The following is a 72,089-nucleotide window of genomic DNA, read 5'->3' as shown; positions in this document are numbered from 1 at the left end:
AGAAGATATTGGCTATGTTAAAGCTCCAAATAGACTAGGGTAACTGTGTAAGTTTGAAATAATGGTTAATGGGAACTTGCCACCTGAATCATGCTCCAAATTGCGGGCATCATGAATCAGAGCCTGGCTGTACAATTGAAGCCAGGTACACACATGGAAAAAATTGTTGGTACCCTTCTGTTAGAGTTAGAAAAACCCACAATTGTCACTAAAATAACTTGAAATGAACAAAAGTAATTTTCAATTAAAATGTACTGAGCATCAACTAATGCAAATCAGTCATTGCTTTTTGAAATGTGGCTCAACAAAAGAAAATAAAAAAATAAACTAATGAAAATGACCTGGACAAAAATGATGGCACCGCTAGTAAAAATTGAAAATAATTTGACCATAGGGACAAATTAAGCTAAAGTGTGTCTTGAGTCCATGTGTTTACAAACGTGTAATCAGTCAGTCTGCCTATTTGAAGGGTAAAAAGTAGTCTCTTTGGTATCATGGTGTGTACCACACTGAACATGGACAAAGGAAAGGACAGAGTTGTTTCAGGAGATTAAAAAGAAAATTATAGACTAACATTATAAAGGTAATGGTTATAAGACCATCTCCAAACAGCTTGATGTTCCTGTTACTATAGTTGCACATATTATCCAAAATTTTAAGGTCTATGGGACTGTAAATAGCCTCTCCGGACATGGCTGCAAGACTGAAATTGATGACAAATTGACGAGACAGATAATACGAATGGTAACCAAATAGCCTAGAACAACCTCCAAAGATAATAGAAGTGAACTCCAAGGTCAGGGAACATGAGGGTCAGATCGCACCATCCGTTAATGTCATAGCGAAAGTGGACTTCATGGAAGACGATCAAGAAGGAAACCACTGTTGAAAGCAAATCATAAAAAAGCAAGACTGGAAATTATCAAACTCCATATTGACAAGCCAAAAATGTTCTGACTGTTGAAAGCAAATCATAAAAAAGCAAGACTGGAAATTATCAAACTCCATATTGACAAGCCAAGAATGTTCTGGGAGACTGGCAAGTCCAATTAGCTCTATGTTCACAGATGCACAAATTAGGCATACAAAGAATAAACATCGTACCTACTGTGAAGCATTAAGGAGGCTTGGTTATGTTTTGTGGCTGCTTTGCTTCATCTCCCACAATGTGTCTTGAATCTGTGCGAGGTATAATGAAATCTCCAGAATTTCAAGGTATTCTGAGTAAAATGTGCTGCCCAGTGTCAGAAAGTTTGGTCTGAGCAGCAGGTCATGAGTCCTCCAACAGGGTAATGACTTAAAATGTGTATAGTGTAAGGTAGCACTATTCATCACGCTGGGGTACTCGCTTCACCGGATCAATTAAAGCACACATGCAACGTTTTCCGGTAATATGTAGTCCAGAAGTTTATTACACCTCATAAACTGCACATAACATAGTCCATCTCAGTGGCTCGCCGACATGTTACACATATAACATCCAAGAGCCTTTCCAGTGACAGATATGCCCACTTGGCTCCAGACACAGCCTTCAGCAAGGTAACAATATCAATGTCCACATCAAGCAGCGTTTTTCCCTTTGCCGGGTCGTAGCTGCTTCAGTCAGCTCGGTCCTGCCACAGCTGTGGCTTTAAGGCTTCCCAGATGGGGCCTCCGGGCCACGTACCTTCAAAGGCTACTGGTATCTCAAACACAGGGGGATCCAGCCTCTGCCTTCCAGGCTAGTGGAGTCCCACACAGGGACCAGACATCTCTCTCTAGGCCTCACCAGGCCACTCTTTCTCTTCCAGCCTCTCCAGGCTAACAGTGTCTCACACACAGGGATCAGGCCTCACGCCTGTCACACTGTTTCAAAACCACCAGGATTTATATATCCTTCAGTGCACATAGGACCTGTGATGATGTAACAGTCATGTGATCAGTCCTTCTGTGCGCACAGGACCTGTGATGATGTCACAATCATGTGATCAGTCACCTGAGGGAGAAGTACATGGTCAGCCAGAACACACCCCCTGGACCATTACAGTAATGCCGCAAGCCGCTGCATTACATATCCCCCCCTCTGTTCAAACTTGTGGGGTTGAACACATAATATACACAATCACATTATAACCCACAGTTCACACAGAGACCATGTACTTGACAATTGCGCTGCTCAGCCCCTGGAACATTAGTCATCGACATTAGCCCATTCCTTAGGGACCTACCATCTGTCATTGTAACTGACTTCGTCAAGTCACATTTCCAGGTCATAACCTTGTCAGACCTCCCCGCTCCCAGCGGTCAGTTGTAACCTTGTCAGACCTCCCCCTCTCCCAGCGGTCAGTCATAACCTTGTCAGACCTCCCCCGCTCCCAGCGGTCAATACAGCAGTGTGGCTCACATGCCCTTGTATCTAAGGTCCGGTTCGACTCCGTACTGTCCCGTACTCTATTGGGTCGTTTGTATGGGCCTCTCAGACCTGAGTTACTGGAGGTCTCACTACCTCTAAACCCACGCCCACTATCCTCAGGACATCTTGAAAGGTCTCTAACTTCTACTGTAGCCGTTCTATTATTTGAAGGGCTCTTTCTCTCCTGGTCTCACAATTTATAGACGGCTGCCATCTTCTGCTGCTCAGGCGATTCTGTCTTTCCACTCGCAGTCTAGCGAGATTCAACTGTTCTACTTCTCACAGGTAGGTCACTCGGTACTCCATCAGCATGCATATATATGCAAGATTTTCTTCCGTTCCTACAGCGGAGAATGACACCATGCCGTCTTCATCTGGTATCCAGTCCTGACGATCACGTGGACTGCTTACCTTCATCACACCAGACTTCTTTACCATCATTTGCATGGTTCGGCCATTTCTCCCAATGAGCTTTCTTACCAGAACATGAGGCACCCGGATGACCTCTTCCCGCAGACTTTGAGCTCTTCTCATAAGTTCCAGTTGTCTAATGGCTTGTTCCGTCTTCAACCGGACAAACCGCTTCGTGTGAACAAATCGCCAGTGCATGTCACTTAGGATAGCCACCCTCTTCACTGTGACTTCGGTTGTGGACAGGACCACCAGCTGTTTAGCTTCTGAGGTCGAGTACCGTATATTCCGGCGTATAAGACGACTTTTGAAGACTGAAAAATCTTCTGTCTAGTCTGGGGTCGTCTTATACGCCGGTAATGCTTTTGAACTTTCAGAAATTGACATGCGGGGATACTCTGGGGGTGCTAATAAGCTGCCGTGGCCGTATCCCTGCCATGTCGGAGTTAATATAAGGTGGAGGGAGTTAAAATACGGCGGCGGTAGGTCCAGACAGTCAGCACTTCTGTGCTGAAACTGACACATCGCTGCGTATTCCCAGCTCCGGACACAGCGCAGGGCTTCTGTGCCGACAGCTTTCACTTGTCACAGAAGCGCTGCGCTGTGTCCGGAGCAGGGAAGTTCGCATCGCTTCTGTGACAATATATGAAAAGCCGGCAATTCAGCAGCGGCATAAGCCGGCACCCGACAATTTAGAATGGAAAGAATAGAGCTTCACACATAGATTAGATAGATAGAAACATGTCAGTCACATATATATGAAGTACAGTGACAGTATTGCTTACTGTACTTGTCATTTAGTGTAAAGGATTTATTAAAACAAATAATAGTGTTTTCATGCACCGTCTCTTTAAAAAAGCCGGCCGGCATTTCAGCATCTGTACCCGACAATTTATAACAGACAGAATAGAGCTTCACACATAGATTAGATAGATAGAAACATGTCAGTCACATATATATGAAGTACAGTGACAGTGTTGGTTACTGTACTTGTCATCTAGTGTTAAAATAACGGATTTATTTAAAAAAAAATTGGCGTGGGGTTCCCCGTAATTTTAGTCTCTAGCGGAGGTTAAGCAGACAGCTGGGGCAGATGTTTGAAGCCTGAGAAGGGGGTAATACCCACGGAGCTTCCCAGGCTACTAATATCAGCCCCCAGCTGAATACATAGCCTTTACTAGCTATTAAAATGGGGGACCCCCCCAAAAAATGACGTGGGGTCCCCCCTAATTTAATAGCTAGCAAAGGCTAGGCAGACAGCTGGGGGCTGATATTAATAGCCCAGGAAGGGAGCCATGAATATTGGCCCCCTCCCAGGCTAGAAACACCAGCCGTCAGCCGCCCCAGAAATGGCGCATCCATAGGATGCGCCAATTCTGGCACTTAGCCTCGCTCTTCCACGCTGCCCTGGTGCGGTGGCAGGGGGTAATAGGGCTGGGGTTGATGTCAGCTTATAATGCCAGCTGACATCAAGCCCAGTAATGGAGAGGCGTCTATAAGACACCCCCATTACTAACCCCATAGTCAAAGTTAAAAAAAACACAAACACCCAGAATAAAGTCCTTTAATTGAAATAAAGACACAATCCTTTATTGTTCTAAATTAAACCATACTTACCATCACGCCCATTCCAGCTGAAGCCAACGATCTCCTGCAATAAAAGAAAAATAATAAAGCAACCTCATCCTTACCTTTCCATGGTTCCCACGACGGCTCCAGCTCTGCTACATCGAGATGACAGGCTGGACCGCAGCAGAACGCTGCCATCCAGCCTGTCATCCCGCGGACACTGAGAAGAGCAGGCATGCTTGCGCTCTGCAGTGTCTGGCTGTGACGGCATAAAGATGAGCCGACAATGAACTCAGCTCACCTCCTGGACGTCCGTCACTGACAGCGTGGGAAACTTCTACTGCGCATGCGGGGAGCAGGAGAATTTTCCCGCGCTGTCAGTGACGTGCATGAGGTGAGCTGAGTTCATTGTCGGCTCATCGGGATGCCGTCACAGTCAGACACTGAGGAGCACAAGCATGCCTGCGCTTCTCAGTGTCTGCCGCATGGCAAGCTGAACGGCAGCGTTCTGCTGCGGTGCAGCCTGTCATGTGAATGTAGCAGAGCTGGACCGGTCCTGGGAACCATGGAAAGGTAAGGATGAGGTTGCTTTATTATTTTACTTTTATTGCAGGAGATCGTTGGCTTCAGCTGGAATGGGCGTGACGGTAAGTATGGTTTAATTTAGAACAATAAAGGATTGTGTCTTTATTTCAATTAAAGGACTTTATTCTGGGTGTTTGTGTTTTTTTTAATTACTTTACTAGAAATTCATGGCGGTCATGTCTAATATTGGCGTGACCCCATGAATTTCGGGCTTAGGGCCAGCTGATAATGCCAAGCTGGCCTTAACCCCTTTATTACCCAGTGAGCCACCGCACCAGGGCCCTGGATGAGTTGGGTACAGCGCCAGAAGATGGCGCTTCTATGAACGCGCCATTTTCCGGGGTGGCTGCGGACTGCAATTTGCAGCGGGGGGGGGGCCCAGAAAGCTTGGGCCTCCCTGCGCTGCAGATTCCAGCCCCCAGCTGCCTAGTTGTACCTGGCTGGACACAAAAATAGGGCGAAGCCCCACGTCTTTTTTTTTTTAATTATTTCATGAAATAATTTAAAAAAAAAGGGCTTCCCTATATTGTTGTGTCCGGCCAGGTACAAATAGGCAGCTGGTGGTTGGGGGCAGCCCGTTCCTGCCTGCTGTACCTGGCTGGACACAAAAATATGGCGAAGCCCACGTCAACATTTTTGGGAAAAATTAATTACAAAATTAATAATAATTTAGGGACTGCATCTTTATTAACCCCTCAATTGTCATTTAGTGTTAAAATAAAGGATTTTTTAAAAAGAAAATTGGCGTGGGATCCACCATCATTATAGTCTCTAGCGGAGGTTAAGCAGACGGCTGGGGCAGATGTTTGAAGTCTGGGAAGGGGGTAATACCCACGGAGCTTCCCAGGCTACTAATATCAGCCCCCAGCTGAATACCTAGCCTTTACTAGCTATTAGAATGGGGGACCCCCCCAAAAAATGACGTGGGGTCCCCCCTATTTTAATATGTTTATGAGTGACAGTTTTCCTGCTATATACCTGCATGTCATAAGAATTTAAATTAAAAAAGGACCATGTTAAATTCAAATCTGTTTTTTTAAAATTTTTACCGGTGTTTGGTATGCGTTGGAAAAGGGGTAGTCTTATACGGTGAATATATCCTAAACTCTATATTTTAACAGGAAAGTAGGGGGGTCGTCTTATACACCAGGTCGTCTTATACGCCGGAATATACGGTACACCTTACAGGCTCCCACGGCCTTCTTAAACTCTTTATGCACTGACTCTCTGGTGCATTCTTCTCTCAAATCTTCGGGTACATCTATGACGCACTTGTACCGAGACGTTTCGGTCTCACCAGTGGTTTCCAGATGATCAACCGGCTCAGGTTTCAGGGACAACTGACTTTCAGCTTTTTCACCCGGTATGCTTCCCCTGAGCTGCTTCACCGCTGTGAACTCGAGAATTCTCCTCAGGTCCACCTTCACATGGTATAAAGGATTAAGCGCAACTTGTTTACCCCTTTCCTTCTCCAAGGAAGCCTCATTCACTGATTGGTACTTAGCCAGGCGACCTTCTAGCTCAGCTACTCGCCTCTCAGCAGCCCATCTCTGAAGCTCTTCCTGCTTCAACTGCTCCTTGATCGCGGCTCTTACATCCACCGAATCTTCCGAGCTCGCATTATTCGAGGAGGTATTTGCTTCATACCTCCCATTTCCAGTGGCCAACTCTGACCCTGGTCTGTGGCTTCTCCGATAGACTCCTCCATCTTTTTCCCTCCACTTCCATCCTGGAGATTCTATCCTTAAGGCACATCTCTGCCCTCTGGAGATCATCACAGAACGTCTGCAGCTCCTTCACCTGAGCTTCCAGTCCCGGGATTTTTCTGCGGAAATCATCATTCTCATCACGGGTGTCCTGTAAAATGGTCTCAATCACTTGGCGCATGTGTTCTGCATCTGCCTTATCATCCTCTAGTTTTTCCTTAACCTTGAGGAGATCCTCATAGTCTCTCTTAATTTGTTGCAGTTCCTTACTGAGTTCACCATACTCCTTCTTGGAGTCACACAGCTCCCAGTTGAACTGTTCGCGCAGTCGTTCTAGGTTTTGGTCACGTCCAGAAACTTCATCCTGCAGCGCCTCTTTTAAGTCAGACAGCTCTCTATCCCTCTGGTGTAGTCCCTCATCCAGCTTTTGCTTCACCTGCATTAGCTCTAAATGTGCCAGGGAGAACCGATCTTTCAACTCGCACAGCTCATCTTCAAACTCCGCTTTGTCAAGCTCCAACTGAAAAACCTCCTCTTTATTTTTCTGGAACTTTTCCTTCCAATTGTTGACTTCCTTGCTGCTTTCCTCCAGTTCTCGCTGTAAGTTCCTCACAACCTGGTTTATTTTCTGCCGTTCAGACCCCAGGCTCAGCTGGTCTGATGACACGTTCTCCAGGTTTTTCCTTAGTTGCTGCATGTCACTCTGACACCGCTGCCTGACAGGCTCCAGCTCTTGGTCAGGATTGGCCACCTCCTCTTTCAGGGCTGTCGGTTCTGGTTCCTTCTGTCTCAGTAGATCATCCTGCCTGCCACGAATCTGCAGAACTGCATCCAACTCTTTATTGTTGTCTGATACTTTACCGGAGGTTGCTACTGGCAACGTCACCTCCTCTTCTGCTTCTAAAGGAGGATCCACACTCGGAATAAAGGCACACAACATTGCATTTTCTTTATTTACCCCTTACAGCACCGGCTACAGGAACAACTTTTTTGTGACCCTTGCGCTGTCGACGACGAGAGGGGGACTTTCTCACCTCGTCTAGCTCTTCCTGACTGAACTCTCTTTCTACTTTTGTAGTGTCACCGTCAGCTATGGGGTCTGTGTCACTCCCCATGGTGTTGTGGACTAACAAGTCACCTCCCACTTTGACGTCAACCCCTTCTACTGGAGCTACCCCGTTATCAACGGTCAAATTATCATTTTTAGGCGGTACCAACACACGACCAGTAACCAATTCTGGTTTTGTATGTTCCACCCCTTTTTGACTCCGCCCCCTTTTTAACAACCACACCGGTAGGGGGTACTTTACAAAAAAAATCAGCAATAGTCTTAGGACCCAGTTCACAACTTCTCTTACCACCTCACTGGGCACTCTGGGATAGTACCGGCACCACAGGAGAACTCAAGGAATGGTCCGCTGCCGCCTTTCTGTAATGGGCCAACAGCTCCTGCCCTTCCTGCACCACGACCTGTTGTCGTTTCTCAAATACCTGCTGTTGCTTCTCAAATGCCTGCTGCTGCAATTTTAACAGGCACTTTAATCGCTCAATAGCTTCAGTCTCATTTCCTGCTCCCTTCACAGCCATCTTTATCTGCTCCTGCATTTCTTCAGGACACTCCATTTTGCTGCAGACTGTTTGCAGCCGGTCATCTAACCCCTTCTCCATTCCGTCTGGAGATACTGCTCATTAATGGTCATCACGGTACACTGTTCACACTAGACACTTCACACCGCTCTCCCTGGAAACATTTTCGTGGCCCCACCGAGCCACAGCAAACCAGGTTTGAGTGCGATGACAATTTTCGTAACCCCGCCGAGATACAGCAAGATGCTTTAATCTTCGTGACCCCGCCGAGTTACAGCAAGATGCTTTAATCTTCGTGACCCCGCCGAGCCACAGCAAGATGCTTGCATCCACAATCGTCGTCCTGTGCCGTTACCCCTAGCAACCAGACTGCAGTTGCCCCTAGCAACCAGGCTGCAGTTGCCTGCATTCTCCAACCACATGTAAGGTATCGCTATTCATCACGCTGGTGGCACTCGCTTCACCGGGTCAATTAAAGCACACATGCAACGTTTTCCGGTAATATGTAGTCCAGCAGTTTATTACACCTCATAAACTGCACATAACATAGTTCATCTCAGTGACTCACCGACATGTTACACATATAACATCCATGAGCCTTTCCAGTGACAGATATGCCCACTTGGCTCCAGACACAGCCTTCAGCAAGGTAACAATATCAATGTCCACATCAAGCAGCGTTTTTACCTTTCCCGGGTCGTAGCTGCTTCAGTCAGCTCGGTCCTGCCACAGCTGTGGCTTTAAGGCTTCCCAGATGGGGACTCCGGGTCACGTACCTTCAAAGGCTACTGGTATCTCAAACACAGGGGGATCCAGCCTCTGCCTTCCCGGCTAGTGGAGTCCCACACAGGGACCAGACATCTCTCTCTAGGCCTCACCAGGCCACTCTTTCTCTTCCAGCCTCTCCAAGCTAAAGGTGTCCCACACACAGGGATCAGGCCTCATGCCTCTCACACAATTTCAAAACCACCAGGATTTATATATCCTTCAGTGCACACATTGCCTGTGATGATGTCACAGTCATGTGATCAGTCCTTCTGTGCGCACAGGACCTGTGATGATGTCACAATCATGTGATCAGTCACCTGAGGGAGAGGTACATGGTCAGCCAGAACACACCCCCTGGACCATTACAGTAATGCCACAAGCCACTGCATTACAATAGCAATAGAGAGCAAATGGAAGTCAGCTCACCCTCCATGGATTTCAACGTGTCGAAGCCAGGAACAACGCGTGGTCACACGTGGAATCAATGCAAAAAAGAAGTGAAAAATTCCAGCTCCAAAAAAAGTTATATTAAAAAATTCCAAGTTTTTATTACATCATTTTAAAATCTGATGAGGTCACAAGGTACATGGAAATTCACATAGCAATGCGTTTTCAACGCCAACCAGAGTTCTTTGTCAAGAATTTGTCTTTGTCAAGAATTTTTTAATATAACTTTTTGGAGCTGGAATTTTTCACTTCTTTTTTTGTAATGACCTAAAATACAGCTAAAAACATCCAAAAATGGCTAAAAGCAAAGCATTGGACTATTCTGAAGTGGTCTTCTATGAGCTCTAATCTAAATCCTATTGAACATCTGTGGAAGAAGTTTGCTCACAAGGAGTGGGCCAAAATACCTGTGGACATGTGCAGAAGTCTCATTTAGAGTAAAATAAATTGTTTGTTTGCAATGAGTGCTTCAAAAGGTTGTGCAACAAAATATTAAGTTAAGGCTACCATTATTTTTGTCCATGCTATTTTCATTAATCCATTGTTATTTTTTTAACCACCATGTAAAAATTACTTTTGTCAGTTTATAGTTATTTCAGTGACCATTGTGGGTTTTCCTTACTTTAGCAGAAGGGTACCAACAATTTTGTCCATGTGTGTATGCTTTTCTCTGAAATGCTTTAGCATTTTAGTGAAAATATACTTTAAAGATTTAACTGGGGACCATAGCCAGAGATGAGATTGAGATTAGTTAGAGAAAAACAAACCTGACTGTAATCATGCAGCCAGGCTCTGATTCATGTTGTCCACTGGTGACTGGTTTCTTTTATATCTGAAAGCATATTTAGGTAAATGAAGTTGGCACAATCAAATATTCTTTAAAGGAGTTAAAGGGGTTTTCCAAGAATGTAATAAAATGTCCTACATCACATAATTCAAACGGCAGACTGTCCTACTCACATGACAGGATGGGCTGCAGACTGAAGGAACACTGCTCTTGACACCTGTGCGTCAGGTGACAAAGAAGCTGTATCGTAAGTACAAATTACTCAGTGAGCCAGAGAGAATTGTGTAACAGAAATATATCTTCTCCTTAGTTGACAGGGCATGGAGGGGTGAAGCTGGATAAAAAAAATCCTTTGTAAACAGTCAGCCGAGAAGATCTATTTCTTCTTCTGTCTCACAGTTTTTCTTGGCTTGTGGAGGAATGTGTGCTTTTGATACAGCTCTTGTCAGTTGACACACAGGTTTTACGACTGCAACCGATCCTTACATGTGACTAGGACAGTCTGTGATTGAGTTATGTGATGGGGGCCATTTCATTACATTCATGGAGAACCTCTTTAAGTAAGATATCACAGAATAGATAGGATAAATTTGTTAGAGCAGGTATGCAAAAGGAAAATTGGGAGGAATTAGTAAGGTAGTGATGCTGCAGAATTTCAATAGGGTTCCAAATCATTGTTCTTGGAGCCTTTATGGTCTATTGTCTGTGTCAAATTAGAGGTATAAGATATTTCTCTCTGGTGTCAGGGATTGGCCAGAGAAACAGAATACACAAACAACAAGGTGTGTACAACAGAGTCTCTTGGTATAATGGAGTGCAAAATTCCTTTATTATAGTAGAAATTGGTGCCAAGGATGACCATTATAATATGACAATATAAAACAACGCATATTTTCTAATCCAATCAAAAAACATTTTTTTTTCCATGTTCTTATATAGTTATTTGATAGATTATTGCTCAAATATGAAGTAAAGTTCATGATTTATACAGTGGGGAAAATAAGTATTTGATACACTGCCGATTTTGCAAGTTTTCCCACCTACAAAAAATGGAGAGGTCTGTAATTTTTATCGTAGACACACTTCAACTGTGAGAGACAGAATCTTAAAAAAAAATCCAAAAAATCACATTGTATGATTTTTACATAATTAATTTTCATTTTATTGCATAAAATAAGTATTTGATACCATAGAAAACCAGAACTTAATATTTGGTACAGAAACCTTTGTTTGCAGTTACAGAGGTCAGACGTTTCCTGTAGTTCTTGACCAAGTTTGCACACACTGCAGCAGGGATTTTGGTTCACTCCTCCATACAGGTCTTTTCCAAATCTTTCAGGTTTAGGGACTGTTGCTGGGCAACATTGAGTTTCAGCTCCATCCAAAGGTTTTCTACTGGGTTCAGGTCTGGAGACTGGCTAGGCCACTCCAGGAGCTTGAAATGCTTCTTATGGAGCCACTCCGTAGTTGCCCTGGCTGTCTGTTTGGGGTCATTGTCATGCTGGAAGACCCAGTCACGATCCATCTTCAATGCTCTTACTGAGGGAGGGAGGTTGTTGGCCAAAATCTCACTATACATGACCCCATCCATCCTCCCTTCAATAAGGTGCACTCGTCCTGTCCCCTTTGCAGAAAAGCACCATGCTTCACGGTCGGGATGGTGTTCCTGGGGTTGTACTCATCCTTCTTCTTCCTCCAAACACGGTCAGTGGATTTGACACCAAAAAGTTCTATTTTGGTCTCATCTGACCACATGACCTTCGCCCATACCTCCTCTGGATCATCCAGATGGTCATTGGTGAACTTGAAATGGGCTTGGACATGTGCTGCCATGAGCAGGAGGGACCTTGCATGCCCTGCAGTATTTTAATCCATGACGGCGTAGTGTGATACTAAAAGTAATGTTTGAGACTAGTCCCATCCTTCAGGTCTTTGACCAGGTCTTCCATGTAGTTCTGGGCTGATTCATGACCTTTCTCAGAATCATCCTTACCCCCACGAGGCCAGATCTTGCCAGACTGATCTGGCCAGACTGAGAAAGATTGACAGTCATCTTTTGTTTCTTCCATTTTCTAATAATTGTGCCAACAGTTGTTGCCTTCTCAATAAGCTGCTTGCCTATTGTCCTGTAGCCCTTCCCAGCCTCGTGCAGGTGTACAATTTTGTCCCTGGTGTCTTTAGAAAGCTCTTTGGTCTTGGCCATGGTGGAGAGGTTGGATTATGATTGATTGAGTATGTTGACAGGTGTCTTTTATACAGGTAACCAATTCAAACATGTACACTTAATACAGGCAATGAGTTCAGAGGAGGAGGAATTCTTAAAAAAAAAAGCCAACAGGTCTGTGAGAGCCAGAATTCTTGCTGGTTATTAGGTGATCAAATACTTATTTCATGCAATGCAATGCAATTTAATTATTTAAAAATCATACAATGTGATTTTCTGTTTTTTATTTTTAAATTCTGTCTCTCACAGTTGAAGTGTACCTATGATAAAAAATTAAAGATCTCTCCATTCTTTGTAGATGGTAAAACTTGCAAAATTGTCTGAATATCAAATTCTTGTTTTCCCCACCGTATGATGCCAAAAATTACTTCCAGAAAACATATTGCTAAACTTATTCTTCTTATCTCAGTGGCATTTTGCGGTTATGGTTGAAGTATCACAACAAGTCTAATGCAGTAATTCAAAATTGGGACTAAGGTCATGTTAAGAAATATGAAAATAAAACGGACAGGGACTGAATAGAAGACAAAAGAGATTATGTCAATATTATGTTCATATGTAGATCTAAATGTGGGGAACAGAGCGCACAATAGGGTGATACCCTCTTGGGGGAGATTAAGAGAGTGCTGATACACCTGATGGAGTTGTGACAGGTACAACTCCTATGAAGGCATGAAGAAAAAAACAGCTGCTGCTGCCCCGTGGCTGGTGGATAAATCCTCCAGGAGATATTGGATCCAGTTGGATAAACACGTAAGTGGGCTGCGCTGCTGAAGTAAATCAATTCTTCAGAGATGATGATGATGATGATGATGAAAAGGCTTTTTATTAACAACACGTTTCAACGCCGTAACGGCGGCTTTTTCAAGTAAAAAAACCATTCGGTCTCTTAAAGTCTACTTTTTGCAGTGGACAGGTCTTTTCAAGACATCAGTAACGTCAGAAACAAAGTTCAATCCTATTATGCTGTTGCCGTGTGGCACCCCTGAGGGTTCGACCGCCACAAGGATGCTGCACTTCTCTAATGGAGTGTAGTGTTCCTCCTCTGAGGTAAGAACAGTGCGATGGTCAGGACCCTTCCTTCACATCCAACACCACACTTCTCCCACCAGAGGGGGCTAGAATGCACTAGGTGCTGCCCTCCTGGTTATCGGGAGACTGGGGAACCAAGAGAGAGGGGAACCATTTAGTGGGTGAGGGTGGAGGACTCACATTTTAGTGACACTGTAAATTTCATATTTATTACACAGCCATTTTGGCTCTTGGTCTTTTGATCATTATCTCATCGTGATCTCTCCTCCCTGAGCGTGGATCCTGTGTGGACCTGCAGAGGACGGCGACACGGCCCCTCGTACCTCGGCCTTGGGTCGAGGGTAGGTTGCAGATAATGTAAGTCTCAGCCCGGTCGAGGACCATGACCAAGAAGGCCCGGAGCTTTAGAGTGTAGCTCCACCGCAAATGGATCCCAGGGAGGACGCAGACGGAGCGGTGTACACCACCTGTCCTCGCCAACCTGATATATTCAGAGGGATTCCGGCTGCAAGAGCGGTACCGGCCCCCGACACCCGACCTTGCTACTCCACGTCCTGGTCAGGAAAGCCCGGTAGGCCCTGAGGATCCCACCGGGTAACGGAAGGAGCGGAGCTGCCACCCGTACCCTTTTTCTGAGAGAAGTTCAGAGGGAGACCCGGCCTATTTACACACACACAGACAGGAAAGGACCCGGTCTGAAGTCTAGGAACACTCTGGTGCGGGGTCCTGATTGAACGCTGGACTTACGCGGAGGTTGTCGGACCCTCGTCTCTGGTGACCGCAGAACTCCGCGAGGAGCAGGGAGAAGCCTTGCAGCTGTACTCTACAACGTGAGTAAAAACCCTGGAAGTTAACCCCTGTGGCCTCCGGACTCTTTATTCTGCATTACACTGCGCTACGCAGCACTAGACCTCCTAGATTACTACCCCCGACATCCTGTCCCTCTGCCCTGAGGCCCTGCTCCGCCTGTGGGGAGTAGTAACAACGTGGGGTGCCATAACACCATGCCTCGGCGGACTGCAGCAGCGCTGGTGGTCCTCACCAGTTGCCACAGGTGGCGTAGTCGAGATCAGGCACTCAACCCGTATAAGCCCGTACCATCTCTATTTTTTTAGTGTGACGACCCTGGGCACGGAGCGGGTCCGGGCCACGGCTGCACTCCATCTCTACATCAAAGGACCCGACTCCGAGTCCCCCATCTCCCAGGGTAGGGCTTTCGAGGCATCACAGCCGAAGCAAGAGCGAAGAAGAATACAGAGAAGAATGCAGATAAACATAGATATCCCTCTACAAACTTATCTCCAAAGGAAAGCTTATCTATTGGAAGTGATATTGCCCAAAAGAGAGAAGTTGGGTCCCGAACAATTACATCACTGGGCGTTCTGCTATGCAGATGGCCAGCTCTGCATTCGATCCTGTTACAAACTCAGCTCTGATATCTCTGAGTCAAGTCTGCTATAACTCTGCCAGCATTGCATTGGACCTTCTGATAAACTCAGCTCAGTAATCACTGAATGAACTCTGCTGTACTGCTGCCTGCTCTGCAATGGACCTTGTTACAAACTCAGCTTTGCTGTCACTGATTCATTTCAGCCATATTGCTGCCAGCTCTGCATTGAACTCTGTGATAAACTCAGCTAAGCTATTGCTTTATCAACTCACTGCTGCCAACTTTTTATTTGACTCTGACAAATTCAGCTCTGCATTATTCTTGAGAGAATTTTGCTGTTCTGCTGCCATTTCTGTATTGAGCTTTTGCAAACTCAGCTATGTTACTTTGTTGAGTTAAACATACTTCTTGCCAGTCCAGACCTGCGTTAGACTCTCGTGAGAACTTAGCTTAGTTCCACCAGTTCCTCACTGTTGTACCTCCTCTGCTTCATAATGGACTACAATTCTCCCATGTCAGTTGCTGTTTCCTCAATCTGCTTTGTCAGATCCTATGATTGCTATTTGCTCCTCCTGTTGCCATTCTGCTGCCATTGCTTGCGTTGTTCTTTCTGGATACTGCAACGTTTCTCCTTGTGGAGAGTGACTTATCAAGCCTGGCATGTCAGGTTGTGTAGACTTAAAAGCCATGCATGCTCCTCTGGGAAATTAAATATATACAAATTGTCTCTTCAGAAAGAAAGATGACTTGAACTCTTGCGCCATCTATTGGAAGCAGAGATCCTAAAAGTCAATATTGACCCTTCAGTGAGCTTTGCAATATGACTTAGGATTAGTGTTGAGCCACCCCCGTAGTGTTCGAGTTCGGTTCGGTTCGTCGAACACCCGTGTGTTCGCCGAACTGTTCGTCGAACTGTTCGTCGAACACCTTCGAACACCGTTAAAACCAATGGCAGGCAAACAAAAACACATAGAAACACATAGAAAACACCTTCAAAGGTGTCCAAAAGCTGACAAACTGCTCAGAAGACATAACTAACACATGGAAAAGTGACAAGTACATATAGTCATGCAAAAATAAAAGAGGTGGAGGAGTAAAAGGAGGGGGAGACACAGATATAGGCATGTCATGCCCTTCTAAAATCCAAAAAGTGAGAAGCCGACACGGCCAGTCCGCTCCTGCCCGTGCCACCTCCGTGTCGCCGGGTTTGTGCCAGAGCCGCGGTGAACCCTGATGGCCAGCCCCCCTCTCCCAATACTGGTGCCTGTCCGCTGGTGGGTCGAGGGAGCCCCCCTGTGGTGGAGGCAGCTCTAAGCTTTTTAATTTAAATTGTCTCTCTAATTTGAATGAATACACTTTAAATCCATTTACAAGGATCTATTGGAGGGCAAGTCTCATGCCAGCAGCCGCGTTATTCCAGCTCCAGTAGCGTCCACTAAAGCTGCTGCAGTTAAAAAGCTTTTATAAGGATCGAGCTCGGCTGTCCACCGCAAGGCATCCTACTGCCAGTCCCAGCCCCTATGCCTTGGGGTGCCTCCTGATGCTCTTCACTGAGTATCCCATGGCCCGAAGCATTTCCTTTGAAAAAATTAAGTGTCTAAACTACAGGTGGTGTAGCTTGCTTAACAGCCGGGATAATCCGCTGACTAGCAGACACTGCTACTAGGCACAAAGTATTTCCTGGGCTAGATGCAGTTAAAAATTTGTAATTAGATACTCTCGTTGGATGCTGAGAAAGCATTCCATAGAGTCTCCTGGCACGCCATATATGATTCTCTTAAAAAGCTTGGGGTAGGGGTCTAGGGGACCCTTTTATAGCCAAAATCACGGCCCTGTATCACAATACGTCACCTAGGCTGAAGATAAATGGAACTGTAGCACCCTGAGGGCTCGGTTGCTACAGAGGTATTGCACCTCACCCAGAGGTGTGATATCTCACTCTCAGGTAAGGATGGAGTGTGGATCAGGACCCGACACCTGCATGCATTACACCACATTGCCGTGGGGCAGGGCGACCAATATGCCTCTGAGATGGGCACGACAGTCCCTGTCCCTGGCTGGAGTGGGGGGAGGGAACACGAGGAAGGGGAACCCTGTAGTGCAGGAGCAGGGAGGAAGCAGTTCCTGGGTGCATTGAGAAGGGAGTATAAAAGGTGGGCACCATCTTAGTTCAGTGCAGAGAAGTCTGAGCAGAAGTGGCAGGGAGCAGGGGCTCTGCATGAGCTCTGCTCCGGAGGCGGGCCTAGTAACAGAGGCCCAGGCCTGGAAGAGGGAGAAGGAAGGAAGAGGAGCGGAGAAGGCTCCAGGAACGAGGAATGAAGGGATCCCAGGGGTGCGGACGGGCGAGTCGCCACCACACGCCCGAATCCACCTGCGTGGAGGGGTCAGGCCAAAGGTGGAGACCGGTCCCCGAAACTAGTGGAGGCAGGAAACGACCCTCAGCTAGAAACCGGAGGCTGTGACATTTTATGTGGCGCAGCCCCTCGCTACACCCGCTAGGAAGGCACCACATAGGGTCAGGGAAACTGGCGCCAAGTTTACCAAGAGGAGGCCCGAGGCAGCCGGACAGAAGGGTTGGTAAGAAAGGCCAGACAAAGGACACACAAAGGGGGTCCTGTGAAGCGCTCCAAAGTTATCTGGGAGATGTCTGAGCCCCTCACCTGGTGAGCACAGTACGACGTGGGCAGCCGTTACCTGCAGACGTGGTCTGGATAATAAGAACTGTGAGTAAAGGCCCTGGACTGCATCACTGACTCCGTGTCGTTACTGCTGCTGCCCTGCACCATCACCCCCATCCTCCACATACACTCCCCTGAGGCTATACTCCTCCCGTGGGGAGTTATGCTACGCTCTGCTGCACCCACAACACCAGCCTCAGCGGTCTGCCCTGCAGCGGCGGTTCACTCTGACCGCAATCCACGGGTGGCATAGTCGGACATTTAAACATCAAAACCACATAAATAGTTCCGCCACTGGTTTGACCACCCTGAGCCACGGAACCGGGTCGCCGCCACGAAGACTACAACAACCAGCATCCACCAAAAAGGGTCCGGCTCCGGGTATCCCAAGGCCCAGGGGGTGCATCAGAACATTTTCATCACCTTTCACAATCACCAATGGGACAAGGCAGGGATGTCCTCTGTCCCCTCTCTTATACATCCTAGTGACGGAGCACCTGCTCTCATCAATTCGCCATAACCCCAATATTAGGTGGATTGAGGTGGGAGGCACCGAGTACAAGTGCTCTCTATTTGCTGATGATGTCCTAGTATATATCACTCAATCACATATATCCATCCATGCTGTTATGGCTGAAATAGATCACTTTGTTACATGGTCAAATTTTAAAATCAATGCAGCGAAGTCTGAGGCCCTCGATGTCTCCCTCCCCAAATCCATATAGGATTCCATCCAGTCCAACTTTCCCTTTGCCTGGCCCTCACAGGGTATCAAATACTTAGGAATTCCTATTCATAGAGACCTCTCCCATCTATGTTATCTTAATTTTGGGCTCTTTATTGAACAACTCCATACAGACCACGGTTGGCAAGTTAGAACTGTAAGATTCACTACGTGAACCACTGGTGTTTTGTGGAAAAGCACATGTACACTGCGTTCCAAATTATTATGCAAAAAGTGTTTAGGAGTGATAAGGGAAGAATTTGTTTGTTTGTCAGTTAAACTCATTGATGGTGATGTGTGTCAGGGCTCTTTATATCACTGTAAGCAATTGCAGACACCTGTGCTAATTAGTTTGGCAGGTGTGTCCAATGAAAGGCAAGACTACTTAAGAAGGCTGTCTCACATTATTAAGCAGCCTACATTTTCTGCCAAAATGGGAAAGAAAAAGGATGTGTCGGCTGCTGAGAAGCAACAAATTGTGGAGTGTTTAGGTCAAGGCATGACTACAATCAACATTGTGCAATGATCAGGATGAAGTGTCTTGGCAATCAAGAAGTATGTAGCTGATTCACAGTACACACGTGTGCGTGCTGATAAGGGCATATTGAGGACTCTTTCCTACAGGCAATTACGTCAGGTTGAAAGAGCAGCGGCAAAAAAGCCTTGTCATAGCAGCAGACAAGTTTTTGAAGCTGCTTGTGCCTCCAACGTCCCCCGAACAACAAGATGCAGGGTCCTTCAGAGGTTTGCAGCTGTGCATACGCCATCCTGTCGACCTCCTCTATCCACTTCACACAAGCAGAAACGGCTCCAGTGGGCCAAACATTACATGAAGACTGATTTCAAAACTGTTTTGTTCACGGATGAGTGCCGTGCAGCGCTCGATGGTCCAGATGGATGGAGTGGAGGATGGCTGGTTGATGGACACCCCACGCAAACACGGCTACAGCGCCAACAAGGAGGAGGTGGAGTAATGTTTTGGGCTGGAATCATGGGGAGAGAGATTGTCGGCCCCTTTAGGATCCCTGAAGGCGCTAAAGATGAACTCCATAATGTATGTGGATTTTCTCAAACAGCACTTAATGCCATGGTTCAAGAAGAAGAACCGTGTATTTCACAGCAAGATCATTTTTCTGCATGATAATGCACCATCTCATGCTGCACATAAAACATCTGCATCTCTGGCTGATATGGGCATAAAAGGGGACAAACTTATGGTGTGACCCCCATGCTCCCCTGACCTGTACCCCATTCAGAACCTTTGGAGCATCATTAAAAGGAGTGTCTATGATGGCGGGAGGCAGTTCACATCTAAGCAACAGCTCTGGGAGGGTATTCTGTCCTCATGCAAAACAATTGAAGCAGAAACCATCCAAAACCTGACAAATTCAATGGACGAGAGAGTTCAGAAGCTCCTTTCGAACAAGGGGTCCTATGTGAAAATGTAACATCACCTAGAATAAAGTTTTGAGTTGAAAACTGTTTGATTTCAGTTTCTAACAACCTGCTAATGCTTATAATTTAAAAAATGACCATTTTTTTGGTCTTTATTAAAATGAAAAGGTTGATCGAAAAGTTTGGGGGATCTAAGAGTGTGGCAACCCAGTAGTCATGATTACTTCGAATTCTGACAATATGAGGGTCATGCTGCAGGTAGTGCAGCAAGAAGGCACTTATGTGTCTTGCGCATCTCGGAGCCCCAAAATTATTTTCCGGGCTAGATGCAGCTAAAAATTATTATTAATTTTAAATCTGGTGAAGCTTTAGTATAGATGGCCTAATAGGATCAGTGCTGCACACTGCTACAAAGCCCAAATTATTTTCCAGCCAAGATACAGATAAACATGATTAGTAATTTGAAAGCTTAAAACGGTTGGTAGGGTGATTTTAACCAATCATCAAGCTTTTACTCTCCCCAGGATGACACAGGGGTAGAAAAGTCGTTTCGGATCCATGATTTTTTCATCTTTATGAACGTGAGTCTGTCTACATTATCAGTGGAGAGCCGCGTTCAGACAGAACGCTGGCTGCGGGGCATGACAAGATCTCCAAGGCGTAAGTGGCTAGCTCCGGCCATTTATCCAGATTGGAAGCCCAAAAAGAGCAAGGGTCCAGTGACACAGTCGTGGCTTCAATGTTTACTTGGAGATACTCCTGTACCATCGTCTCTAGGCGTTGACTATGTGTCAGACTTCTTGTCTCCTGTGGCCTTGCAAAGGATGGGCTAAAAAAGTGGTGAAATGATTCCGCAAAATTGATGTTACCAGCAGATACTGTGGTTCTGTTACGGTTTGAGTGCTGAACACTTGACGGTCCCACGGTTGGCAAGTTGGAACTGTGAGATTCACTACGTGCACCACTGGTATTTTGTGGAAAAGCACATGTAAGATTCTGCAACAGTCTCTGCTGATACTCCTGCATGCGTGCATCCCTTTCTATGGCAGGAATAATTTCGGCAAATTTACTTTTGTACCGGGGATCTAACAGTGTGGCAACCCAGTAGTCAGGATTATTTCTAATTCTCACAATTCGAGGGTCATGTTGCAGGTAGTGCAGCAAGAAGGCACTCATGTGTGTTGCGCATCCAGGAGCACCAAGTCCCTGTTGTGTTGGTGGCGAGGTAACAATCATGCTTCCTTCCTCTGTCCTCTCCCCCCAACCTCGCACAACAGAAATGTGATCAAGGTCTCCCTCATCTGATGAGTCTTCCATTAGTTCGTCCTCCACTTCTTCCTGGGCTCCTGCACCTTCCTCACTAGTTTGGCTGCTACCATGCGCCCTGGTAAAACCATCTCCCCCACCCTCACATGCCTGCCGCCTTGGTGCTGCCGACCGTCTGGACCTTGCAGATGTTAGCCCTTCTGCATACAACTCCTCCTCCTCTACTTCCTCCACCTCCTCTTGTGCCACCACCTGACTCTGAATTCTGTTTAACATGTGCTCCAGCATGTAAATCACCGGAAAAGTCATGCTGATAATGGCATCATCAGCACTAAACATCTTCGTCGCCATTTCAAAACTGTGCAGAAGGGTGCATAGGTCCCTGATCTGAGACCACTCCTCCAGCGTGATTTGCCCCACCTCTGAATCTCGTTGGCCCAGGCTATACGTCAGAACGTATTGCACCAGGGCTTGTCGGTGCTGCCACAGTCGCTGCAACATGTGCAGAGTTGAATTCCACCGGGTAGGCACATCGCATTTTAGCCGGTGAAGTGGCAGGCCCAACGACTTCTGTAGAGATGTAAGTCGCTGAGCTGCGGGATGCGAACGGCGGAAGTGAGCACACAGCGACCGTGCCCTCTGCAGAAGGCCATCTAGTCTGGGATAGTGGGCTAAAAATTGCTGGACAACCAGGTTCAACACGTGAGCCATACAAGGCACGTGTGTGACATTGCCCCGGCGAAGGGCCGCACCCAGGTTTGCAGCATTGTCGCACACGGCCTTCCCTGGTTTCAGGTCCAGTGGAGACAACCATTCATGAAATTGGTTCTCCAGAGCTGACCACAACTCCTCAGCTGTGTGACTCACATTTCCCAGACATTTCAATGTAAAAACCGCCTGATGACGTTGAGCCCTACTGCCAGCATAGTAAGGAGGTGTGCAGGATCCCTTCTGCGCAGTTAGAAAGCTTGTGGCATGACCAGACAGGCTTTGGGTGCAGGTGGAAGACCGAGAGGAGGTTGAGGAGGCAGAAGCAGTGGAGGAACTTTGACATAAAGAGGATTGACGCACAACTCGTGGGGACGGCAAGACTTGGACAGCAGCCCCTTGTCCTGCTGTCACCATAGTTACCCAGTGCCCAGTCAGCGACATATAACGCCCCTGTCCATGCCTACTCGTCCAAGTGTCTGTGGTGAAATGCACCCTGTCACACACAGAGTTTCTCAAAGAAGCGGTGATGTTGTGTGCGACATGCTGGTGGAGCGCAGGCACACCTTTCTTTGAGAAGTAGTGCCGACTGGGCATCTGGTACTGGGGCACTGCGACGGACATAAGGTCTCGAAAATCCTCTGTGTCCACCAGGCGGAAAGGCAGCATTTCTGTAGCCAAGAGCTTGCAGATGGTGAAATTCAACCTCTTAGCTTTCTCATGGCTAGGAGGAAATGGTCTTTTACTTGTCCACATCTGAGGGACCGAGGGCTGGCTATTGTGCTTAGACGGGGTTGATAAGGGTGTCCCCGGCAAACTGCCGGTCTGTGAGGAAGATGCAGGCGGACATGTTAGGTTGCCTTGATCCAAAGGTGGTGCTATCGATGTCGGACAGCGCTCAACACCAGCTGGTGTTACCACCTCCAAAGAAAATGATGACCTGCCAATCACGCTGGCTGTTGCGGGTAAAGAGGTGGCAGGTCTGCGCCCCAAAACAGGTGTGACTGCTGTCCCCCCAGTCACAGAGGATGAAGAGGCCGCGGATGCACAAGATATGGCAGACGGTGGTTGGCCCGGCCGGCTAGGCCGCATTGTAGCACACTGAGCTTCCCACTGCAACTTATGCTTCATGTCCATGTGCCGGTTCATGCATGAAGTACTCAAACTATGTATTTTTTGGCCTCTACTTAGCTTTTGCTGACAAATGTTACAGATAACACGAGTTGGGTCATCTTTATCGATCTGAAAAAATGCCCAGGCTATGCAAGGCTTAGCACCCATGCGACCTGAAGAGCCACCACGACTTGTGGTGAGAGGCAGAGTTGTGTTTGAGGATGCAGTTGTTGACGTGCTTCCAGTACTACGTCTCTGTCCAGGAAGGCGCAACCTGACCTCGTCGTCACTAGCATCTTCCTCCACCTCCTCTGCTGACCTCATCTCTTGGCTGACTGTAGGTTGACAGTAAGTGGGATCTCCAACCTCATCATCATCACCCTGTGCGTTATCACACCCGTCGTCCTCAGAGCCAACCTGTTCCTGCCCTGACAAAAAACTAAAGTTGTCGCTCCAATCAGGTATTTGAGTCTTATCATCGTCTTCCTCATTGTCTCCACCAACAGGAGTTACAGTTTGGGAATGAGGGTCTACATTATGGTCAGAACCTTCTGCGTCTGGTCCTGGATCCGACTCATAAAGATTCTGGGCATCAGTGCAGATCATTTCCTCGTCTGGATTCACAGAAGCGCTGGAGTCGACCTCTGATTCCCAGGCTATAGTATGAGTAAACAGCTCTGCAGACTCAACCATCTGTTCTACCTCATACTCAGACGGGCAGCTGGAGATTTGGGAGCTGTGAGGAAGCAAGTGCGATTGGGGTGACACCTTTGAGGACTGGAGTATTTGTGATGTTGAAGTTGATGTGGAGGAGAGCCCACTTAAAGGAGCACTTGATATCCGTTGAAGCACCTGCTGTTTTTGTGCCTCATCTGGAATTTGTAGCGATTGGCGTGGCCGTAAGAAAGGGATCTTATCACATTGTCCGCTAAAAGAAGTAGACATTTTAGTTTGGCTGGAAGATGGTCTTTCTTCTGCAGATGTTACTGTTGCTTTAACACCTACCCCACGGACACAACCTTTTTTCCCCTTCCCAACACGCCTATTCCCCTTTCCACCAGCAGCAGGCCTTTTTCCACTCATTTTGGTGGTTAACTAATTCACAACTCTGGAGTTGTTTGTGACGCGCCCCTGGGCCTGAGTCGCGCAGCGTTGCGCACGCGGGAGCCTACCCGGAGCCGGATCTGATAGGGGTAGTAGTCTCGTGGCGGTGACCCGGTCCGTGCCCAGGGAGTCAAGCTGAGTGGCAGAGTTTAGCAGAAGATGGTACGGTGTTCGACTACGCCACCCGTTGAATGCGGCTATGAGGCCGCCGCTGCAGGGCAGACCGCTGAGGCCGGTGGTACGATTGTGCAGCGTAGATGGTATAACCCCCAACGGGAGGGGTATGGCCTCAGGGCAGCCGACGTGTTTGAAGGGGGTAGCAGAATAGCATGCAGGTAGCAGGAACCACTCAGAGACGGTGCGGTGTAGTTCAGGGTCTTTACTAATGACAAAGGTAGACCCTCCCGGAGTACTGGCTAGCGATCGGGGCCTGGTCAGTCCGTGAGCAGATGGGATCTCCCCTGGCCAGGCGGAGTTGTAGGCCTCCCCAACTAATTGTACTCTTCTGGCTACCTTGCTAGAGGCGGGTAAAAGTAGCCCACGTCCCTGAGTGTACAGTGTGGTGCTCACCCGTATGCCCGGTGACTCGGGGCCTTCTGGTAGCTTCCGCTCCACGACGGCGGTGCTGGTCCCTTGCGTGTGACCGTGCCTTCGGGTTTCTTGGCCAGAGGACCTGAAATCCCCTGCCGGTCGGTTTCTGCTGCTGGGTAAGGATTAGTCCCCACAGCCTCGGACTCCGGGTCCGGTGAGAACTCTTCAATCAGGGCGAGCTCTACAGCTTCCAGCCCCTGACTCTTTTTAGCACTACTCCCACTGAGCTCCTGATCTTTCTTTCCTATAGCTGCTCCTCTCCAGACCAGACTATGTCTCTGTCTGGGACTCTTCTTCTCCTCTTTTTCTTCTCCAACCCTGCCTCAGCCCCAGTTTTATATAGGGGAAGTTCTTCCCCTCCCAGGACTGGGCAGGAGGTGTGGCATGCATAGGATTCCTGACCAGGAAACCTCCCACCTGCTCCCAGACGTAATATTGCTATTACTGTGGAAACCAGACCCCTGGGGTGCCACATTCCCCCCTAGTGAAATTTAGTACTCCGGGACTAAACATACTTTTGTAAACATAACAAGTTATAAACAGAAACAGTACAATAAAGAAAAACACATTAGGATGGTCACGGCGTGTCCGCAACCGGGTGCAGTTTCTGAAGAAAACAAGGGTGTCCATTCCACCAAAGAACAGGGAGCCGTAACCAGGTAGGGGTCTGTCCTGCCCCGAGTCTTTAACAGTCTTTAGTCCGTTCCTGGGTTACGCTCCAAACATATGTACAAAGGATTCCGGATAATCCATAAACGACACCTATAAAATAACTAGAAATACACAATTATTCACAAGCAACAATAAACAGGTAAATACAAATAAAACAGTTTGAGCACTTTAAATCCTCCAACGTACGGGCAACTGGCCTCTAGTGACCCTAGTAGACCTACGGAGCTGACTGACTGGTCCTGATTTACAGGGTGTAGGGGCTGTCAAAGGTAAACTGGGCAGCTGTCTACGAGCTCTTTGGCTCACTAGGGGCACGGCAGGCTCACTATAAGCAGAGGGTTGATCCTCCTGGTCTGCTTGTGTGGGGTCTTCTGCCTCCTGGACTGGCTGCTCTTCCAGCTCTACCTGTTTCTCCGTAGGTACTCGAGATGCTGGTTGGAGGAAGGTGAGGACGGGTACCACAACAGCGCCATTGACTTGAGTCCAAGACCGAGGGAAGTCTCCGAGCACAGTACTGACCATATCTTCCCTTTCCTCTGCGGGTCGAGGGTCTTCCTGTTCTTCTTCAGGGTTCCGTAGCTGTTCGGGACACTTCTTCAGGTGATCTCGGGATACAATGGCTGTGGTTTCTCCTCCATCCTTACTGATTGTGCAGACTTTCGGGTTCTCATGGCTTGAGGGCAGTACGGTGTACGGGTCCTTCTCCCACTGGTCGTCCAACTTGTGGAGCCGTCTCTTCCTCTTCAAGACCTGCTCTCCAGGTACCAGGGGAACAGCGGGAGCATACTGGTTGTAAGTCTTCTCCTGTCTTTCTCTAGCTTGACAGAGACTTCGCTCCACGCTCTCCTGTACTTTCCGGTACTGCTGCTGCCTCTCTGTGTCCCAGTCCGCTTCTGGTGAAGTGTCCTCGGGTGTCAGGATTCCCATATCCAGATCAACAGGCAGCTTACCAGGTCTTGCTCTCATTAGGTAAGCTGGGGTACAGTTGGTAGAACCTACAGGGATGTGGTTGTATAGGTCCACCAGATCAGGCAGTTTCTCAGGCCACAGACTGCGTTCTTCCAGGGGCAACGTTTTCAGAAGGTCTATCACCACCTGGTTCATCTTCTCGCAGAGTCCATTGGTTTGCGGATGATAGGGTGTTGTTCTTATCTTCCGGCAGCCATACAGAGTGCAGAACTCCTGGAAGATTTCCGCTTCAAAGGCAGGTCCTTGGTCCGTCAGCACCTGCTCTGGGTATCCGTGTGGACGGCAGAAGTGCTGCTGGAAGGCTCTAGCTGCTGTTTGAGCCGTTAAGTCCTTGACGGGGACGACAACCAAGAACCGGGAGTAGTGATCCACGATGGTTAACGCATAGACGTAGCCACTTCTGCTGGGGGTCAGTTTTACATGATCCAAGGCTACCAGTTCCAACGGCTGCTTGGTGACGATGGACTGCAGGGGAGTCTTCTGGCTAGCACGGTCCTTCCTTCTTAGGTTGCATGGACCACAGTCTCTGCACCACCTCTCGATGGTTCCTCTCATGCCTACCCAATGGAACCGCCCGCGCAGCAGGAACTCCAGCTTCTTCCATCCGAAGTGCCCAGCTCCGTTGTGGTATGCCTCCAGTACCATAGCCGCGTCTCTTCTTGGCAGCACTACTTGCCAGATCAGTTCATGCGTCCGGGAGTTAACCATTCTGCGGCACAACTTCCCCTTGTAAAGGAACAGTCGACTCTTCTCAACCCACAGTTGCTTGGCCTCCTCCGGAGCATCTGGGTCAAGGCGGGCATCTGGCTGAGTCAGCATCTCCTTCACCAGTCGGACGGCGGGGTCACTGTCTTGCGTTTCCGCCCAGTTGTAATGAGGTAAGGGGTTGAACGTAGCAGATTGCTTACCCCTTACACGGTGGGAATACTGGATAGTCCCATGACGGTGGAACGCGGGGAGTTCAACTTCTTCCAGTTCCTCTGGATCTTCCCCTACGTCCGGTAAGTTTGGCATTCTGGACAAGGCATCCGCGTTGGTATTGGAGCGTCCTGCCCGGTATTTGATCGTGAACTCATAGTTGGACAGGCGGGCCATCCATCTCTGCTCCAGGGCACCGAGTCTTGCCGTATCCAGGTGTGTCAACGGGTTGTTATCCGTGTACACGGTGAACCGGGAAGAGGCGAGGTAGTGCCTAAAGCGTTCGGTGACTGCCCACACCACTGCCAGGAACTCTAGCTTGAATGAGCTGTAATTCTCAGGGTTTCTTTCGGTGGGTCGCAGTTTTCGGCTGGCGTAAGCAATTACCCGTTCTTTCCCCTGCTGGATCTGGGACAGTACGGCTCCTAGCCCGATGTTACTTGCGTCGGTGTAGAGGATAAAGGGCTGGCTGTAATCAGGGTACGCCAGGATTTCATCCCCCGTGAGGGCCATCTTCAGCTGGCGGAAGGACTCTTCTTCCAGCTTCTCCCATCTGAAGGGTGGCTTCTGGTTCTTGGCCTTCCTGGACTGGCCTATCAGGAGGTCCTGCATAGGAGCTGCCTTTTTGGTGAAACCGGGAATGAATCTTCGGTAGTAGCCTACCAACCCGAGGAACTGCCGCACTTCCTTTACGCTGGAGGGGCTTGGCCATTCCTTAATTGCGGTGATCTTATCAGGGTCGGGAGCCACTCCGTCCGCACTCACCACGTGTCCCAGGTACTGCACCTTTGGTTTCAGGAGGTGACACTTGGAGGGTTTCACCTTTAGGCCGTAGTTTGCCAGGGCTTCGAACACTTCTGCCAGGTGTTTCAGGTGGTCCTTGTAGGTCTTGGAGTAGACGATGACATCGTCCAGGTATAACAGGACCGTCTCGAAGTTTCGGTGTCCCAGACAGCATTCCATCAATCGTTGGAAGGTTCCTGGTGCGTTGCAGAGTCCGAACGGCATGCAGGTAAACTCGCTAAGTCCCATCGGGGTGGTGAATGCGGTCTTCTCCCGGTCCGCCTCTGCTACAGGAACCTGCCAGTACCCGCTAGTGAGATCCAAAGTGGAGAAGAAGTTAGCAGATTTTAAAGCAGCCAAAGACTCCTCTATCCTTGGTAAGGGGTACGCATCTTTGTGTGTGATACGGTTGATTTTCCGGTAATCTACACATATTCTCATGGTGTTGTCCTTCTTTTTAACCAAGACTAGTGGAGCTGCCCAGGGGCTACAGCTATCCCTGATTACTCCAGCCTCCTTCATGTCTCTAAGCATCCCCTTGGCGTGTTGGTAGTGTGCAGGGGGTACGGGTCGGTATCTCTCCTTTATGGGAGGATGGTCTCCCGTGGGGATGTGGTGTTCTACCCCCTTTACTCGCCCGAAGTCTAACGGGTGTTTACTAAACACTCTCTCGTACTCTTGAACCACCCGATAGACTCCCTGTTTCTGGTGTGAGGGAGTGGAGTCAGTTCCCAAATGTAGTTGCTGACACCAGTCCTCCATTGGTTTCTTAGAGCCGTTACCTTCCTCTGGGTGAGATGGAGGCAAGGGTTCCACTGACTGTACAGAATTTTGGTCGATGGTATACAATTTGGCTAGCGTGGCATACCGGGGCAGGTATACTTCCCTCTTCCCGATATTTATTATGCGAACGGGCACCCTCCCATGGCGTACATCAACCACCCCCCGTGCCGTCAAAATGGTGGGCCTACTGTCTGAGTAGACTGGTTCTACCATTGCCTGGTAATCTCTACCTCTCAGACCAATAGCTGCCCGGCACCAAATCATCATTTCACTTTTCGGGGGCATGGCAATAGGGAAAGGGTCACACATTCTCACGCTTCCTATCTCACCACCGCATCAGTGCCCGGATCTCTTTTTGGAGCACTCGCTGCTGGCCGGAGCTGGCGTTCTTGGCAACCTGCTGTAAAATGAAAATCACCTCTGCAAGACAATTTTCAATCACATTAGTTCCTAGAGTTATCTTTGGGTGACTCTCGCGCTTGTCAATGTCTACAATGATCAGTCCCTGTGCTGCCAGCTCGACTCTACCGATTTTAATGGTCATCTCTTTAAATCCGATCTGTGGCACGGGCTGACCATTGCTGGCAATGATACTCAAGTCGTCGTCAGGGTAGCGGGTTATATCCGAGTCATTCCAGTACTGCTTGAAGAGCACGTACGGGATGGTGGTGACCTGTGACCCGTTGTCAAGTAGGGCACTCATAGGAATGCCATCCAGTACCACAGGCAAGACTGGACGTCCTCCCACGTATTTGTCACGCCAGTTCGATGGGCCTGGTGATCTTATTCCTGGGGGTTGGCCCTCTACCCCAGGTTGTGCCAGTTTAAAGGACAGTACCTTGCCATATGTCCGGGTTGGTTGCAGCGGCGGCAGATGGGTTGTCCGTCCTCGTTGTATCGGTCGCTGGGTCTTCCTCTGGCCGGTGGGGTCCTCCTTGGTCGACGCCACGGGATGTCCTCCGGTCCGGATGCCAGCTGGATCTTCCCTGGAGCAGAAACCTGTAAAGACTGCACAGTTCGGGTTAGCGCAGCAACGCTTTTAGCTAGCTCTTGGACCTGATGGTGCAGGTCTGGAGCCGGGTCATTGTTCAAAGCCTGCGCGTCAGCTCCCACAGGCCCTGCCGACAAGGGCGCCGCCTCCTGGTGGTAAGTGGTAGTAGGGCGCCTGTGGGTCACCACGCCACCCGGTGCCGGTTCTCGGAGCACCCGGATGGCTCTGTCCTTGAACTGTGCAAAGTCCAGATGAGGATCCTGTAAGGCCATTGCCCGCAACTGGGTTCGGTGGGCATTGCAATATAGTCCCTCTATAAATTGTTCGGTCAACAGCCTGTCGTCGTTTCCCACGCCGTCAGGGTCGGTCTGCTTAATGGCTCTCAGGGCCTCTTGTAGGTTTAGTGCATAGTCCCTTATATTCTCATGTGCTCGCTGTTTGCACCCGTAGAATCTAAGCTTAATCTCGGCTGAGGTGTGGGTATCAAAGGTGTCCTTCAGCCGGGTTAATATCCCTGCGACAGTCCTCCTCCCAGGTGGCCAGGACTTTACCTCCCTTTGGGCTGCCCCGGTTAGTTGGGCCACCAGGATGCTCACTTTTTGCTCTTCTGTGAGGGGGTACACCTGGAAGAGGCTATCCAGCTTTTCTCTAAAGTCATTCAGGGTATGTGACTCCCCTGAGTACTGGGGTAGCCAGGCTGCCCCCGGGATATAGGGCATGGTGAAAGGCATGACCGCAGCAGCGGCGGCGCTGGCGGTGGCTGTGGCAGTGAAGCTCTCCTCCGTATCCGACATCCTCCTCCCCCCTAGTGGACCGTGGCCTACCTTGCGATGATCCTCTTCCGTAGGCCGCGGCTCCGCAGTGGATCGTCAGGGTTGAGGACCTTCCGTCGCGCTCCTGTGACGTCGGCGTCTGCTGGGCTCCTTCCAGGACCTTACGCAACGTCCTGACGTGAGGCGGGGCTTCAGTTCTCGCGCGCTTTCAGATTCCACGCCCCTCTTCTTCCCGCGCGGCGTCTTCAAGATGGCGTCCAACGGCGGGAAAACTCCACGGATGGCGGGAAGAAGGCAGAAGATGGCGCCGGATGGCGGGAAAACTTCACGGATGGCGGGAAGAAGGCAGAAGATGGCGCCGGATGGCGGGAATCTTCACCACAGGTAAGTTTAACAGTCTTCTTTCAGGCACGCAGTACCCGGTGGTTGCGGGCACGGAATCCTGCCGACTACGCCAAAGTTGACGTGCCCCTGGGCCTGAGTCGCGCAGCGTTGCGCACGCGGGAGCCTACCCGGAGCCGGATCTGATAGGGGTAGTAGTCTCGTGGCGGTGACCCAGTCCGTGCCCAGGGAGTCAAGCTGAGTGGCAGAGTTTAGCAGAAGATGGTACGGTGTTCGACTACGCCACCCGTTGAATGCGGCTATGAGGCCGCCGCTGCAGGGCAGACCGCTGAGGCCGGTGGTACGATTGTGCAGTGTAGATGGTATAACCCCCAACGGGAGGGGTATGGCCTCAGGGCAGCCGACGTGTTTGAAGGGGGTAGCAGAATAGCATGCAGGTAGCAGGAACCACTCAGAGACGGTGCGGTGTAGTTCAGGGTCTTTACTGATGACAAAGGTAGACCCTCCCGGAGTACTGGCTAGCGATCGGGGCCTGGTCAGTCCGTGAGCAGATGGGATCTCCCCTGGCCAGGCGGAGTTGTAGGCCTCCCCAACTAATTGTACTCTTCTGGCTACCTTGCTAGAGGCGGGTAAAAGTAGCCCACGTCCCTGAGTGTACCGTGTGGTGCTCACCCGTATGGCCGGTGACTCGGGGCCTTCTGGTAGCTTCAGCTCCACGACGGCGGTGCTGGTCCCTTGCGTGTGACCGTGCCTTCGGGTTTCTTGGCCAGAGGACCTGAAATCCCCTGCCGGTCGGTTTCTGCTGCTGGGTAAGGATTAGTCCCCACAGCCTCGGACTCCGGGTCCGGTGAGAACTCTTCAATCAGGGCGAGCTCTACAGCTTCCAGCCCCTGACTCTTTTTAGCACTACTCCCACTGAGCTCCTGATCTTTCTTTCCTATAGCTGCTCCTCTCCAGACCAGACTATGTCTCTGTCTGGGACTCTTCTTCTCCTCTTTTTCTTCTCCAACCCTGCCTCAGCCCCAGTTTTATATAGGGGAAGTTCTTCCCCTCTCAGGACTGGGCAGGAGGTGTGGCATGCATAGGATTCCTGACCAGGAAACCTCCCACCTGCTCCCAGACGTAATATTGCTATTACTGTGGAAACCAGACCCCTGGGGTGCCACATTTGCACAAAAAAACAATGGATGGGAACCGAGCAGAGCTGAGTGGCCAAACTGTGGTATTAGGCCAAAACTATTGGCTGGGTTAGATGCAGAAAAAAATTATATTCAATTTGCAACCTGATGGAGGTCTGTATAGATGGATTAATAGAACAAGTCCCACACACAGCTAGAAGCCCAATATTTTTTCAGAGGTAGATGCAGAAAAAAATATATTCAGTTTGCAACCTGATGGAGGTCAGTATAGATGGACTAATACAACAAGTCCCACACACAGCTAGAAGCCCAATATTTTTTCAGAGGTAGATGCAGAAAAAAATATATTCAGTTTGCAACCTGATGGAGGTCTGTATAGATGGATTAATAGAACAAGTCCCACACACAGCTAGAAGCCCAATATTTTTTCAGAGGTAGATGCAGAAAAAAATATATTCAGTTTGCAACCTGATAGAGGTCTGTATAGATGGATTAATAGAACAAGTCCCACACACAGCTAGAAGCCCAATATTTTTTCAGAGGTAGATGCAGAAAAAAATATATTCAGTTTGCAACCTGATGGAGGTCAGTATAGATGGACTAATACAACAAGTCCCACACACAGCTAGAAGCCCAATATTTTTTCAGAGGTAGATGCAGAAAAAAATATATTCAGTTTGCAACCTGATGGAGGTCTGTATAGATGGATTAATAGAACAAGTCCCACACACAGCTAGAAGCCCAATATTTTTTCAGAGGTAGATGCAGAAAAAAATTATATTCAATTTGCAACCTGATGGAGGTCAGTATAGATGGACTAATAGAATGATGCTATGCCCAAAAGATTTTACTTCACTAGGTGCAGTAAAAAAATTGGTATTCTATACACAGGTGGTATATCTTGCAACACAGATAGGCTACTCCACTGACTAACACACTCTGCAATAGGCCAAAAAGGATTAGCTTTGCTAGATTCAGCCAAATGCTGTGAAAAAAACTTGCACAGCACTGGCACAGACCTGCCTGGCAAAAACTGATAGGAACTGATGTAACCTAGTCCTGAAAAGGACTCCAATTACAATTAGTCTTTACTCCCGCAATCTATCTATTTAAGAGCACAGACCTGCCTGATAAAAGTCGTAGGAAATGCTGTAACCTAGTCCTTAAAAGGACTGCAATCACAACTATTCCCTACTCCCAAGCTATCTGTAGATTTGTGCGAAAATTGGCTTGAAATTAACAAGTTATAGCGCACACAGCAACAGCGGTGCCGTCTAACACGCAGCTGCAGCAGTGAGAAAATGGTGGCGACGGGGAAAATGGCTTGGTCTTATAGGGCAAGGACATGTGACATACACTACCAATGACACATGCCCTTGCTTGTGTGAAAAAAAGCAGTTCGCTCCGTGTGTGCGCTGCTGATAGGCTGACAGATTGCACCTCCCCACTGTAAATGCGGGAAAGAGAAAAAAAAATGGAGATCTTCATTGTTCCTGCAGAGATCCATCCCCTGCCCCTCCCCCCACCCCGCTGTACACTCAAACTGCGTATTAACATTAATTTTCATCATTACTGAGAAAAAATCCAGTTATGATTTTGGTGCACGAACAGTTATCGAACATAACCTCGAACAGCCGAATTTTTCTCAAATTGTTCGTGTTCGCCGAACGGCTCGAACACCGCCCAAAACAGCTCGAATTTGAGATTGGCGAACAGTTCGAGTAGAACAACGCTCATCTCTACTTAGGATAAAAGTCAAACCAGAATCTCAATTTTCAGACACGGTGTTCAGGGGTGATTGCACCTCATCAGTGCAAAGTATGAGATCTCATTTGGCTAGGTGAGAGGCTTTGGACTGTGGTCTATGGGGAAACGTTTTTCCTTGTGGAGAGTGACAAGCCAGGCCTGGCATGTCAGAGTGAGGAGACCTATACACCATGCATGCTCCTCTGGGAAATTAAATATGGAAATTGTCTCTTCAAAAAGAAAGAGGACTTGAGAGGTGAGAGGCTCTGGACTGGGGTTAAGGGGCACTACAATTGAAGTCCTCTTTCTCTCTGAAGAGACAATTTGTTAGGGCTTTGTGGCTGTAATTATGAATGGAAAACGTGGGGGCCTCATAGCCATTCGTAAGTGGCCCAATAGAAGTAGAAACATCTTTAGCCTATATATATGCCACTAATGCTGACAATGTAAAGGTGAAAAAATTATTCAGTTATGTAGCAACCATTTTTCCCAGAGATAAGTAACTGCATTGTCTTCTATTTCTACATCATTTTGAGTCACTGATCTCTCATTTTCTTTCCCATGAGAAATGACTACAAGCAGAACAGACTTAAAGCCGACTGTCTGACTTTACAAACTCAAAAAACACAGACCTTCAAAGGTAAACTTTTTGTGAACCATGAAATATTTGTGACAAGAAGGAAATATTTAAAACATGATTAATCTCATGAAGTATCTGATATGTAGTAAGTGTTGAAAAGTTACATATGGATAACATTGGACTTTCTCCTACTATAATAACAACCAGTAATTCTTGTCTTATAAAATACAGGAATGATTTTAGCAAACACAAATTCTATTCAGGTTTTTATTGACATTTCAAGTATAAAGTGTAGCTTTATTGTATTATATAAAGCCATGGGGTTCACAGAATTTAGACTTGAAATCTGAGGCCTATACCCTGAAGCATCTAAGCTTCATAAATTGATGTTCACAAAACTATTCTAATCTGAAAATCTGAACGTTACTTTTCATTGGGCGGTATTTAGCAATAGACCTTTTCCTTTTCCATTTTTTTTCATGCTGCCATATGGTGCAACGCATGGAGAATAGCTCAGTAATATGATATCTGCTGGAAAACTATATGGCAGCAGTTTTTTTTAAACAGAAAATAATTTTTGCATGCCTCTATTTGAAATCAGAGGAAAATGTAGGTGTACTGTTGCCCTATATAAGTCTATAGATGCACTATTAAGGCTTTACTAAACAACAATTATAGTTTGATGTTTGTGAGAACAGAATATAGTGTCCATTTTTCTAATATTAGTGATCAATCGACCTTATTCCATATGCCCTGTTCACACTGTGCTTATACATTGCTTACAGAGGTTCTGTCTAAGTCTCAATAAAAATAAAACGGAATTCAGAGAAACCCCCAATAGAACTATAGACTGCTATGACATGAATGGAGTTCAAATGAACTGTGTCCTTCTTTTCAGATGGGGATAAGGACATAGCAAACACTTTCAGGAAAAAACAGTGTTCATTTGAACCTGAATCGTGGCAGCCTATGACTCTATCAGGAATTTGTCTGGATCCTGTTTTTATGGGGATTCAGCCAGAATCCCCAGATACAGTGTATAAAGAAAGTGTGAACAATGACTTAGACTGTTGTACATTTTTTTAGAGACTTCAAATAAAGTGTTCAAACAGCAAGATCATGTTCAGCTGCATTTCTCAAATGCTCTGTCTCAATTTTCAATTTTATTGTATATTCCCTTTGGTAATAGAAACTTATCTAATAATGTCAAGTGAATTTTTCTTAAACATTCTGCCTAGCAAAACTGAGCAGGTATCTCCTCCATGCATGCTTCCTCTGCCCGAGGCTTGCAGTTTTATTATCTGTCCTAACTAGCAAATATACTCCGATAAAACCTTGACTGCTCAGCAGCATGTACTGGTTTCATTCAGTGATGTCTCTGGTATTTCACATTTCTAATTACCATAAGCAATCATTTATTTAGAGGTCTCCAGCTACTAAAAGTGGAGAAGGGTCAACCCACCTAGAGGTGAAACCATGTTTTATAAGGTAATTCAAACAATGATTTTTATTAGAAAGAATAATTTTCTCCTTCAAACTTTGCTTTCGTCAAAGAATGCTCCCTTTGCAGCAATTCCAGCATTGCAGACCTTTGGCATTCTAGCTGTTAATTTCCTGAGGTAACTTGAGAAATTTCCCCCCATGCTTTCTGAAGCCCCTCCCCCAAGTTGGATTGGCTTGGTGGGCACTTTTTGTGTACCATACGGTCAAGCTGCTCCCGCAACAGCTCAATGGGGTTGAGATCTGGTGACTGCGCTGGCCACTCCATTACAGATAGAATACCAGCTGCCTGCTTCTTCCCTAAATAGTTCATGCATAATTTGGAGGTGTGCTTTGGGTCATTGTCCTGTTGTAGGATGAAATTGGCTCCAATCAAGCGCTGTCCACAGGGTATGGCATGGCGTTGCAAAATGGAGTGACAGCCTTCCTTATTCAAAATCCCATTTACCTTGTACAAATCTCCCACTTTACCAGCACCAAAGCAACCTCAGACCATCACATTACCTCCACCATGCTTGACAGATGGTGTCAGGCACTCTTCCAGCATCTTTTCAGTTGTTCTGCGTCTCACAAATGTTCTTCTGTGTGATCCAAACACCTCAAACTTTGATTCGTCTGTCCATAAAACTTTTTTCCAATCTTCCTCTGTCCAATGTCTGTGTTCTTTGGCCCATATTAATCTTTTCCTTTTATTAGCCAGTCTCAGATATGGCTTTTTCTTTGCCACTTTGCCCTGAAGGCCAGCATCCCGGAGTCGCCTCTTCACTTTAGACATTGACACTGGCGTTTTAGAAATGTAGCATAGTATTTTTGATTCACTATGTCTCTTTCCTCATGTGCAGGCATCACAGGACCTTAGGTATCCATGGTTACGACCACTAGCAGCTTGCTAACTAACTGTGACTTTATCAGTGGACGTAACCATGGATACCTAAGGTCTTGCGATGCCTGCACATGAGGAAAGAGACATAGCGAATCAAAAATACTATACTACATTTCTAATTTGAGGTATTTGCTAATATTATTATTATTACACCTACTACATATTGGGATAGGATCTTGGAGATGGGAATACCCCTTTAAGTTCTTTAAAAAATAATTTCTAGACAAAATATTAAACCGAGATAATAAATTCTCATCTTAATGCAACATCAGTTTGGGCTTCAATATTTGGCTGTCTGAAGCATCATCTGTAATGGATTCACTAGAGACCATTTTTAGAACTGTGACCGAACAAATTAGGCAGACAAGATTGGCAAATACAGTGCAATAAATAAATATTTTATATTTCCCTAACCTGTTCAGTCCTTTGTATGTGCCCAAACAGAACTATTTCTCCTATTGAAGTCCATTAGAGTTTCCACACAGAATGATGCCCCAACAGTGCACACAACTCACAGTATTATGCATTAACAGGAAATTTCCCCACACACATTATGATGCCTCCAAAGTCCTCCACACAGTATGATGTCCCCCACAGATCCGTCACACTGTATGATGCCCCTGAAGCCCCTTACACAAAGCATAATGCACTCACTGCCCCCGAACAGTAAGATGCCCTCCCAGCCCCCACACACTATAATGTACTCACCACACATCCATACAAGATGATAGCCACACAACCCACTCACACAGTATGATGCCTCCACAGCACCTCCAGACAGTATGATGGCCCCACAGTCGCCCTCACAATTTGATGCCCCCAGAGGTCCCCCCACATAGTATGATGCTCTTACAGCATCCCTCATTCGTTGACTGTGCTCATCTCTGCTTTCCAGTCACATAATAAAAGAATGTCATGTGTTCTGAAAGGTTCATATGGGGCTTTCAGTTTCTATATAGACATAACAGTTAAACAAGGTCCTGTTGTTGTCTGCGTCCTGAGGACAAGGTTGCACTTGAAATCATGACATACCCCCGACATCACGGGGCAGCTTCCCAATTTCCAGACTGGCAACTGGATCCGGGATAGTTGGAGGTATGGAATAGGGGATAACTTGCAGATTGATGGGACCCTCAGCAATTCTGAAATATAGGATCTGAAACCCGAGATTGGGGCTCTGCAGCCACATCTTGTATGGAGCGGAGGTGAGCATGCTTGACCTCCGCTCCATTAAAGACACAGAGAAAAATATGTATTGTGGCACTTACACAGTTATTTTGCCCCTACTGATGCCCCTTAGTGCTCTCACACATTATGATACCCTTTTGATGGCCCAATACAGTATGATGCCCCCACACAAAAGGAAGTCCCCACATTTCTACACATAGACAGTGTGATTGCCCCACAAAGTATGATTCCCCACATCACCAAACACAGTATGATTGTGACCACATCCCCAAACACAGTATGATGGCCCCTGTAGATCCCCACATAATATGATGGCCTTCACAATCTTCATGCAGTATGATGGTCAGAACAGCACCCCATACATTATGTTAGACACCACAGCCCCCACAAAATATGGTAACCACAATTATCCCCCACAATATGATGTCTACAACAGCTCCATACATAGTATGATGTCCACCGAAGTCAGCCATAAAGTATGTGATCACTACAGCCCCCTACACAGTAAGATGTCTGCTGTCAACTTGTTATGTTTCTCCTAGTTAGAATCCTAACGATCTGTTCCATGTGTCTGTGCAGCAACTGTTAAAAATTATCATTATACATTACTCTTACTCAGGGGCGGGCTGGGCTGGGGGGGCAGGGAGGCCATTGCCCCCCGTGCCGCTCGCCCAGCAGCTGTACATGACTGGCCGGATACCTGCCGCGTGAATAGACATGGCTCCGCACAGTGAACTGAGCGGCCATGTGTGCTGTAATGTAATGCGGTCAGGCTGACACACTGACACATTTTCAGGCACAGTACAGCAGAAACGGCCGCGTGCATCACCTTCTGTCTCTTAAGCCGCAAACTGCGGCTTCTTAGACATCAGCGTACTCATGCGGATGGCGCGATGACGTCATTGTATTGCTCCGCTCTGCAGGCCAGAAGAGAAGACGGAGGCTGCGGTGCCGGGTATCAGGATGAGGTGAGTATAAACTTCATTATTTTTTATATCAACGGGCTGTAGGGCCATCATACTATATATGTGGAGGGAACTGGGGCCATCATACCATATATATGGGGGGAACTGGGGCCATCATACTATGTATATGGGAGGAACTGGGGAGCCATCATACTATGTATGTGGGAGGAACTGGGGCCATCATACTAAATATGTGGAGCGAAACTGGGGGCTATCATACTATATCTGTGAGGGGAACTGGAGTGCCATCATACTATATATGTGGGGGGAAACTAGGGACCATCATACTATATATGTGAGCGGAACTGGGGGGCCATCATACTAAATATGTGGAGCGAAACTGGGGGCTATCATACTACATATGTGAAGGGAACTGGAGTGCCATCATACTATGTATGTGGGGCGAACTGGGGGCCATCATTCTATATATATGGAGGGAACTGGGGTGCCATCATACTATATATGTGGGGGGAACTGGGGGTCATCATATTATATATAGGGGGATGTAGGGATATAGACGGGATCATCATACTATATATAGGATGCTGTGGGGGACATAACATCCCAAATAGAGAGCTGTAGGTGACCATCATACTATATGAAGGGGGTTCTGGAGGCATCATACTATTTGTGGGGAGCTGTAGGTTCCATCATAGTATATATAGGAAACTATAGAGCCTCATACTATATATAGAGAGGCAGTGGGAACATCATATTGTATATAGGGGGCTATGTAGCCATTTTACTATTTATAGGGAGCTCTGGGGTCCTCAATGTATAATAAAGGGCTTTGGGGACCATCATATTGTATTCTTTGGGGTTGTAGAACCATCATTCTGTATATACAGAACTCACTCAGAGGATATTATTTGTTATAAATGGGGGCATTATTAGTTTTGATAGGGGCACTCAGGTTCCATTATTTTTTTGGGGGGGGCATTGTTAACTTTAAGTGGACACTAAAGGGTATTTGTTGCTGGAAGGGGGCACTTCGGATATTATATCCTTCAATGGAGCATACAGGCCTTTCTATGTAGCACAGTAGGGGCATTAATACTTTCTACAGGACACTTTAATTTTTTGGGGGAGGGAGTAATCATAGTAATGACACAGTACAATTTAAATATTGGGGTCACTGTTCCACGCCACAGTTGCACGCAGAATGGGGAGTTTTTGTAGGTTGGGAATAGATGGAGAGAGCGCTGGAAATGTGAGAAGTCAAATATGTTTTTGTTGTTATCTGTGCAGACAAGTCCTGGCTGGAAGAAGTGGTCATGGAGGTCTGGATCAGATGGAAAAAGCGAGGAAAGTGAACGGCCCCAATCAGAAAGAACATCAGCTGTAAGTTACTATATACAGTATAATTGTAGTGTAATCACTTGTATGTTCTGCAGGACTGGTATCTACCAATATACGGTTACTGTAAGGTGGTAATATTGCTCTTTTTAGTAGCGTTTTTTCTTTTCTTCTTTTATTTAATGTATTTCAGTCATTATGTAGTAGACGGTGTATGGTGGTATCATTGTCCTTTTATAGAGTGTTTTATTTAAGAGGTAATGGTCATATTATAATATTATGTATTCGCTGTGCAGTGGTGATGGTAGTGGACATTGTGAAGCCGTATTGTTTTGGCTTGTATGGTAGTATTCTGACTCCATAGCTGTGCTGCAAATATAGGGCGCTGTGAGACACTTTTTCTAGGTTGTCTCTTTTTAACCCTACCCTGAGAGTGATGTCCTCAGATAGTTTAACTCGGCTGCAGGAAAAAAAAAGTGAAGGTGAAAGTTCCAATGTTCTAACACAGCTGGAAGTATATGGCGGTAAGCTCCTCGCCGTAAGCTGTGTCCAGTAGTAATGTCCTTCATGTGATGCCTTCTCCCATGAAGGGCACCAATCATTCTACATCACCCTGGTAAATACCAATAGACAGCAATTTTTAGGTAAGATGATAAACTTTATTCATACCATGCAAAAAGACCAACAAGTTAAAACATATTTAAAAAGCAGAAAACAGCATTGGATGAAAATCCCCTTATAGAATATACTTATATAAATATATATAAATATGGAGTGATGTATTCAATAAATCCCCATCTATAAATGCATGAGACTATGGTGGATACAGGATAATAAATACTATTGCAAAAATTGCTGCACAGATGGTAAATTTGCAAGTGCAATAAACATACCAAACCTCTAGAATATGCCCTTACTCCACTAAAAAGTATGTGAAGTAACAAATAGAGTCCTCAAAATATAATATCCGTGGGAGGGACACCACAAAGAGATATCAATAGTAAAGCAAAGCATACATGTAATACATACCACCAATGTCCCACTTTGTTTGTTTCAGTGATGTATCCCCTTCCGTGGACATTGGTGGTATGTATTACATGCATGCTTTACTATTTGCACTTGCAAATTTACCATCTGTGCAGCAATTTTTGTAATAGTATTTATTATCCTGTATCCACCATAGTCTCATGCATTTATAGGTGGGGATTTATTGTATACATCACTCCATATTTATATATATTTATATAAGTATTTTTTAAGGGATTTTCATCCAATGCTGTTTTCTGCTTTTTAAATATGTTTTAACTGTTGGTGTTTTTGTATGGTATGGATAAAGTTTATCATCTTATCTAAAAATTGCTGTCTATTCGTATTTACCAGGGTGATTTAGAATGATTGGTGCCCTTCTCTATACCCCTTTCCTTGCTTCACTATATTCATTCTTATTGGTGTTGGGGCACAACATTCTTATATAATTGTGTGGTGCCAGGTTGTTTGGTTTTTCTCCCATGAAGTACTTGGCGGTATAAGTCAGGTGAATACCAGCCTGCACAACCGATGACCAGCTCGAGAAGCGTCCAGAGTGATGAGGTCTCAGCTTCAACTTTGGTGTCATGGATATGCAGCGTGTAGAAGACGGCTGGTCTGATCTCTCCATCAGCAACTGGTTCCTTAAATTCAAATGTGCTGCTAGCATCAACAGAACAAGGATCCTCATGTAGAAAGCTTGGAGACGACAGCCAGGTGTTGTCACAAAGACTAGATGCAGCCATGAGTCCTGTTCCTGGGTAAGTTGGATGCATGTCAGTGGAAATGTTGTGCCACTGTTCAGGAGCAACTTCGGCAACCTCCACCGCCAGTGCCACAGCATAAAGACCAAGTCTTGTTGCAGTGTGCACAGGCCTTGAGGCTAGTTTGGCCCTGTCCAGGACAAATCCACAATATACCTTGTTGATGGCTTCTGAGGTTGTCAGGTAGACTACTGCAGCTATGACCTTTGTAGTTGCAGCAGAGAAAATATGGACTTCTCTTCTAGTGGCGGCTGAAGGAGAGCTTAAGGAATAACAATGTGGAACTTGGAGATGCTCCAAGATCTTCAGAGACGTCTTCCATGTCTCCCACCATTGTGGTTTCTGGGACGGTAGTGGAGTGTTCCAATCCGTGTTCTCTGAGGTCAACTGTCTCAACAGTATCTTGCCTTGAATGGTGATGGGTGCTATAAACCCGAGAGGATCGTAGATGCTGTTCACAACAGATAAGACTCCTTGTTTGGTGAAGGGTTTATTGCAGACTGACACCTGGAATGAGAACGTGTCCTGCTTAGTGTCCCAAAGCAGATCAAGGCTGTGTTGCATATAAGGAATGTCAGAACCCCGATCGAGATCCTTTAAGCTTTCTGTGCGGTCCTCAAATGGAAATGCCTTCATTACTTCCTGCATGATGGAGATGATTTTGTGAGGTCTGAGGTTCGCTGGCGACAACATATCCTGCGTTCTAGAGAGCAGAACAATTGCCTCTTTACTTGTGGGTAGAGATTTAAGCACATCATCTACATAGAAGGTCTTCTCCACATATAGACGAGCATCAGATCCATACTGTCTCTCACCTTCCTGGGCTGTCTGTCTCGGTCCATAGATTGCCACAACAGATGAGGGGCTGTTCCCGAAGGCATGTACCTTCGTCCGGGAGTCTATGACCTCGTTGTGGACGTTATTGTTCTTGTGCCGTAGGAACCTGAGGTAGTTTCCTCTGTCTTCTCTTGCAGGTACTAGCCTGTTTTCTTCACTTGTAGAATTGAACAATGTTGACCCAAGGTTGTCATCACAGGAGGGGAACATGTTCATGCAGTCAGGGGTTTCTTGCTGCCACTCACTGTTACTCAGCTTCTCTTTCACCCAGTAATGATGTGGGCATGGCTGAAAGTAAGTGCTGCGACCATTTGGCAAGACATGAGTTTTAAATGAGAAGATCCTTGTAGGTCTCTTCGTCCTTTCCATGCAGACATCACCTATGATAACCCAGCCTAGATCAAAGCATTGAGCAAATGGAGCATCATGTGTTCCGTTGATTTGCTGACATACCTTGTGTAGCCGGAGAATGTCTCTGCCAAGCAGAATCAGGATACTCGCACTGTTGTCGAGAGCTGGTATCTTGTTGGCTATAGTCTTTAAATGGGGGTGACGAAGAGCGGCCTCTGGAGTTGGGATCTCCTCTCTGTTGGATGGTATCTGATTGCACTCGACGAGAGTGGGTAGGGGTATCTTCATATTGTTCTCAGGAGAAGATACTATGAGTCCATTGGCTCTTCTCCCAGAGACCTCCGTAACACCACTACAGGTGCCCAGGGTGTAGGGGTGAGCGTTTCCCTTTAATTTAAACAACTCAAAGAGTTCTGACCTTGCAAGGAATTGGTTGCTCAGATCATCCAGAACGGCGTATACCTTTACGGTTTTCTCTGGTTGACTCTTAGGATGCACGTTCACTAGACATATCTTCGCACAGGACTTGTCACACAGGTCTTCTGCGCAGACTTTTGTGCATGAAGAAGATATTGAGGTAGGATTTGTTGCTTGATCCGCATCCTCCCCACCATGCCTTGTGGTGGAAGAAGGCATAAGCGGTGCAGAGTCAATTTGGGATGGATGGAGCGCTTTTACGTGGTCCTCATTGTCGCACTCAAAAGACTTGCAGTGAAGGAAATAATTATTTGATCCTTTGCTGTTTTAAGGGTAGGTTAATTTTAACATTGAGAGATAGAAAATCCCCAAAATATCAAGAAATCACATTGTATAAATTAGATAAATTTATTTGCATCTTGCAGTGAGAAATAAGTATTTGATCCCCTACAAACCATTATGAGTTCTGGCTCCTACAGACCAGTTAGATGCTCCTAATCAACTCATTACCTGCATTAAAGAAAGCTGTCTAACTTAGTCACCTGTATAAAAGACTCCTGTCCACAGACTCAATTAATCAGTCAGACTCTAACCTCTACAACATTGGCAAGACCAAAGAGCTTTCTAAGGATGTCAGGGACAAGATCATAGACCTGCACAAAGCTGGAATTGGCTACAAAACCATAAGTAAGACACTGGGTGAGAAGAAGACAACTGTTGGTGCAATAGTAAATGGAAGAAATACAAAATGACTGTCAATCAACATCGATCTGGGGCACCTTGAAAGATCTAACCTTGTGGGGTATCTTTGATCATGAGGAAGGTGAGACATCAGCCTAAAACTACACGGGGGGGAACTTGTTAATGATCTCAAGGCAGCTGGGACCACAGTCACCAAGAAAACCATTGGTAACACACTACACCTTAAAGGTTTAAAATCCTGCAGTGCCCGCAAGGTCCCTCTGCTTAAGAAGGCACATGTGCAGGCCTGTCTGAAGTTTGCCAATGAACACCTGGATGATTCTGTGAGTTATTGGGAGAAGGTGCTGTGGTCAGATGAGACAAAAATTGAGCTCTTTGGCATTAACTCAACTCGCCATGTTTGGAGGAAGAGAAATGCTGCATATGACCCAAAGAACACCATCCCTACTGTCAAGAATGGAAGTGGAAACATTATGTTTTGGGGGTATTTCTCTGCTAAGGGCACATGACTACTTCATCACATCAATGGGAGAATGGATGGAGCCATGTACCGTAAAATCCTGAGTGACAACCTCCTTCCCTCCGCCAGGACACAAAAATGGGTCGTGGCTGGGTCTTCCAGCAAGACAATGACCCAAAACATACAGCCAAGGCAACAAAGGAGTGGCTCAAAAAGAAGCTCATTAAGGTCATGGAGTGGCCTAGCCAGTCTCCAGACCTTAATCCCATAGAAAACTTATGGAGGGAGTTGAAGCTCCGAGTTGCCGAGCGACAGCCTCAAAATCTAAATGATTTAGAGATGATCTGCAAAGAGGAGTGGACCAAAATTCCTCCTGACGTGCACAACCCTCATCATCATCTACAAAAAATGTCTGACTGCTGTGCTCGCCAACAAGATTTTGCCACCAAGTATTAAGTGTTGTTTGCCAGAGGAATCAAATACTAATTTCTCACTGCAAAATGCAAATAAATTTATCTAATTTATACAATGGTATTTTCTTGATTTTTTTTTTTATATTCCATCTCTTAATGTTAAAATTAACCTACCCTTAAAATTATAGACTGTTCATGTCTTTGTCAGTGGGCAAATTTACAAAAACAGCAAGGGATCAAATAATTATTTCCTTCATTGTAATAGAGATTTTATAGTCTTTAGCAAAGTGTTCAGTAGGCGCACAACATCTGTAACATACCCCAAACTTCTTTAGAAGCTCCTTGCATTCCTGGAGAGGTTTCTTTCTGAAGCCGATGCACTTCTTTAGGGGATGTGACATTTTATGAATGGGACACATGCGATTAGGATTTTCGACCTTTTCACATACCTCGCTGTTGTCTGGAGCTTGTGAAGGTGTGGGGAGAACATCAGTCTTCTTCACTGACACTGTACTGCTGTGGTTTCTGTTGCTTGAATGTGGAATTTCATACTTGGGAGGGAATGAACCAGGGCCACTGGGTTCTCCATAGAAAAATCTTGGGTCAGTCTTACACTCTGCAATATTTTCGATAAACTCACAGAAGTAGGAAAATGGAGGAAAGGAGACTTGGTTTTCCCTTTTGTACTTTGATCCACGTGTGGCCCACCTTTCTTGGATATTGAATGGTTGCTTAGAAACTATTGAGTTTACCCCACGAGCAGTGTCCAGGTAGCTGAGGCCAGGTAGGTGCGTGTCTGCTTTGGCCAGCTGAAGCTCTAACAGGAGGTCATTGAGCTCTTGGAATTTTAAACTGTCCTTATTGGATATTTTTGGAAAATCCTCTAGTCGTTTGAACAGAGCATTTTCAATGGCTTCAGGACTATCGTAGCTATGTTCTAGTCTCTCCCATGCAGCAGTGAGACCAGCCATTGGATTACTGACGTGGACAGATCTAAGTCTCTTGACCCATTCTGTGGATTGTGGTCCAAACCATCTGATCAGCAGACCTAGCTCGTCAGCAGCAGTGATGTCGAGGTCACTAATTGCGGTTTTAAAGGCACATTTCCAAACTCTGTAGTTTTCAGGTTGATCATCGAACCTTGTAAGATCGGTCTTAGTTAGTTCACTTTGCAAATGCAGACATGTCAGTATTCTCTGATTTTGGAAAGACGGTTGCTGGCTGAGTAGCATTGTAAATACAGTCTGTGGCGTTTTGACTTAGGAATGCAGAGTTGGCAGCGTGTTGCCCTGACCTTAAATGCAGGATGCTGATAAATGCTCTGTTTCTTGTTGCCTTAGGGGAATGTCTGTGGCATCAGGAATGATTGCTGGAATCAGGGGTGCACTATTTTGGCTTTGTACATAGCCTCTTGTACGCTTAAAAGGGTCTTCAGTATCAAAATCACTTAAGCTAATGCTGTCTCTTTGGCTCCCATTGATAGTTTGCTCCAGGACCTTTAACCTTGCCATAGCTGTGGCGTGTTCACATTCCTTTTCTAGGGCCTCTATTTCTGCCTTTTTGTGTGCTCCACTGGCTTCCATTTCTGCCTTTTTGCATGCTGCGCTGGCTTCCATTTCTGACTTTTGGCATGCTACGCTGGCTTCCATGTCTGCTTTTTGGCGTGCTGCGCTGGCATCCATTTCTGCCTTCAGTTTTCTTTTGCGCAAAAGCGGCTTGTACCTTAGTAGCCTCGGCTTCTGCACGTGCTCTTATAAACTGTTCGCTAAGGGTTGAAGATTTTGAAAAGCGTGACTTAGATGATTGCTTTGACTGCCTGGCTGAGCCACCATGCGAGATGACATCTATTGACAGCTATTAGTGCAATTCTTGCCTCGGTCTTGGCTTTAATATCGTGCACCATGCATTTTCTCTCAGAGTTAAGTTGCTGGAAAACATGCAGCTCTTCATGGGAAACATATATTAAGCTTTTGTAGATCTGATATATTTGACTAGCCCAGGGGGATGGGGATGACTTGGTACCCGGGCCTTTAGCCTGGCCTTTAGGGATGTCGCGGTGGTCGGCTCCCGGGCCCGGACCCTGGGCCGCTCCTTTAAAAGGGTTGGTGCTTTGGTTAAGTTTATAAAAGAGTTTGTGACGCCACCTATGGCTTCTGGTGAGAATCACCAGCGCTGCGCAGTCCACTGAGGCTGGTGATAAGGCAGCTGGATGGTATAGCTCCCCACAGGTGGAGCTAGGCCTCAGGGCAGTGCATGAACGGGGAAAGCAGGACGAAGAGACCCCGCCGGGTCAGAGCAAGAACAGGGACAGACACGATAGTCACTTCAGTACCTTTTACTGATGGAAATTCAGGCACTCCCCAGAGCACTGTAGGGTGAAGGGTGTATGTCCGGATCCTCCCCAATGAGCGGGTTTTGGGCCTCCTGTTTCTTGGCTCTGTGTAGTAAGTTTCTGACCTGCCTGGAGCTAGGCCTAACTTTGTCTCTGTCCTGCGCTGGCTGACCTTGTGGTAGGGCCTTCTCTTGGAGTGCACGCTCCCGACCTACGGGGCCTATGTGTCTCCTGGCTCTGGTACGTATCAGCACTTTGGCGATCCTGGGACTTGTAGTTCTCCAGGGATTCCGGTTTATCTTACTGGGTCATGGAGATCCCGGTAAGCTTCGGACCCGGTGTCCGGTAACAGCTTCTTCGGGGTGAGCTAGTTAAGCTCCTCTGCCCCCTATGAACTAACTCTCTACTAGCCTTCAGCCTACTCGGGCCCTCAATAGGCTACTCACACTAACGGCAGCTCGCCGTGCTTCACCGATCTTATGGCGCCGGCACACCTCAAGCTCACCTCTCTGAGCTACACGGAGTCTTGATCTCGATAAGCTCCACTGCAGGATAGCAATTGCAGGAGCTGGAACAGGCTTTTGTCCTCTGAGGTAACTCCTCTCAGGCTGTACTGGACTCACTGCTAAACCAGACTGAACTAGACTCTGACTCACTGCTGCCTGGCTCCACCTTCCCTTTTATATCCCTAATGGGCTCCTTCTGGTGGTCTGAGGTGGAAGGTGGAGATGTGTGAATGGTTATGGGGGCCTCTTGTGGAGGAATACATCAATACACCCTTCTAGGATCTGTGATACCAAGCACAGCTGGGCTTCACATTCCCCCCTAGTTAAACTCAGCACTCCCGGGCTGAAGTACATTTTATAAAACAGTAACAATAGGAACATAAGCAATGCAAGAACAATAAGGACTATCTTCCCTTTATGGGAGGCACGAATCTTAAACGTTACATAACAAATCAAATACAGAGTGTCCTCAGAATCCAAGTCTCCTATGGTGAGGTTCCCAAGAAGGATGTCCATCTCACAAGGTAGAGTACTTTGGTAGTTTTGAGGGACCTGTCCTAAACCCTCTTCGTAAGCCCTGGGGTGGCTGCAGGGCATGAAGATCCCGAGTTGGACCTCCAAGAGAGCCACTCCAGACAGGTTTTCCTTCTGAGGTCACCTAAAGGGCACTCCAGGGAGCGCAATTATATACAATAAGAGTTTTTGGGCTGCACACAGTCCTCAGCCACGAAGTTCATTATGTAAGCATAAAGAATTAATAGGAAAAAGTGCAAATTGATTAGCATGCATGAAAATAGACAATTAATTCAGTAGATTTCAAGTTAATATAATTCAATTTAATACCCCAGGGGTAACTATCTACACTTTCAGCAATTTTGATCATCTACTGTGTGTACCTAGCAGGAGGTTTGCCTCTTGTGCTGCGTACTGATCTGCGTATTGCTGTGGTTGGTGGAGTGTCAGTGTCTGTATCCTCAGTTACTCTACCAGTTCTACGGGTGACCATGTTGTAAAACTGCCTTAACCTCTCTCTTGGACTGGCAAGTCTACCATTGGCTGGGCCCTCTTGCTCTGCTCCTGCCGGGGATCCTTCATCCTGGGATACTTCTTGAGCTGGCTCTTCTGCAGCACTTACAGGTACAACTTGCTGTGGAGGGTTTTCTGGCTGTTCATAGAATTGGAGTACTGGAATGATTACTGCACCTCCTATCTGAGGCCAATCAGCTGGAAAGTCTCCTAAGTCAGTGTGGATCACTGTTTCTTTAGGTTCTTCCTGGATTGTGAGAGGCCCTTTTTCTTGGGGTTTCAGTAGATGTGGACACAATTTTAGGTGGTCCCTTGACACTGTAGCAGATGTTCTTCCTCCATCTCGACTGATTATACAAGTCTTTTTGTTGTCAAACCTTGACGGCAACACAGTGTAGGGGTCTTTTTCCCACTGGTCATCAAGTTTATGGCTACGTCTTTTTCTTTTCAATACTGTTTCACCAGGTGTGAAAGGTTCCGCGGGTGCATTTCTCTTGTAGTTCATTTCCTGCTTTTCTCTCACCCGAGTAAGATTGTCCTTGACACAAGCTTGTACCCTTCTGTACTGCTCTTGTCTGGTCTTGTCCCAGTCTTCAGTGGTCATATCAGCTTCAGGTTCAACAACACCAAGCTCCAAATCCATGGGCAGCTTTCCTGGCCTTGCCCGCATGAGATATGCCGGAGGGCAATTGGTGGAACTGACCAGTATATGATTGTACAGATCCACTAGGTCTGGTAGTAGGTCTGGCCACTGGTTTCTCTCCTCAAGTGGTATGGTCTTTAGCAGGTCGATGATAATGTTGTTCATCTTTTCGCAGAGACCGTTGGTTTGTGGGTGGTATGGTGTAGTTCTTATCTTTTTACACCCGTAGAGATGGCAGAACTCCTTGAACAACTCAGCCTCAAAGGCCAGGCCTTGGTCCGTCAGCACCTGCTCAGGGTAGCCATTGGGTCTGCAGAAATACGCTTGGAACGTTTTTGCTGCTGTCTCTGCCATCAGGTCTTTGACGGGGGCGACCACCAGGAAGCGTGAGTAGTGATCCACCATAGTGAGAGCATAGGAGTACCCTGACCTGCTGGGGGAGAGCTTAACATGGTCCAAGGCCACGATCTCCAGGGGCCGAGTCATCTTGATGAGTTGCAAGGGTGCCTTCTGGCTGCTGAAGTCTTTCCTTCTTAGGCCGCAGGGTCCACAGTCCCGGCACCACCTTTCAATGGAGCTGCGCATTCCTACCCAGTAGAATCGACACTTCAGCAAGGTCTCTAGCTTTTTCCAGCCAAAGTGCCCCGCCTGATCGTGGTAAGCTTCCAATACCATCTGGATGTCTGTGACTTTCTCTGGGTCTGGTGCTACCCCTTCCGGACTGACAATGTGCCCCAGGTACTGTACCTTTCTCTTGAGCAGGTGGCACTTTGAGGGCTTCAACTTCATCCCGTACCGGGACAGTGACTCAAATACCTCTGCCAGGTGTTTCAAGTGGTCCTCGTATGTTCTGGAGTACACTATTACATCGTCCAGGTAAAGTAACACAGTCTCGAAGTTGCGGTGTCCCAGGCAGCACTCCATCAATCTCTGGAACGTTCCGGGAGCATTGCAGAGTCCAAACGGCATACTGTTGAACTCGCAGAGTCCCATCGGGGTGGTGAAGGCCGTCTTCTCACGATCCTCCTCAGCCACAGCGACTTGCCAGTACCCACTAGTGAGGTCAAGGGTGGAAAAGTAATTTGCAGACTTTAAGGCAGCTAGGGACTCCTCTATGCGTGGTAAAGGGTATGCATCTTTATGTGTAATGCGATTTACTTGACGGTAATCTACACACATTCTCATGCTCCCGTCCTTTTTCCTAACCAGCACTAGGGGAGCCGCCCAGGGACTACAACTATCCCTTATCACTCCCACCTTCCTCATGTCATGCAGCATTTCTTTTGCCTTCTGGTAGTGAGCTGGGGGTATAGGCCTATAACGTTCTTTGATTGGGGAATGGTTGCCTGTGAGGATATGATGTTGAACCCCCTTAACCCTCCCGAAGTCTAGTGGATGTTTACTGAACACCTGCGAGTACTCTTGAACCACCCGGTGTACACCCTGTTTTTGATGGGTAGGAGTGGTGTCTGTCCCAACATGGAGCTGTTGACACCAATCCTCCACCTGGGTTGCAGGGTCATTATCCTCCACTTCATCTGGTGAGGTTAAGGACTCCGCCTCATGGATGCAGTTATTATTGACAGCATGTAATTTGGCAACAGTGGCATAATGTGGCAGTTTGACCTCATCTTCCCCTAAGTTGAGAAGACGGACAGGCACCCTCCCATTACGTACATCTACCACTCCCCTGGCGGTTAAGAGTGTGGGTCTATGCTCGGAGCAAAGGGGTTCTACTATCGCCTGATAGCTCTGTCCTCTAAGACCTATGGCAGCTCTACACCAGATGAGCATCTCACTCATTGGGGGAATGACAATGGGTATGGGGTCTGTTACCCGCACGTTACCAATTTCACCGTCTGTTAACCTCACTTGTTGTTGATACATCAGGACTCGGATCTCCTTCTGTAGCGCCCTCCTCTGTCCTGGTTTGGCAGTGTCAGCTATCTGTTGGAGTAAGAACACAACTTCTCCCAAACAGTTACCAACAATGTTAGTGCCAAGTACCATATACGGATTAGTGTCATCAGGATTGGTCTCTACTACAATTAGTCCCTGGTCCTTCAGCTCCACTCTCCCCACCTTTACAGTCACATTCTTAACCCCGAGTAGGTTAAGGGGGAGTCCATTTGAGGCATATACAGTCAAATTTGGAGCTGGCGGACGTAGGTCGTCCATGGACCAGAACCTCTTGTAGAGAACGTCAGGCATGATGGTTACCTGAGATCCTGTGTCCAGCAGGGCATGTGTCGGGATCCCCTCCAGTACAATGGACAGGAAAGGTCTTCCTCCGACGAACCTGTTGTACCAGTCTGATGGGCCTGGTGAGTCTACTCCTGGGTGTCGGCCCTCGGACCCAGGGTTTTCTCGTTTAAAGGACACTTCTGGGCGAGATGTCCGGTCTTGCGGCAGCGGTAGCAGGTCGGGTCCCTCGGTGGACGGCGCTGGTCACTGGTCCTCGCCGAGGGCGGTGTTGGCCTCCTCCTCCTGCGCATCCAGGGGACATCCTCAGGGCTATCGGCTAGCAGGATCTTCCCTTCTTCCTCGGGCTCCATCCGCAGCTGCAGAGCACTCAGCACGGGGGTCAGAGTTTTGCTCAACTGACGCATCTCAGAGCGCAGACTGTCCAGTTCTTTAGGGGACGTTGCTGGGACTTTAACTTCAGCAGCCACTGGGGATAAGGTGGGTGTAGGAGGCACTGGAGTAGCCCCACCCTGGTAACGTTGGATGGCATTTGTTTCCAGGGGCTGCAGTCCTTTTATAGCCATGTCCTTAAGATTGTCAAAGGTGGCATCCGGATGATCCAGGGACCACCAACGCACTGTCCTGCTCTCCTCTGGAGACTTCAGTCCCCGGACAAACTGTTCCTTCAGCATCTTGTTCTCATTCTCAACGCTGGTTGGACTAACCTGGTTCAGAGCCCGCAGGGCCCCTTGAAGACGCCAGGCGTAGTCCCGAACATTGTCCTCTGGTTGTTGGGAACAGCTGTAAAACCTCATCCGGAGGTCCGCCTCAGTAAGGTCCTCAAAGACAGTCTGTAGTTTTTGGAATATTGCGGACACTGACTCCTGGTCTGCGGCTGACCATGTTTCCACTTCCCGCTCCGCAGCACCGGTCAGCTGTCCTAATACAACGGCGGCTCTTTGTTTGCCGGTCATAGAGTACATGTCCAAGATACCACATATCTTCCGTTTGAATCCAGACAGGGTATCTGGTTTGCCGTTGTACTGGGGGAGCCACTTTACTCCAGGAATGTACGGTAAAGTCATGGGAATTACGAGTGTTACAGGCACTGCTGGTGGAGCGGCGGCCTCGGCCTGCTCATCATCGGGCGCGGGCTGAACTTCAGGGACGTTGACCGGCAGGTCGGCGTTCTGCTGCTCGTCGGACATCCTGGCGCCCCCCTAGTTAACCGTGGCCTACCTTCTGTTTTTTCTTCCAGTAGGCCGCAGCTCCGCAGGTGACGGGTGTCTTCAGGACCTTGTGTCGCTTGCGTCCTACGTCAGCGCGTTCAGCGACGCTCCTTACAGGACCTGGCGCTTCTCGCTTTGGCGTCGAGGCGTGGGGCGTGTCCAAGACTTCGCGCTCTTTTGCAGGTACGCCCCTTATTTTCCCGCGGTTACGCCCTTCTTCTCGCTCAACGGCCCAACAATGGCGGCAACCTTCACCACAACTTTATGTACACAGTTCAGAATAAAGGCGCACAGTACCCGGTGGCAACGGGCACAACACTTCGTCGTTGCAGCGGGCACGTGATCCTGTTCGTGACGCCAAGTTGGAGATGACTAGCCCAGGGGGATGGGGATGACTCGGTACCCGGGCCTTTAGCCTGGCCTTTAGGGATGTCGCGGTGGTCAGCTCCTGGGCCCGTACCCTGGGCCACTCCTTTAAAAGGGTTGGTGCTTTGGTTAAGTTTATAAAAGAGTTCGTGACACCACCTGTGGCTTCTGGTGAGAATCACAAGCGCTGCGCAGTCCACTGAGGCTGGTGATAAGGCAGCTGGATGGTATAGCTCCCCACAGGTGGAGCTGGGTCTCAGGGCAGTGTATGAACGGGGAAAGCAGGACGAAGAGACCCCGCCGGGTCAGAGCAAGAACAGGGACAGACACGATAGTCACTTCAGTACCTTTTACTGATGGAAATTCAGGCACTCCCCAGAGCACTGTAGGGTGAAGGGTGTATGTCGGGATCCTCCCCAATGAGCGGGTTTTGGGCCTCCTGTTTCTTGACTCTGCGTAGTAAATTTCTGACCTGCCTGGAGCTAGGCCTAACTTTGTCTCTGTCCTGCGCTGGCTGACCTTGTGGTAGGGCCTTCTCTTGGAGTGCACGCTCCCGACCTACGGGGCCTATGTGTCTCCTGGCTCTGGTACGTATCAGCATTTTAGCGATCCTAGGACTTGTAGTTCTCCAGGGAACAGCTTCTTCGGGGTGAGCTAGTTAAGCTCCTCTGCCCCCTATGAACTAACTCTACTAGCCTTTGGCCTACTCGGGCCCTCAATAGGCTACTCACACTAACGGCAGCTCGCCGTGCTTCACCGATCTTACGGCACCGGCACACCTCAAGCTCACCTCTCTGAGCTACACGGAGTCTTGATCTGGATAAGCTCCACTGCAGGATAGCAATTGCAGGAGCTGGAACAGGCTTTTGTCCTCTGAGGTAACTCCTCTCAGGCTGTACTGGACTCACTGCTAAACCAGACTGAACTAGACTCTGACTCACTGCTGCCTGGCTCCACCTTCCCTTTTATATCCCTAACGGGCTCCCTCTGGTGGTCTGAGGTGGAAGGTGGAGATGTGTGAATGGTTATGGGGGCCTCTTGTGGAGGAATCCATCAATACACCCTTCTAGGATCTGTGATACCAAGCACAGCTGGGCTTTACATATTCATCTGTCCTTTTGACATACAGTTGATAATCTGAACACAGTTGTGCAAGGGCTCCCTCTAGTGGTAGTTTGAGAAAAGCAGGCTGAGAGAGGCTGTTAATGTGACTTGGCAGTTTTTGCCATAAGTCTCCTATAACACAGGAAAGTTCATGTTTAATGGTTTCAAAGTTCTCTCTAACTTTCCATGTAGGTTTTGTAAGACATTTTGCCTTCTCACTGGATGGTGGATCAAGCTCGATACAATCTTCATCTAACAATGGATCTGGTAGAGACCGTGTAGTCTTCCCCTCAGCCATATTAATTCACAGGGAGAATTAATACTGGATGATCTCTTATATGCTGAGAGCAGATGCTCTGATGACTGTTCTGTAGCTTTATAGAAGTTGTAGACTGGCTTTACAGATGAATCTGGCAAAGTCTTTTTACTATTCTGACTCCACAGCTGTGCTGCAAGTATAGGGCGCTGTGAGACACCGTTTCTAGGTTGTCTCTTTTTAACCCTACTCATGAGAGCGATGTCCTCAGATAGTTTAACTCGGCTGCAGGAAGCACCTTGGTGAAGATTCAGAAAAAGATTTATTTTCTTGCAGAATGCTTGAAGATGTACAACATACAGCAGGCAAAAAGACTTTTCTCAGATACAGGCTGAGAGCACATGAGCTTCTACCATGGCTAAAATGGAGAATGTGAAGAAACATGGGGAAGAAGGGAGGGGTTAGTTACATCACAGCCACATCAGAGGGAGACAGGGAGAGAGAAAGGACAAATTACTAAGAAAACCAAACATTACTGCATAGCAATAAAACAGCAATATATAGCAACTGTGTGATGTGCAATACAGTCTGTAAATTTCCAAATCATGAGACATGACAAGTAGTAATTTTGGTCTTTGTATAGTTATATTTTTGTTAGCAACAGTGGTATACTATAATTATATATGTATAGATGCTATTTTAAATGGCTGTAAAGGGGGGTCGTATGGGGAGACATGCACTTTGGGGCTTGGACCCCTGATCTTTTAGGATCCTAGCAATGTCCCTGCTGTACTGTATGTTTACATGTCCGTGTTTCTGGAGTTGTATGTATGTTTGTAAGATGCATGTATGTAATAGTGTATTGTGGTGTATGTGTAAAAGATTTGTATATTTAGGGCACAACACTAAAACTATAAGCACTTGTTCATGTGTGTTAGCAAATTCCATTTGTCTTTCCATGTTGAGGAAAAGAAAGGTGAAATTACTCCTTCTTGCAATGTGGCGTAACTATGTCACCATAAGGCCTTTTTCCCATGTTAGTGTTTCCAGTACATGTTGTATCCATTTTATTTCACAGATATCACATGTACCCATTATAACCTATGGGGTCCGTCTATGGGGTACATGTCCGTCTGATTACACAGATGGTGTGAACCACACGGAGACGTCCTTTTTTTTCAAGCAGCACAGATGACAAGGGCCAATGCAAGTCCGTGAAAAGCATGTACAACACACGGGTGACGAGTCTCACTTTTCATTATGCAAGTGACCATTATCTATTTTATGTGATCTGTATGTGCTAAATTATGATATATTGACACTATGTCCGTATTTTGAATATAGGGGTATTCTCTTTGTAGTATTTACAGTTTGCCAAATATTTATTTTACCAGGTGTACCCACCTTTTCTTCATCTGTACCCCCCATCTTGTGATATTCTTTGTTATACTGATTGAATAATTTTTATGATTTAGAAATAAAGATATTTTTAGCCCTTATTAAGAAGTTCTTTTTTTGGTGTTGTTGGATGTTTAAGAGTATAGCAGAAGCATTGTAATTTTATTTTCTACATATATACTGGAAAAACACAAATGACAAACGTTTTTAAAAACGTACACACGAATGGGTGCTAAAAATAAAAACAGATGGTCAAAATGGACTCATGCCACATGGATGGGTTTTTATACGGACGTGTGAAGGGGACCTAATTGCATGTAGCGGGTTCAGGAGCTGAACCTGCTCCGTACTGAACAGCAGTGATAAGAGCTCACCTCAGTTGCAGCTGTTTTAAAACGGATATCTGGAACTTTGTTAAAAATAAGAAAATAAATTATGCCTAAGCACTAACAGGCAGGTAGTTACTACCTATCAGCCTGTTGTGTGGCTCAGAGTGGTCACAGACCTCTCCTGTCTGTGGCTTCCGTCACGTCAACAGAGCGGCGGCTTCTTTTCCTCTCTGCTATGTTGAAAGGGCAGGATTGCCGTTGCCATTCTGATTGGCAGCCGACTCTCCGCTGCCTAATTGGGGGAGCTGGCTGGCAATCAACATGACGTCAGCAATCCATCACAGTCAACAGAGCAGAGCGGAAAAGAAGCTGCCACTCTGCTTGATGTAATGGAAGCTGTCGAAATTCAGGCGGGAGCGGTCTGTGACCTCTCTGTGCCAGCGAAAATCGGCACCAGGCACAACAGGCAAGTTTTTCTTTTTCTTAACAGTCCCCGATATCCTCTTTAAGTTTTTAAAAGCCCTTGTCAGTCGCTGGCAGCGACAATTAGTGAGATGGCTGGTGCATGTACTCTTCAGCTCACATCAGCTTCCCTGTGACACAGTTGCAGGTTGCTGATGGGTTGCTGCTATGTTGGCCGTCTTATTAAGCCCAGCAGAAGGCTGAAGCCCCTAGGAAGACAGGAACAGTTGGCTGGAACAGCTCCTAAACTGCCACAATGTCTGGAAGCGAGTGCAGGCCGGGAGCATAAAATGTAATTTTCTCCCTGTAGCCAACATTTTTCCAGTAAGCCGACTAACAAGGCTTTAAACTCTATTTACCTGCAGATTGACCTTATATCTGCAGATAAATAGTGTTTCTCAAGGTGACAAGTTAACTTTAAAGAGGTGTCTACAACATTTATAGAATTTCACTGACTTTTAACATTGTGTAATGTACTATTAGGATTCGTCTGTTTTTACTCTCTCACCACCGCTCCACATGCTCGTCACATCTCATATGCAATTTTTAAAGAGACAACACTTTCTCATCTGCATCTCTCAATGTTTCAATTAGGTTTATCATTAAAGAAAGAGGTTGGCATGTGATTGTCTCTATGCAAACTGCATATGGAGCAGTGATGTGACGAGCGCAGAGAGTATGTAAACAGCTGTATCCCAAAACAAAATCTGAAAATAAAGTTTCCAAAGGTTTTTTTTTTTAAAAGATGGTGTTCAAGAGGGCCTCACTAGGTAACTTTTGTATATGTAGTGAGCTGACTTAAGGTACTGTATCTATGTAGTAAGATTGGTTTTGCTCCCATATCTATGCAGTAAGCTTGGTTATAGAGCACCATATCTAAGCAGTAAGCTTGGTTCTGGTACCGTATCTATGTAGTAATCTGGATTCTGGTATCATATGTATGCAGTAAGCTTGGTTATGTTCCCGTATCTATGTAGGTGGCTTGGTTCTCTTGCTGTGTCTATGTAGTAGACTTAGTAAGCTCGGTTCTGCTCACTTATCACTGTAATAATCTCGGTTCTGCTCCCTTATTTCGGTAGTAATCTCGGTTCTGCTCTCTTATTTCTGTAGTAAGCTCGGTTCTGCTCCTATATCTCTGTAGTAAGCTTGGTCCTGTGTAATGCAGGTGCCGGAATGCAACGCACAGAGACACAAGGCGAGAACAGTCAGAGATGATTGTAAACAGTTTTATACAACAGGTATTCTGAAACAAGGGATTAGCAACAAGGGTAATGAACAGTGGTTTGAAATATCAACAAAATACGAAATTTCTCAAAGTAAGGCGCAGTCTCTTAAAGTAAGGTGCAGTCTCTTAAAGTAAGGTGATGCCCTCAATCATGAGAGACACCACGCAAGTTCTTTAACTGTGCATTTGGCCCTAGCAGGGGTCACCGGTTATTCCCGCTAGGCCGTGAGTCTCTTCCGGACAAATTCAATTAGATCACGTTGTGCTACTTTAGCCCCAACCGTTCCCCTCCCAACCTGAGTACATAAACCCAATTGTCCCCGGTACCGTGGGTGAACAGTGGAAGTGACGGCCCTGCTCACGTATGCAGCTCCTCTGCTTCCGCTGGCGTGACTTTCCTGGGGCAACCGTCACTCAACTCCTCTCTGCTTAGCCGTTGGAGGCAGTCTCTCGAGCCTTGGATAGGGGGGTCCAGGCCTCGTCTGTCGGCGGGCGACGTCGGGTTCCGCGAACTCACTCAGCACCGCGATCAGGTTCCTAGTACCCTCAGCAGGCACAGCACTCGGGTCACAACTGTGAGGGATCCGGAGCTTTTTTACCGGTGCCCGGCTGGAGCACCTCTCAGGCCTCTGGATTTGGCCTGTCACGCGGGATTTCTCAGGACGCAGGGAGCACGTCTGCTCCTTTCTGCTGCTTGGTGCCAAAGACCCCTCAGGTTTGGCGCGCTGGCCTCTTATCTCCTGAAACTCCTTCCTGGAAGTCACCTGATCGGGTCCAGCGTCTGAACCTGCCCTCCCTGCAACTTCCCTTGCATATTTTGGTTCCGCTTGACTGTATCTGGCCAGTAGATGGCAGTCTCGCTCCATCCTTGAACCGTCATGTTGAAGTCCTTTTACAAGCTTTCTTGCCTGTTCTACATTCCTCCCTCCTTTTTGTTCGCCAGTGCTCGGGCGAGTGGACTTCTCGCAGAATTGATGTCTCCTTCCAGGCAGTGCAAGCTCAGACAGGAGTTGGTCACACTCCTGCGTTTTCTGTTGGATTCGAGACCAGATAAACTCTTCCTGAGCATACCGGTTAGGAGGAATTCCGGCATTACACGGTGTTCCAAATTATTATGCAAATAATATTTTCTCAGATTTTCCCAAATTACCTATATGAATTGCAGTCATTGTAATTTTCCAGTCAAATAACTATTAGAGTACAATTGAAAGGTTTTGTACAAACTGCCTATGATAACAGTATATTTTTAAAAAAATAAAAAACTCAAACTGCACTCAAAATGCATGTTCCAAATTATTATGCACAGCAGAATTTTCAACCTTTTCATTTTAAGAAAGAACAAAAAAATGGTCATTTTTGAAATTATAAGCATTAGCAGGTTATTAGAAACTGAAATCAAACAGTTTTCAACTCAAAACTTTATTCTAGGTGATGTTACATTTGCACATAGGACCGCTTGTTCGAAAGGAGCTTCTGAACTCTCTCGTCCATTGAATTTGTCAGGTTTTGGATGGTTTCTGTTTCAATTGTTTTGCATGAGGACAGAATACCCTCCCAGAGCTGTTGCTTAGATGTGAACTGCCTCCCGCCATCATAGACACTCCTTTTGATGATGCTACAGAGGTTCTCCATGGGGTTGAGGGCAGGGGAGCATGGGTGCCACACCATGAGTTTGTCCCCTTTTATGCCCATTGCAGCCAGAGATGCAGATGTGTTATGTGCAGCATGAGACGGGGCATTATCATGCATGAAATGATCTCGATGGTCCAGATGGATGGAGTGGAGGATGGCTGGTTGATGGACACCCCATACAAACACGGCTACGGCGCTAACAAGGAGGAGGTGGAGTAATGTTTTGGGCTGGAATCATGGGGAGAGAGATTGTCAGCCCTTTTAGGATCCCTGAAGGGGTAAAGATGAACTCGATAATGTATGTTGAGTTTCTCAAACAGCACTTCCTTCCATGGTTCAAGAAGAAGAACCGTGCATTCCGCAGCAAGATCATTTTCATGCATGATAATGCCCCGTCTCATGCTGCACATAACACATCTGCATCTCTGGCTGCTATGGGCATAAAAGGGGACAAACTTATGGTGTGGCACCCATGCTCCCCTGACCTCAACCCCATTGAGAACCTCTGGAGTATCATCAAAAGGAGTGTCTATGATGGCCATTGAATTTGTCAGGTTTTGGATGGTTTCTTCTTCAATTGTTTTGCATGAAGACGGAATACCCTCCCAGAGCTGTTGCTTAGATGTGAACTGCCTCCCGCCATCACAGACACTCCTTTTGATGATGCTTCAGAGGTTCTCAATGGGGTTGAGGTCAGGGGAGCATGGGTGCCACACCATAAGTTTGTCCCCTTTTATGCCCATTGCAGCCAGAGATGCAGATGTGTTATGTGCAGCATGAGACGGGGCATTATCATGCATGAAATGATCTCGATGGTCCAGATGGATGAAGTGGAGGATGGCTGGTTGATGGACACCCCATACAAACACGGCTACGGCGCTAACAAGGAGGAGGTGGAGTAATGTTTTGGGCTGCAATCATGGGGAGAGAGATTGTCGGCCCTTTTAGGATCCCTGAAGGGGTAAAGATGAACTCCATAATGTATGTTGAGTTTCTCAAACAGCACTTCCTTCCATGGTTCAAGAAGAAGAACTGTGCATTCCGCAGCAAGATCATTTTCATGCATGATAATGCCCCTTCTCATGCTGCACATAACACATCTGCATCTCTGGCTGCTATGGGCATAAAAGGGGACAAACTTATGGTGTGGCACCCATGCTCCCCTGACCTCAACCCCATTGAGAACCTCTGGAGCATCATCAAAAGGAGTGTCTATGATGGCGGGAGGCAGTTCACATCTAAGCAACAGCTCTGGGAGGGTATTCTGTCCTCATGCAAAACAATTGAAGCAGAAACCATACAAAACCTGACAAATTCAATGGACGAGAGAGTTCAGAAGCTCCTTTCGAACAAGCGGTCCTATGTGCAAATGTAACATCACCTAGAATAAAGTTTTGAGTTGAAAACTGTTTGATTTCAGTTTGTAATAACCTGCTAATGCTTAGAATTTCAAAAATGACCATTTTTTTGTTCTTTATTAAAATGAAAAGGTTGAAAACTCTGCTGTGCATAATAATTTGGAACATGCATTTTGAGTGCAGTTTAAGTTTTTTATTTTTTTAAAAATATACTGTTATCATAGGCAGTTTGTACAAAAACCTTTCAATTGTACTCTAATAGTTATTTGTCTGGAAAATTACAATGACTGCAATTCATATAGGTAATTTGGGAAAATCTGAGAAAATATTATTTGCATAATAATTTGGAACACAGTGTACTCCGCTCAGTTCTGCGGGGCTCTTCTTGCGGAGGAGACTCCGGGAGATCCGAGGAATCAACTACTGGGGATTGAAAATCATTTCCCGACTCATTCTGAGTTCCACTCGGGAGTGGCACCAACGGTTCTGTCGGGCCCAACTGCATTGCGGCCCATCCTTCTTCATCCCTCAAGGTTCCTGTATGTGGCACTTCAGCCAACACGTCTGAGGGCCCAACTCCATTACAGACTTCTGCTTCAGAGGAGCAGGGTCGCAACATATTACGGTGCAACACCCTGGATGTCGCGGCGTCATCCCCTTCAGGCCTAACCTCGTAGACGGGGTTGTCTGGGTGAACCTTCCTCACCACCCGATATGGTATTGCCTCCCAACGATGGTCCAGCTTACTCCCAAATCGTTTAGCCCTCACCAGCACTCGTTCTCCTGGCTGAAGCGATCCACCTGTGGTCGGGGGCCGAACTGCATGCTCTACTTGCTGAAACTTCTGAGCAACCAGTCTTCTCACGGTATGGAGTCGACGCTGGTGTTCTCGAATCCAGGTACTTGGGCTACTGCCCAGGCCGGGGTCTTCTGAGTCTAGCTCCAGTTCGGTGATTTCTCGGCCACTTCTTCCAAACAGCAACATGTAGGGGGTGTAGCCGGTGGTTGCATGAACTCGATTATTATACACCCACACCAGCTCGGACACAAATTCGGGCCACTTCATCTTTTTGTCCACTTCCAGTGTTCGCAACATTTGCAACAGGGTTCGGTTAAAGCGCTCGCATGCACCGTTCCCTTGCGGGTGGTAGGGCGTTGTCCGGGAATGGTCGATCCCATAGATGCGGTATAGCTCATCCATCACTCGTCCTTGGAAGCAGGCTCCCTGGTCAGAATGTATTCGCTTCGGGCACCCATAAATCCGGATGAAATCTTGACAGATGGCCTTGGCTGCGGCTTCTGCCGTCTGGTCTTTAGTGGGCGTCACTACTGCGAACTTGGTGAAGTGATCAGTCATGACTAATCAGTGTCCATAACCGTTGTATGAAGTTCCTACCATCAGGTAGTCAATCATCAAGACTTCCAAGGAGGCAGAAGTTCAGATGGTCTGAATGGGAGCTCTTTGCTCCGGGGGCTTGTTCAACTCACACTGGCGACATGTTCGGCAGACCCCCTCGACTTCTTGCCGCAGTTGAGGCCAATACACCAGCCGTTGCACCACCGGAAGGTCTTTTCTACTCCGAAGTGAGCACCTCTTCTATGAGCTTCTTGGGCTAGCTGCGTTACTAGTGCTCCTGGAACTACCACTTGCCAGGTAACATCAAACTCTCGAGGCAGCTGGATTCTTCAGCATAGCAAGCCGTCCTTCAGGAGGAGCCTCTCCCACTGGCCTAGGATTTGTAGGGTAGTTGGAAGTGAAGCGACTCTGGTTTCCTGGTCGGGTCTCTGATTAAGGGCGACCCATTCTCTCAACTTTGCTAGCTCCGGATTGCTGCAGATGTATCCATTCGTCTCTTGAACGGCCCAGAATCTGAGTGGGCCTCGGCTCCTCTCTGGTCTCTTGGGCGTCGACCACAGCAGCGGAGAACTGGCTGAAATCCGGAATCTCGTCGCCTTCGAGCTCCTCATCTCTGTCCTTCTTTGGCTCCGCCTGAGTGACCCGGGACAGGGCATCTGCATGTGTGTTCAGGGCCTTGGACCGATAGGCGATTTTATACTGGAATTTGAACATCCTTGCGACCCACCGCTGTTCTAACGCGCCCAGTTTGGCGTTCTCCAAGTGGGCCAAAGGGTTGTTATCTGTCCGCACTTGCACTTCTGACCCTGACAAGTACTCAGCAAATTTCTCGGTCATGGCCCACACCAGTGCCAGTAGCTCCAGCTTAAACGAACTGTAGTTGTCCGGATTCTTCTCCGTATTTCGGAGTGACCTGCTGGCATACGCGATCACTCGCTCTTTCCCTCTTTGAACTTGAGCCAGCACTGCTCCCAGTCCATGCAAGCTTCCATCAGTGTATAACATGAAAGGCTGCGAAAAGTCAGCGTAGGCCAGAATTGGGGCATTTGTTAGCGCCATTTTCAATGCGGGCGTGGGCCACTTCTGCACGGCAGCTACTTTCTCCGCAGTGGGGTGCGCCCCTGCACTGGACACAGTGTGCCCCAGATATTCAATTTCTCGTTTGAAGAGACGACACTTACGAGGCTTAATTTTCAGGCCGTGCCTTTGTAGCCGTTCTAACACTTGTTCCAATCGGCGGAGATGATCCTCAAACGTAGCGGAATAGATAATTATATCGTCCAGATATATTAAAGTGGCTTCAAAGTTGAGGTCCCCCAAGCATCTCTCCATCAGCCGTTGGAAGGTTCCTGGCGCATTTGTTAGTCCGAACGGCATTCGATTGAACTCAAACATGCCCATAGGGAGAACAAAAGCTGTCTTCGGACGATCCTTCTCAGCTACTGGGACCTGCCAATAGCCACTGGCCAGGTCGAGGGAGGAGAAGAATTTGGCGCTCCCTAGTGCAGATAGAGACTCTTCGATTCGGGGGAGTGGATAGGAGTCCCGTACTGTACAGGCATTCAGCTTTCGATAGTCTACGCAGAATCTCAGGGTACCATCCTTCTTTCGGACCAGCACGATCGGAGCCGCCCAGGGGCTCTGGCTTTCACGGATCACACCGTTCCGCAACATGTGGGACAACAGCTCTTTCACCTCCTGGTACATTTGAGGCAGGATCTGCCGATATCTCTCTCGGATGGGAGCAGTTTTTCCGGTGGGTATTTCGTGCTGAATGTCCCGAGCGCACCCGAAATCATCTTCATGCTGTGCAAACACTCCCTGATATCGCTGTAGAAGTTGTTCGATCTGCCTTACTTGTCCGGCAGAAAACTCAGTCAGGTTAGCCTCCATTTCTTCCAGGAGGTGGCGTCCAGCCAACGGTTCTCTTCCATGCTCCTGGCTATTGAGGGACACCTCTAGGGTCCATGGCTTTCCTTCCACAGGTGCCAGCCCTATAGCGTCAGCTCTAGTAAGGGCCTCTGTCATTATGCACACTCGCGCAACCTCTTGTTGGGGCAACAACTGTAAACTGGTGCCACTTAAATTGATGCAGCGCACGGGTACTCGACCGTGCCGCACGGTGGCCAGAGTTCGAGCAATCAGGAGTCCAGAGGGCACTTCTTCTCCCTCCATTGGTTCAATTTGAATGTCCACGCCCTCTAAGAACACATGTGCCAGCACCGGTAAAGTGAGTACAGTCTGTCCCACCGGCAGTGTCATTGTGGCTTCGGGCGGTATCGATACCTTACCAAGGTACTGAGAGGTAGTGGGCAACTTATGAATCTGACTGACCCGCACGAGGTGCTGGAATACTCTCTTGTTAGCTGGGTCTAGAGTGGCGCGGGTCCAGTTGTTTTTGCTACAGCCCTCAGCCAGGAACTGTCCGACTTCTTTCAGCACATTCATGCCCAGGGTTACAATGGGCCGATCGCCTCCGGACCCTGTGGTCAGTACGATCCCTTTTCGACCGAGGTCCTTTCCACATGCCCGCACGGACATCCATACTACTCCCGCTACTGGAATAAGTAGTTGATTAGCCGCCACCAGTTTGACAGTGGGTTCCCGGCAGGAACGAGGGACTTCAGGAAAGTGACTTTGGAAGTACGTCTCGGGCATAGTGGTCACTTGAGACCCGGTGTCCATCAAACAGCGAATCCGCTGTCCATTGAATTCAGCCCAGATAATGGGCCTCTCGGAGACAATGTCTTCAGAGCTCCCTCTTCTACTCTCTGAAGCTCGAGACCCCACGGTATGCTCCACAACCGTGGGGCATTTTAGTTTAACGACTGTCCCTTCCTCCTCCTTTCTCGGTTGGGACAGTCTTTGGAGATATGCCCCCTACCTCCGCAGGTCCAGCACTCCGGTCCTCGTTCTGCCGATAGATCGGGTACATGTCGTGCTGGGGCCGGATAGGAACGTCTTTCTCGTTCTGGTCTCCGTCCTCGTTGAGCAGTACGGTCCGTCGGCAAGGGGGCAGTAGGAGTCTTCCTGATAGCATTCAGCTCACCCCGAATGTCTCGAATTTCCTGACGTATTTCCCGTACCCAATCAGGCTTTTGGTTGGTGAATCCAGGAGTAATTGCCTCATGACTTCTAACTGTGGCTTTGAGAACAGGAACTTCTCTCTCCAGGACTCTATCTTCAGCCCCTACCTCCAGGAAGCCCATATCAGGGCTCAATCGCAGCCGCTCCTTCAGGATCTGCCTCAGGGAAGGGTCTTTCAAGCCAGCAATCAGTTGGTCACGCAACACCTCATCCAATGGTCCCAGTCCTCGGTTCCCATCTCGAGTTTTCTTAGTGATATGGGCCGTCACTTCCTGTAATGCATTAACATACTGATTTACTGTCTCATTTTCCCCTTGGACCCGCTGAAACAACCGTAAGCGCAAGTGTCCCAAATCTGTAGTGTCACCGTGCATGTCCTCTAGAATTTTTATCACTTTATCCACGGTGTCACGGTCCCCAGGTGGGCGGTACATCACAGTCTGTCGGGCCTCTCCATCAAGGGTTAAGAGGGCCAGCTCCGCCTGGGCTAGAGGGTCAAGGGGATACATACGTAGCATACTTCTCAGTCTTTCTGCCCAGTCCCACAGTGACATGCCATCCCCTGTAAATTTGGGAAGATGGCTGAGCATAGCCCCCAGGGGTATATGGCTCCGGCCGGACCCAGCCACAGACTGATCCGCCATCTCTGCGTCTGAATGTTGCATCCTGCCGACTCCGCCAAATGTAATGCAGGTGCCGGAATGCAACACACAGAGACACAAGGCGAGAACAGTCAGAGATGATTGTAAACAGCTTTATACAACAGGTATTCTGAAACAAGGGATTAGCAACAAGGGTAATGAACAGTGGTTTGAAATATCAGCAAAATACGAAATTTCTCAAAGTAAGGCGCAGTCTCTTAAAGTAAGGCGCAGTCTCTTAAAGTAAGGTGATGCCCTCAATCATGGGAGACACCACGCAAGTTCTTTAACTGTGCATTTGGCCCTAGCGGGGGTCACCGGTTATTCCCGCTAGGCCGTGAGTCTCTTCCGGACAAATTCAATTAGATCACGTTGTGCTACTTTAGCTCCAACCATTCCCATCCCAACCTGAGTACATAAACCCAATTGTCCCCGGTACCGTGGGTGAACAGTGGAAGTGACGGCCCTGCTCACGTATGCAGCTCCTCTGCTTCCGCTGGCGTGACTTTCCTGGGGCAACCGTCTCTCAACTCCTCTCTGCTTGGCCGTTGGAGGCAGTCTCTCGAGCCTTGGATAGGGGGGTCCAGGCCTCGTCTGTCGGCGGGCGACGTCGGGTTCCGCGAACTCACTCAGCACCGTGATCAGGTTCCTAGTCCCCTCAGCAGGCACAGCACTCGGGTCACAACTGTGAGGGATCCGGAGCTCTTTTACCGGTGCCCGGCTGGAGCACCTCTCAGGCCTCTGGATTTGGCCTGTCACGCGGGGTTTCTCAGGACGCAGGGAGCATGTCTGCTCCTTTCTGCTGCTTGGCGCCAAAGACCCCTCAGGTTTGGCGCGCTGGCCTCTTATCTCCTGGAACTCCTTCCTGGAAGTCACCTGATCGGGTCCAGCGTCTGAACCTGCCCTCCCTGCAACATCCCTTGCATATTTTGGTTCCGCTTGACTGTATCTGGCCAGTAGATGGCAGTCTCGCTCCATCCTTGAAACGTCATGTTGAAGTCCTTTTGCAAGCTTTCTTGCCTGTTCTAAACCTGCTCCCATATCTCTTTAGTAAGCTCCTTTCATTTCCTGTATCTATGAAGTAATCTTGGTTCTGTTCTTGTGTCTATATAGTCAGCTTGCTTCTGTTGCAGTATCTATGTAGGCAGTAAGCTTGGTTCTGCTCCCATATCTATGCAGCAAGCTCCGTTCTGTTCCAGCCAGTTTTTAAAGCCTGTCATCTCTGCTGCTTTAATGCAGTGGCCAGAGATAAGCATGCCAAAGGTGGGCCACCACAACTCGAGGGCCACTGCCTTGTGATTGCCCCCAGGCTGAAATGTGCCAGTCAGCCCCTGCTCTTATTGTATGGTAATCAAGTAGCCCGATGGGTATGTACAGCACCTGATCTGAACTCGCTAATCTGGCCACAATGCGTTTGATGGGGACGAGTTAATATTAAGATAACTTTTATCGGCATGCCTAGCTACTGGGGCTCATGCAATGGATCGTTAGGATCATAACTAAGAGGTACATAATGTGCACACAGCTGTTAAAAGGGACTCTGTCAGCAGGTTTTTACGATGTAATCTGGTACACATCTGCATATTTTAGGAGACAGAAACAGCCACATTTTTGTCGTTATGTACAGTGCTATACATAACAATAGAGGATATTACGTAATAAAGGACGGCAAAGTAAATACAAGAAGGGATGCTATGTAATGCAGGACAGCACTATTCATAACAAGAGGGGACCCTATGAAATAAGGGACAGCACTCTACATAACAAAAGGGGACCCTATATACTGAGGGACTGTGCTATACATCATAGGTCCATAATAAGGTTGATATGCCAGGAGCTGAAATCTCCAGGGAGTTTCTTTTACAGCACGAGTATTACGCTCATCATGTTTCTGCAAGTAAAGCTGAATTTACACTGAAAAATAATTGTGAATTATAGTGTTAAAATATAATCTTTCAGGGTAAACAAGCTACTGATCATCCAATGAAAGAGCAAAATGCTTGTTGATTGTGTGAAATGATCTTTTGTGCAGCGCAAAAGATCATCATTCTCAACAGTGCATCATCCCGTGTAAACAGGACTTGTGCTGCCGAGAACCATGGCAGCTTGCTTGTGCTGAGCGATCTATTACAGTCCTACTACAGATCACCTAGTGCGTATCGTTTCCTGAGGGCTGTCTGTGTAACTGCACGCCCGGAACTGACTGACAGCAGCTCAGCATTAGGGCCTGCTGTCAATCAGTGCCAGGGGCATAGTTACAGCCACCGCTCTCTATACACAGATTCGTTACTGAACCCGCGCCGGCAACGCCGCCGTGACTGAAACCTGAACCCTACCGGGAGGAATAAAGGTAATCGCATCCCAGCAGCAGGGGTCTAAGTGCAGGCACCGGGCACGTTCAAAACGCTTTTAATCTACAGATTAACCCCATAATTGCAGGTTAATAGTGTTCTTCACGTGACAAGTTTTCTTTAATTTTATTCTTGCAGTAATATTTCCAATTACATAGCCACATACAGTGCATTGTGAAAGTATTTGACCCCCTTGAACTTTTCTACCTTTTGCCACATTTCTGGCTTCAAACATAAAGATATAAAATTCTAATTTTTTGGGGAATAATCAACAACAAGTGGGACACAATCATGAAGTGGAACGAAATTTATTGGATAATTTAAACTTTTTAAAAAAAATAAAAACTGAAAAGTGGGGCGTGCAATATTATTCGGCCCCTTTACTTTCAGTGCAGCAAACTCACTCCAGAAGTTCAGTGAGGATCTCTGAATGATCCAATGTTGTCCTAAATGACTAGTAATGATAAATAGAATTCACCTGTGTGTAATCAAGTCTCCGTATAAATGCACCTGCTCTGTGATAGTCTCAGGGTTCTGTTTCAAGTGCAGAGAGCATCATGAAGACCAAGGAACACACCAGGCAGGTCCGAGATACTGTTGTGGTGAAGTTTAACCCCTTTACCCCCGAGGGCGGTTTGCACCTTAATGACCAGGCCAATTTTTACAATTCTGACCACTGTTACTTTATGAGGTAATTACTCTGGAACGGATCCCCCTGATTCTGAGATTGTTTTTTCATGACATATTGTATTTCATGATAGTGGTAAAATTTCTTCGATATAACTTGCGTTTATTTGAGGAAAAAAATGGAAATTTGGCAAAAATTTTGAAAATTTTGCAATTTTCAAACTTTGAATTTTTATGCCCTCAAATCAGAGTGATATGTCACACAAAATAGTTAATAAATAACATTTCCCACATGTGTACTTTACATCAGCACAATTTTGGAACCAAATTTTTTTTTTGTTAGGGAGCTAAAAGGGTTAAAAGTTGACCAGCGATTTCTCATTTTTCCAACAAAATTTACAAAACCATTTTTTTAGAGACCACATCACATTTGAAGTCACTTTGAGAGGTCTTTATAACAGAAAATACCCAAAAGTGACACCATTCTAAAAACTGCACCCCTCAAGATGCTCAAAACCACATTCAAGAACTTTATTAACCCTTCAGGTGCTTCACAGGAATTTTTGGAACGTGGAAGAAAAAAATGAACAATTAACTTTTTTCACCAAAATGTTACTTTAGACCCAATTTTTTTTATTTACACAGGGGTAACAAGAAAAAATGGACCCCAAAATTTGTTGTGCAATTTCCCCTGGGCACGCAGATACCCCATATGTGGGGAAAAAACACTGTTTGGGCACACGGCAGGGCTCGGAAGGGAAGGAGCGCCATTTGACTTTTTGATTGTAAAATTTGCTTGAATAATTAGCGGATGCCATGTTGCGTTTGGAGAGCCTCTGATGTGCCTAAACATTGGAGCTCCCCCACAAGTGACCCCATTTTGGAAACTAGACCCCCCAAGGCACCTATCTAGATGCATAGTGAGCACTTGGAACCCCCAGGTGCTTCACAAATTGATTCATAAAAATGAAAAAGTGTTTTTTTTTTCACTTTTTCATTTTTACGAATCAATTTGTGAAGCACCTGGGGGTTCCAAGTGCTCACTATGCAACTAGATAGGTGCCTTGGGGGGTCTAGTTTCCAAAATGAAAAAGTGTGTTTTTTTCCACTTTTTCATTTTTACAAATCAATTTGTGAAGCACCTGGGGGTTCCAAGTGCTCACGATGTATCTAGATAGGTGCATTGGGGGGTCTAGTTTCCAAAATGGGGTCAATTGTGGGGGAGCCCCAACGTTTAGGCACATAGGGGCTCTCCAAACGCGACATGGTGTCCGCTAACAAATTGGAACCATATTGCGTTTGGAGAGTCCCTGTGTGCCCAAACATTGGAGCGCCCCCACAAGTGACCCCATTTTGGAAACTAGACCCCCCCAAGGCACCTATCTAGATCCATAGTGAGCACTTGGAACCCCCAGGTGCCTCACAAATTGATTCGTAAAAATGAAAAAGTGGAAAAAAACACACTTTTCATTTTTACGGATTAATTTGTGAAGCACCTGGGGGTTCCAAGTGCTCACTATGTATCTAGATAGGTGCCTTGGGGGGTCTAGTTTCCAAAATGGGGTCAATTGTGGGGTAGCCCCAACTTTTAGGCACACAGGGGCTCTCCAAACGCGACATGGTGTCCGCTAGCAAATTGGAACCATGTTGCGTTTGGAGAGTCCCTGTGTGCCCAAACATTGGAGTTCCCCCTCAAGTGACCCCATTTTGGAAACTAGACCCCCCAAGGCACCTATCTAGATGCATAGTGAGCACTTGGAACCCCCAGGTGCTTCACAAATTGATTCGTAAAAAAGAAAAAGTGGAAAAAAACACACACTTTTTCATTTTTACGAATTAATTTGTGAAGCACCTGGGGATTCCAAGTGCTCACTATATATCTAGATAGGTGCCTTGGGGGGTCTAGTTTCCAAAATGGGGTCAATTGTGGGGGAGCCCCAACGTTTAGGCTCACAGGGGCTCTCCAAACGCGACATGGTGTCCGCTAACAAATTGAAACCATGTTGCATTTGGAGAGTCCCTGTGTGCCCAAACATTGGAGCTCCCCCACAAGTGACCCCATTTTGGAAACTAGACCCCCCAAGGCACCTATCTAGATGCATAGTGAGCACTTGGAACCCCCAGGTGCTTCACAAATTGATTTGTAAAAATGAAGAAGTGGAAAAAAAACACACTTTTTCATTTTTACGAATTAATTTGTGAAGCACCTGGGGATTCCAAGTGCTCACTATATATCTAGATAGGGGCCTTGGGGGGTCTAGTTTCCAAAATGGAGTCAATTGTGGGGGAGCCCCAACTTTTAGGCACACAGGGGCTCTCCAAACGCGACATGGTGCCCGCTAACAAATTGGAACCATGTTGCGTTTGGAGAGTCCCTGTGTGCCCAGACATTGGAGCTCCCCCCACAAGTGCCCCCTTTTTGGAACGGATTCCTGATTTGTCAATTTTATAATGCAGTGTTATACGCCAGTTGTGTATTACAACCTGACAAACACTACACAACTGAAGTATGACAACCTGACGAACACTACGTCAGCTGTGTAGTGTTCGTCGGGTTCTCATACGTCAGAAATTAATTCAATAGTCCATGGAGGTATGGTATCTTCTGAAGCAGTCTTTCATGCAGAGGCCAGGTTTGTCGGGGCAGGTGTCACATTGGTAAATGGTGTCCTTGCGTATTCCTCTTCGGTAGCACACTCGGCATTTCTTTTGTGACTTACCCTTTTTTCCGCTGTGAGGGATCTGCCCCGGGAAATGCTGGCCCGGTACAATTCGAGGTCCTTCAGTTCCAGAAGTAGTGGGACCCGCTCCACCACCACTGCCAAATATCAGGGCCTTGATAACTGTCTCCTGAAAGTGAAGATACGACGCAGAAGTCTGGCCTGCACATTGAGACAGAAGGAAAGCGTTGTGCATTGCCATCTGAACAATGTGCACGGCCAGCTTCTTATACCATACCTTGGCCTTTCTCAAAGCACTGTACGGCTGGAGGACTTGATCG

The sequence above is a fragment of the Phyllobates terribilis genome, unplaced genomic scaffold, assembly GCF_046119375.1.
Source record: "Phyllobates terribilis strain yellow unplaced genomic scaffold, ASM4611937v1 Scaffold_1__5_contigs__length_1240528914, whole genome shotgun sequence".
In the NCBI taxonomy this organism is placed as follows: domain Eukaryota; kingdom Metazoa; phylum Chordata; class Amphibia; order Anura; family Dendrobatidae; genus Phyllobates; species Phyllobates terribilis.
Note: the sequence above shows the minus strand (reverse complement) of the source record.